The following is a 72089-nucleotide window of genomic DNA, read 5'->3' as shown; positions in this document are numbered from 1 at the left end:
AAGCGCTTTCCTTTGAAATGCTTTTACGCCGACCAGACACACGAAATATATGAAGATGGTATCTGTTCTTTAGGACATGTCCGAAAGAACAGATATCATTTTCATATAGTTAAGACTAACCGGCCATTGACCTTCTTCTTGTGTGCGGATCCACACGCATTGCCCGAACTCTTTCGGGACCCGGTATGATTGTCTGCCGCGAGTAATGAGTGTAGCGGGCAGGGGCACTACGAATGTGGTGTGTGGACATTAAGTTGCGAATGTGGGTCTCACGGGGAACGTGCCGGCGATAAGTCCCTGCAGTCGCACTATCGTCTGTGCCCTCGGTGGCTCAGATGGAGAGAGCGTCTGCCCTGTAAGCAGGAGATCCCGGGTTCGACTCCCAGACGGGGCACACATTTGCAAGTGTCCCTGTTGATGTATATTAACGCCTGTCGACAGCTTAGAGTATTGATTTAATTATCATTTCATTAAAGACATGAAAGTCGTAGGGCGACATGGTTCAAATGGCTCTGAGCACTATGGGACTTAACATCTCAGGTCATCAGTCCCCTAGAACTTAGAACTACTTAAACCTGACTAACCTAAGGACATCACACACATCCACGCCCGAGGCAGGATTCGAACCTGCGACCGTAGCAGTCGCGCTGCTCCGGACTGAGCGCCTAGAACCGCGAGACCACCGCGGCCGGCTAGGGCGACATGTCCGGGCTTTAGGGCTGCTCCTACTTGAACTTGTACATTACACTTTGTGTGACACCTAGCAAGGTGGTGCAGTGGCTAGCACACTGAACTCGCATTCGGGAGGACGACGGTTCAAGGCCGCGTCCAGTCATCCTGATTTAAGTCTTCGTGATTTCCCTAAGTCGCTTCATGAAAATGCCGAGGTAGTTCCTTTGAAAGTGCACAGCCGACTTCCTTCCCCCATCCTTCCATAACCCGATGGAACCGATGACCTCGGTGTTTGGTCGCCTCTCCCACATTAACCGATCAAATTTGTGTGACCTTGGAGCCATGTGGACGAGTATTATCGTGAAGCAGAATCACTCTCTCCGCGAGCAGCAGGTTTTCCCGTGATCACGGAATTCGATGACTATCGAACCTCGGACGTCGAAACAGATGGTGAGCATCACCTTGCGTGGTAAGGGCTCGGCTTTGAATTTTTTAGGGGGAGGTAAGGGCACTACATTTGCGTCCCTCGATGTCTCACTACATTACCCCAAAGCAGCATACGCAAACGTCAACGGGTTTTTGATGTTGCGACGTTTCGTACCTTTTCATCTGAACACTCTGTAATATCCACGCAAACATTTTACTACATACATTTACTACATCATCGTGTGTGGAATCTGAATGAACATTCTCGTGATATTAAAAAACAGGACTTCAGCGTTACTAAAATAATAAATAATTATTGTCAATGACATAATTAAATATTATGTAAAAACCTGTATGTCACATAATACCTATGGAAAAAGATAATGATAATCTACACCTTTCGTTATCTATGATTCTTCTAGAATAATCCTTCTTCTTGTTCGAACTGTTGTACTGATCGGATGTGACTGTTGTCTCGTATCACAGAGGTCTGTAAAAAAAGTGGTTCAAATGGCTCTGAGCCCTATGGGACTCAACATCTTAGGTCATAAGTCCCCTAGAACTTAGAACTACTTAAACCTAACTAACCTAAGGACATCACACACACCCATGCCCGAGGCAGGATTCGAACCTGCGACCGTAGCAGTCCCGCGGTTCCGGACTGCAGCGCCAGAACCGCACGGCCACCGCGGCCGGCGAGGTCTGTAAAAAACTGTATTATATTGTTAAGTAATATTTAAAAAATAGAGTTTCTGTGTCACTGAAATCAACCCTTTCGTTTGAACTTTTGTTTCAACATGACTCTCGTCCTAAATGAATGTTACGTGTTCTTATCAGCTACAATTGAGGGCAGCAATTAGCACTATTGATCTATGGTGCGGTTTATAGGTAAATGCTGAATAACAAGTGATTAACATTGAGAATTACTTTTAAATGTTAATTCACACAGTAAAGGTGCAGAAAAGATTTAATAATGTCACGTAGAAGGTGTAATTAGCTGAATGACGGACACTAACTTGACATCACGAGGGTTTATTCAGCACTTGCACATACAAGAGCGCCAGAACACATACAGTATATATACAGCTACAGAACATACCCGTACAATGATTCTTCACATTTATGGATACTTCTAGAATGTACTCGAACCAAATATAGAAATTAAAATCGTACAGTTAAGGTGAGTTTTGAACTCACGACCCTCCGTGCAATAGTTTAGTATCATAACCACAACACCACGGTGTTACTCAGCCTAAGTTGCGACAGTATGTACACGGTGAGTCATCTAACATTACCGCTGGATATATTTCGTAAACCACATCAAATACTGACGAATCGATTCCACAGACCGAACGTGAGGAGAGGGGCTAGTGTAATTGTTTAATACAAACCATACAAAAATGCACGGAAGTATGTTTTTTGACAAAAACCTACGTTTTTTTAAATGGAACCCCGTTAGTTTTGTTAGTACATCTTAACATATAAACAAATACGTAATCAGTGCTGTTTGTTGCATTGTAAAATGTTAATTACATCCGGAGATGTTGTAACCTAAAGTTGACGCTTGAAACCTCCGACGTTCAGTTGCGTGTTGTAACAACCACGGGCCACGGTCGGCGAGCAGCATCTGCAGGGACATGTTTACGATGACGAGCGTGTTTAGGAGTGTGGGTGTAGTGCATTGTTGTGGTTTGGTCTAGCTGTCGCAGTGTCCGCATGTAGCGCTTGCTGCTATTGTTATTCTGCATTCGTCTCCGCACGCAGACCAACTGTAGTACACCGTGTTACCAGACGTCTGTGATAGTGTAGTGTTGTAGGAACTGTGACCATGGTGTATTCGAACTCTGACAAGGCGGAGATGATACTCATCTATGGCGAGTGTCGACGAAATGCAGCTGAAGCCTGCAGGGTGTATGCAGAACGGTACCCGGACAGAGAGCATCCAACGTGCCACACATTGCAAAACATCTACCGCCAACTGTATGCAACAGGTATGTCGTAGCACGCAAACGGGTCCGTAACAGGCCCGTCACAGGAGAAGCGTGTGCAGTTGGTGTGTTAGCTGCTGTTGCCATGAACCCACACATGAGTACACGGGACATTGCGAGAGCCGGTGGACTGAGTCAAAGTAGTGTCATGCGCATACTGCATCGTCACCGCTTTCACCCGTTTCATTTGTCGCTACATCAGCAATTACATGGTGATGACTTTAATCATCGAGTGCAATTCTGTCAATGGGCATTAACAGAGAATGCGTTGCAGTTCTACCTGTTTACCGATGAAGCGGGTTTCACAAACCACGGGGCAGTGAATCTACGGAACATGCATTACTGGTCCGTGGACAATCCTCGCTGGCTCAGACAGGTAGAGCGACAGCGACCGTGGACTGTAAATGTACGGTGCGGAATCATTGGCGACCACCTCATTGGTCCTCACTTCATTGCAGGGGCCCAAACAGCTGCAACATACATCGCGTTTCTACAGAATGATCTGCCAACGTTGCTCGAAAATGTCCCACTGGAAACGCGTCGACGTATGTGGTATCAGAATGATGGTGTACCTACACATTCCGCATTTAACACTAGACTGACCCTTGACAGGATGTTCGACGGGCGTTTCATAGGACGTGGAGGATTCATAAATTGGCCAGCCCGTTCTCCTGATCTTACACGTCTGGACTTCTTTCTGTGGGGTACGTTAAAGGAGAATGTGTACCGTGATATGCCTAGAACCCCAGAGGATATAAAACAACGTATTGTGGCAGCCTGCGGCGACATTACACCAGATGTACTGCGGCGTGCACGACATTCATTACGCCAGAGACTGCAATTGTGTGCAGCAAATGATGGCCACCACATTGAACATCTATTGGCCTGACATGTCGGGACATACTCTATTCCACTCCGTAATTGAAAACGGAAACCACGTGTGTACGTGTACCTCACCGCTCATGGTAATGTACACGTGCGTCAGTGAAAAAGACCAATAAAAAGGTGTTACCATGTGGACGTAATGTGCTGTTCCAGTCTCTTCTGTAGCTAAGGTCCATCACCGTTCCCTTTGGATCCCTACGTAATTCCGTGCTCTCCGATACACACGATCAAACAGCGGAGGAGTGGTACTCAAGCGTCAACTTTAGGCTACAATATCTCCGGATGTAATTAACATTTTACAATCCAACAAACGGCACTGATTACGTATTTGTTTATATGTTCAGATGTGCTAACAAAACTAACGGGGTTCCATTAAAAAAACGTAGGTTTGTGTTAAAAAACATACTTCCGTGCATTTTTGTATGGTTTCTATTAAACAATTACACTAGCCCTTCTCCTCACGTTCGGTCTGTGGAATCGGTTCGTCAGTATTTGATGTGGTTTACGAAATATGGGTGACTCACCCTGTGTGTGTATATATATATATATATATATATATATATATATATATATATAATATGTTAGTAATAAAACTGCCTGAAGATAGATTCTGTAAGTGATTGTCTTATGTTAGCCACCATCTTAGTGGAATATTTCAGCGGCAGTTTTAAACTGAATTTTTAAACAGACATCATTGATCGACGTTATTGCGATAATAATTCTGTATTGGTGGTCCAGAATCCACTCAGAGGTAATAAATTCCACTTAGATTGTGAATAATGTGTAACTATAGTGCAAACAGCATCTTACGTGATAAAAATTGTTCTATGCTTATGTATGAAGCCAGGTTATTTCGTAACAACTTTCATGAAATGCTTTTATGAGGAAATAATACGTTAGTGTTGTGCGCATGTGGTATTGTGTGTCAAAACTGTTCATTCCGCTTAAAGAAAAGTGTTGCCACCTCGAATAAGAGTAGCGGTAAATTGGACAGACGAGCTGCAACTAGTAATGAGACTATTACGCAACGTGTGAGGTAGCGGGGGAGTCGTGGCGCCCTGGAAATATTCAGAGTTCAGAGTGGGCGGCCACCCCTCTGGCCGCTCGGCAGGGACGAGGTCGTTAGCATCCACGTGGTGGCTCACAACGGCCGGACCACGTGGTCCACCCAGCACGTGGCTGGGAGTTCCTCGGTGACGCTGTGCGCCGGGAGGGCCAAAGATGGCGGACTTTGTGATACCTTAATGGCAGACGTTTCACAGTTCGTATGGAAATTAATAGTAACCAGATGAATTATGATACATCAAAAAGAAACAGGTACATTACTATTATTTGCACGACGATTCTGATGGTGTAATCAGATTTTCCACTCATTTATTAGTTTTAAGTTTAGTATCTGGCGGTAAATTATACAAGTAACACAGAGCAACGAATTTACAATATATAAACGCTTCATCCGATTTTGTCAATCACTACGTCTGTAGGAAGCTATTAGTGTAAACCAGTGTATAGATTTAGGTGTCAGGAAGTCGTTTCTGAAAGTAGTAGTAGAAGTGAAACATGGACGATAAATAGTTTGGACAGGAAGAGAATAGAAGCTTTCGAAATGTGGTGCTACAGAAGAATGCTGAAGATTAGATGGGTAGATCACATAACTAATGAGGAGGTATTGAATAGAATTGGGGAGAAGAGGAGTTTGTGGCACAACTTGACAAGAAGAAGGGACCGGTTGGTAGGACATGTTCTGAGGCATCAAGGGATCACAAATTTAGTATTGGAGGGCAGCGTGGAGGGTAAAAAACTTAAAGGGAGACCAAGAGATGAATACACTAAGCAGATTCAGTAGGATATGGTTGCAGTAGGTACTGGGAGATGAAGAAGCTTGCACAGGATAGAGTAGCATGGAGAGCTGCATCAAACCAGTCTCAGGACTGAAGACCACAACAACAAGTCGGTATGACTTACAGGCAGGTAGCTTAAATAGTATTTCAGTTATTGAAGGTCAAAGTGGCCGATTACTGTCGATCGCGTCAGGCCATAAGTACTCCACAGTTACACGAAAAAAGCGGTAGCAGCATGCTTGTAAATATATTTATTCATCTATGTCTTTCTTTATACCCGATATATACTAGTCATGAAGAAATAGATTAAATATTTACTGTGTTTAGAAAGCACAGAGACATTATGCTACTGGCCTACCTTTTGTTCCATTCCTTTGATACATGTTTATTTAATTTGTTTATGTATATAATAACGTGTTTTAGAGCATGTTTTTGGTTCAGCCGTAGGAATATATTTAATTTAAAGTTATTTAAATATAACTTCAGTATTTCGAATATGTTTCATTATGTTTGTGAGTGTACGTTGGCTTGGACACATGGAGGGAGCGCTCTAGCCAATCACAGCGCTCGTTACTAAGAGAGACGCATGTAGGCTGGGAAGGAGCATCGTTTCCGGAGAGGACACGGGGGAGTTCCGAACAGTACGTGTGACGGTACATCACATAAATATTGACATTTTTAGCGGTTGTAAATCGTAGTTTACGTATTTTATGAATATAGTTAGGGTAAAAGATATAGTTAATGTTCTTGAAACATCTGCTATGCAGAGATAATTTAATGTCTATGAAAATGAAAAAGGATCGAGGGAGACGCGATTGTACGGCCGAGGAGGAAGGACGCATTTTATGAGACACACAGTGTTTCGTTTCGCTATACGGAAGGCAGCCATTGAGCGGCTACGGATATTTTATATAAGTTATTCGTATTTCTGCTTAAATAAACTTGTTATTATTATTAAAAAATGAATTTCTTTGTAATAGTTGTCACTTCTAATGTTCGCAGTGGCTAAATATTTTTAATAAGCATTTTTCAGTAATTTGTGCTGCAAGAAGCTCATCTTCCGATGCAGCCTCTGGGCGGCCATTACGCCCCGAACTATTAATTTATTTATCAAAGTGTTAACAGTGAATGTAAATGCGAGAGATTTCGTTGTACGAACCTTTTAAAATTGCAACAGATAATTAATTTACGTCAAAGTTCATGTTTTTAAACTATACAGATTCCATGAGTTCAGTAAGTTTTATCTTGGCCGCTCCACGGCAACAATAGAACTTCTCTCAAGTCTTGCTTTGCAATCAATAAATAGAAATTAACAAAATTACATTCAATTCAGTTAACGGCTACTATATTTTAGTCATCACGTTCAAAATCTACAGTTGGTACGCGAATAACTGAGGCCCTTCAAGAACCAGTTTCATATTTACTTATGCACGTAAGTAAAAGTGATAAGAAAAGACAATATCCCTGAGAGAAAGAATCATGCAGATAAGTTATATATATATATATATATATATATATATATATATATATATATATATATATATATATATGTGTGTGTGTGTGTGTGTGTGTGTGTGTGTAATTTCCCTTTGTATATAACGAATAACGAATCCACACCGACGTCACAAACGGACGTCACATACGGCAGAGGACACGAAAAGTGCTGGGCGCGATGGCGTGGCAGACGTACGGTCGCGAGAGAGACTTGGAGAGAGTGGAGCGGTTTGCGCGTGGTAGCGGCAGATAGAAATACTTTGGAGTGCCGGCTTGTGCACTTGTGAGATTTCCAGGGCTTCTACAGTGAAGAAGTAGTGTGCGTTTAGAAGTGAATATCTCACGAGCTGTGTTGTTGTTCATAATTAATTACTTGCTGTAGGTATCTATTGTTTCCCTGTTATTCAACTTATATTTTATTCAATTGCTGGACCATCGACACCTATAAGTGTTTTGCAGAAATGTACCGCATTCTCAAAAGTACTTCTACTATCGTACTCATCATTTAAAGTCGTTAAGATAGTACCTGCAGATTTTATTTAACTGCAATCTTTCATTTGTAAATTTATATGTTACATTCATAATTCGCAATTGCCGAGTGATAGAAACCTTCGACCATTCGATTCATGTGTGTGTTCTTACCTTGCGCTGTAGACTCAGCAGTATTTGGCCTGTAATGCGGCAGCTAGGTATCGCAGTCCTTGGACAACGAAACCAGCCAAAACTTTTAGTATTTCAACATTGAGTTGGAGGGTACGTAGTTAGGGGCCACACCATCATTCATTTTCTTATTGTTTGAAAGCACGCAAACAGCACCAAAGATTGCTAAAAATCCTTACTCTTGTATTGTTGAGATTATTTAATGTGCATGTAGCTTGTTTGCTGGTCCTATAAGATCACTTTTGGCGTGAACTTAGTGCCATTTACACTGCCTGACTGACAACATTCCTACACGATCCCAGGTCGAGATTTCTTTAACAAAATAAAGATTATTAGCCGGGAGAAGCAGCGATTAAATTGAACCTCATGTTACGCTAATGATAAGTAACTGGTTTTTTTGTAGTCTTGCCCAAAATTGTACAATACCAATCTACCACGACACACCACAACTCCTTACATCCATCAGAGTGCAAATGTTCGGTTCTGGAAGTCACGACCATATAAATTACAATACGGTGGTGGACTGTCCTACCGAAAGATGACGTTCGGCTGAAGGGGAAGAAACTGAGTGACAGCAAAGTGCTCGAGCTTGTCCAGATAAACGATTACTGTTCCTGTTTGCTTGATGGATAAAAATGGTCCAGCAGTGCTGTATTTCTTCAGCACACACCCCACACTCATCTCTTCACTGTCTCTGACATGTACCCGAAAACAGCCGCGGTTTTAGGAGCCGGAGATGCGAATAACGTGCCGATTAACCTTCGCACTTCGTCAGAGAAGACGAAGTTTTCTAGATAGCTACGGTTTTGGCCGATCCAGTCCAACAAATCAGTAGCAAATTCGTGGCGAAGCTGCAGTTTGTTTCGCTTCAATGTATGTACAATTTTAACTTTGTATGTTTGCATGTGAAATTGTGCATGCAGCACCGTGAGAACTGTTGTGCGAGGGATATTAGAACTCGTGATGCTCCTGAATTGACGTTGCTGGGCTTCTTTGGGAGGTCTCTCTGATCTCCTCTACCATTTCATTAGATGTGCGTTTTCTGTCGAACCTGATGGTTTACACTGTCATATCGAGGCCTAATCGTCTTAACGGGCTCCGGAAAGGCTCAAAATCATGAAAAGTTCAGTTTTTACTTTATTGCGTTTTCTGAATCTGCAGACTATTACCTTTTAATAGATATATAATTTATTCAATTCCGAAGACTACAACTATTTTTAAAATGTCTTCTACATGGGCGTGACCCACTGCGGCGCTGTTAAACTGCTGTCAAATGGTGTTATTATTAACGTCCGTGTTCATCAGGTACATTTTAGTGATGTGAGATATAGTATGTGTTGTGGCTAGCCTGTGATGGTTCAATATATATCGCTGGTGTGATTGTCGATTGTTTCATGTTTATTTACTCTGTCGTTATCTCGAAAATATTCGTAATTAATTCTGTTTCTTGAGTCTCTGTTTTGTTGAAGTATAATAATGAGTAAAAGTAAAGTTATTAGAAATCCTCTGAAGGCTTTTAAGAAAAGGAGAAATGTTGGAAAGCCAAAGGTATGTGTTATTACTGTAAACAATAAAGACGATAACCAAGTGAGTGAACCTAACCTCCCAAGTACACCTGCCCATAGCAGTCAAAGTGGGAAAGAAAATACTTCACAGAAGAAGCTTGGTTCAATAAGTGAAAACTATGAATGTTTTATGGGCGAATCTGATGTGAATGAAATATTTGATATGTCGGTTCTCAAAGGAATTTTTTCAAACTGTGTGAGATGCATTCATTGTAGTGAAGTTGGTCTGGAACTCTCCATAATAAAGCACGTAGGACTTGCTAGTGAAATACAACTGAAATGTGACAAGTGTTCATACATGACCACCTTTTGGAACGGTGTTGCAGTAACTGCAACTGAAGAAAATGGTAGCAAAATCTACGAACACAACAACGAGCGATGCTTGCTTTAGACAAGGAACACCTTCGGGCTGCAGACAGGACTGTAAAGAGTCTACAAATACAAGCAAGAGTAAACAGGAGGAGGAACAAGAGGAAGCTGGAGGAGGAGTTTGCAGAGGATGAAGATAATCCATCCTATGGACCAGGAATGCACTAAAAAGTTAATCCAATCTTTGTCGCTCGATTCCCAAAACTTTTATTTTCTCATACTAATTACATGTTTTCTAAGGATCTTCCAAACATATTTGTTTCAAACTTTCAGTAAATGTTACACAGTACCTTCTGCATAATTTAACACAGCCCTTTTCCAAAAAAACTGTGTATTTTTGAATATATAAATAAAAAATTGCAAAAAAATGTTGTGAATTTTCATTACAATTGAAAATAATCATCTTTAATAACTGAACTAAAATTTTGTAAAATCCCTGTGTTAAGTTGTAGCCCATATTCCAATAAATAATCTGTAAAAAGTTCAACTTCCTACCTCAAATATTTTGTGAGGAAAGATGTAATTTATAAGCGTTATTTTAACATTGCAAGTATAGGGCGTTCCGGAGCCCCTTAACGTCGTGTGGCTCCCTTTGAAATTTACGTAGGAAATTTCTTTGGGCAGCAGTGGGTGATTTCGTGTCCGCTTACTGCGCGACGCATTTGGCTTTCTACTGAGGTGTAGTCAGTTCTTGCTTATGACCGAGCACCTGAAACAAAACAAATCGTTACGGAAAATACCAGACAAGTGAGAGTAGAAGTTACGCTTTGAGGGTTCCACATAGGCTTAATTATATATGTAGATAATAAAATATAATAAAGTTTGTAACCCTGTGCAGATATATATTTACAGGCGCCGGTGCCTATAACTTTGACGCTCTCTGGGTGGTGGTGGTGGTGGTTAGTGTTTAACGTCCCGTCGACAACGAGGTCATTAGAGACGGAGGGAAGGATTGGGAAGGAAATCGGCCGTGCCCTTTCAAAGGAACCATCCCGACATTTGCCTGAAGCGATTTAGGGAAATCACGGAAAACCTAAATCAGGATGGCTGGAGACGGGATTGAACCGTCGTCCTCCCTAATGCGAGTCCAGTGTGCTAACCACTGCGCCATCTCGCTCGGTGCTCTCTAGCGTCGTTGGGTGACATTTCAGGGTATGGTTTACTACGTAAAGCTTCATCTACTAAGTCCCCTCTACAACCTCTACATGCATGTGTAACATGGATTGTGAAACACTATTCACATAAAAGATTGAGGGTATCTATTGATCAGTCGGCCGCTGTGGTCGAACGGTTCTAGGCGCTTCAGTCCGGAACCGCGTTGCTGCTACGGTCGCAGGTTCAAATCCTGCCTCGGGCATGGATGTGTGTGATGTTCTTAGGTTAGTTAGGTTTAAGTAGTTCTAAGTCTAGGGGACTAATGACCTCAGATGTTAAGTCCAATAGTGCTTAGAGCCATTTGAATCATTTTGTATCTATTGATCAACAGTGAAAGTTAGTGTAAAACTTAAGTAATCTGCTTTTCAGATTTATGCGCCATTAAAAGTTTGGCTTTAAGTACCTTATCTAAGCAATGCCAGTGTCGCGGTCCCTAAATGCAAACCATGATCAGCTCAATGCAGAGCTTCATCATTAGGCAGTGAATAAAACTGATGTTACAGACAGAAGAAATATTCGATAACGATTTTAAAAGTGCTGTTGAACACAACTACAGTTATAGGGCCACCTTACGACATACTGATTGATGCTCTACATAGTGTAATAAACACGTTTCATTACTGCGCAAAGTAATCACTATAAGCTAGTGAAAAGTAGTTCGTTGCCAGTATTTTCCAGGAAGTAGGTTAACTTATACCTGTTTGCTTTCTTAGTACATACTACCGTGTTCGTATCCTATTACAAACGTCTTCCATAATTATGAATAGGTAAGAACATCAGAGGTATAGAAGGCAATACAGGTGCTACGTCAGATACAGCAGTTCGTACGACGTCTAATCTGCTAATTGAATCATCGACGGCGTACGTTATTTGTGACTTTCTCTACAAGAAGCACATTGTACGCAACATGTGAAGTATTAGACAAGATTTACGTTGTGATTGCATTATAAACTGTAGTCTCATTTAGTAGAAGTGCCTTAGAGGCCCCCATATCATGACATCCATCCATTTCCGTATCATTTTCATTACCCTCACAATTACGTTTTCCTCACCGATCCGTTCCCTGTTCATTCGTTTGCTTCCTTGTATATCCCTATAATAACTGACATGCATCTCTCCATTTCTGGCTACACAAACCTTAGCTTTTCTACGATCTTAACATTAACTGTCCAAAGTGAAGACTGCTGACTTGCATTGATTCTAAACTTTCCTTATCTTACAGTTAATGTAATTGATTATTTGTCTTCTTTCATCCGAAATGTGATACTAATAATTCTAAAGTTTTCAGCGAGTCAAACTCTATCTACAACTTGTCCAGAAACAAAACTGCAGTTATAAACAGTTGGAAGACGTGAAAAGGGGGCACTGGTAGAGAATGGAGTGAAATAGGTGTGCAGCCTGTCCGCAATGTCATTCGATCTGAACGTTGGGCAAGCAGTCAATGAAACCAAAAACAAATTTAGAAAGGAATTAAAATTCACGGGGGAGAAATAAAATCTTCGAGATTTACCGATGATACTGTAATTCTTTACTTTTTATCACAAAACGATCATATGTGACAAAATTTTCTTTTTTCTGAAAACACGATATTCAAAGTCAAAAAAATAAAAATACCGTAGTCCAACGTTTACAAAGCAGGAATGTATATTATTAATACGTCTAACGTGAGAAGTTTCCCATCTTCCACGTTATCTTGTTTTTTAAAGCTAATGATTTACCTTTAATTATTTCTTGGCCACTCACTTCTCTTTCTCTTCCGGGCCTTTGCAGAGGAAATATGTAAGTTTCTTGTACTATCCCTTACGAAATAATTTGTGATCAGATGACATAACCTGTACCTTATATGAAATAATATTCCCTGCAGTAGATTTATTATTTATCTTCACAGAGACACTTTTCAAAAGGTTGGAGAGGAACTTTTCCTTCCACAAATGATTCGAGCTTTATGTGTTTTATTTTGTTAATTAATCTCTGGAATTCTGGCTACTTTAATTCCTACACTGTTTCGGTGTAGGAAGTTTGTTAAACTTTCATGGTCGAGTGTCACTAAACAATGACGGCAAACAGCCAAAAGATGTGGACGTGAAGCTTTATCATATGTTTCTTTCACCGATGGCCACTATTAATGGTACGTTTTATTATTTTCAGAGTACGACGAGTTGATTGGAGGTGGTGTTAATGCCTATTATAGGACACTAAGAAAATCCCGTCGCCATTGGAATGTGCCTTCTTGACGCGACTTTGAAACATTCGCATTTCGTAATGTAATTTCGCTGGGGCTTGGTCGACTGCAGAATTTTCTCTACCGAGAGGGCACCTTTCAATTCTCGGAGTTGGCAAAGGATTTGAAATATAAGTTCAATGGAATGGATAGCGTATTGCGTAGACGTTGTGAATATCACTAAAGTAAGACAAGGGAAATGAAACGCAGAAATCAAGTGATGCTGAGAGAAATAGAAATTAGATTAAGAAATAAGACACTATAAATAGGAGATGGGGTTTGCTCTTTGGACAGCAAAATAACTAATGATGGCTGAAGTAGAGGGGATATAAATTGCAAACTGCCAATATCAGTTAAAAACCTTTCTTAAAATTGTAAATACGTTACCCCGTAATGCAAATTTCAATGTCAGGGACTATTTTCTGAAAGTATTTACCTGGAGTGTAGGCCTGTAGGGAATTGAAACACGAATGATAAATAGGTCTTCAGACAAGAAGAGAATAGAAGCTTCTGAGATGTGGTGCTTCAGTAGAATGTAATTCAGTGAGAAGAAGCTATTTTATGTTTCCTTCAGTCGAGTACGATAATGAAAAGATACTTATCCATCCAGAGAGCTGCAGATTAGTCGGCTGCTTTTGCACTTCTTTCCCCATTCATAATTTCTGTTATCACCATTTTTTACTCATAGAGTATTCGCCTGGACAAAGATGGCGTTCAGAATTTCACAATGACAGGTCTACTGACGTTGATCATACACTATGGATCACCTGTCTATCTCTTAGTTTCGTGACGTTTTTAAGTCTTTTGACGCTGCAGACCTTGGCTGAAAGTTATTTTATGTTTTGTTTTCTAGTTTAGGAAGACAGACGCATCTGATGATGCTCTCACAAACCTAAGCCGGTCATAAAGTAAAGCAAAAATATTGCTTTAAAAGACTGTTTTGAATTTTAAAAATTTTAAGCCTTAGGTCACTGTGTACTCAATGTGATTTTTTCCGTGCTACGTAATTTGCGTCTAAAATGTTTGATTAGTAACATAAAAAAGAATAATCTACAGAAGAGAAAAATGAAGAATTCGGTTTGCTACAATACGCTTTTGGCAAAGTCTATAAAACTTTTCTTTAAATTTTGTTACTGAAATTACATGCCACAACGTAGGTTACTGCTCAAGCTGTGGCTGATTAGCGAGCAGAAACGCTAATTTATCATCTAGGTGTTTAGATTTTTATTAAAAAATGAGAGATAAGTTTCGCCACACCAGTATGACCGCTCTGGTAACCACACTGCATGTTTTACATGCAGCGCTGAAACGCTAGTATCAACCTACCATATACGTAAGTCATCACACATCAGTTATTTATTGACTGTTGCTCGTAATATATATTGCGCCGCAAAAAAAGCGTCCAACCCAAAACTTTCTGTTGCAGCGATATCAGCGGCATTATGACCTACAATTTCAGTGGGAATCGGGAAACACCCGGATGCTGATAAAGCTTAGGGAAACATCATCACGTATGTAATTGATATACTGACATTTTCCTCGTGTTGAAATTACTTATGTCGGAACATTATGACACGCCGAAGTGATGTCATCTGATAAGACTCTCTAAACGCAAGACTTTGACATTTTCCAGTAATATTTCATGGCTTATTGAGCGAGAAATGCTTATCGATCTTTATATCTACCCTTAACAAATCTACCCTAGTTAGGTAATACAGTACAGGATTATTACATTATCTGCAGTTGATTTTTTTTATCCAGTAGTTACGTTAATTTATTCATTTTCCAACTACTTTCATTCTTTCGAATATTAAGTTACCACAATGCGGGAACATGTGTAATTAATATAGAAGACAGTACACGAGGAAGAAGGCATAAAACTGAAAGCAACAGAAAGTCAAATTAAACTGCTTTTACGGTACAGGCATTACAGGAGCATGCTAACTGGTAACTGGATGAGTGAAGAATAAACAATTTCAAGGTTTAGTTAGTTACATCTTCCATACATCATTTGAACGAATATCTTATTGAAATGATGTAGAACGAGTCACTTTACGGGCAATATATACATGATTGGTGTTAACATTAACGAACACATTATTTTTTCAGTACTACTTATTCACTTACACATAAAACACCCTTTACTTTATTTATTTTTTAACTGGTTACCAGTTTTTTGGTATAAATTAGTCTGTTGAATAGAAGGGGTGGACCAGCAGAAATTATTTTAGATTTAAAACTTGCATTGCTTCCAGAAAGACATTTTATGATACTGGCCTCGTGATAAAAAATTTTTATTGCTGCATCTTGAACTCCGTTCTGAACCACTGACGGCTTTAAAAATGTATAATAACAGTAATTTAACCCCCTAGTGCTGTAGGTATCGAAGTCACTCTTCTTCTCAAATTGTGATGGATTATTTGTGACGAATAGGGAATATATTTCAGCGAATATATGTACTGTGATTGCGCAGTTAAAATGCCTTCCTTCTTGAAGAGGTACCTAAATAATTTAGGTAGAATAACACCGCATGTTATACTTACCGTTTGCTGTTATAAAATCAGTACTTTATCTCTAAGTGATGGGCTGGTGCAGAAAATTGTTTCATAAGGCGTCACTGAGTGGAAAAATGCAAAAAATGTGAGGAGCTTAATTCATTTCTTTCCAAGATTAGCAATCGTACGAAGCTCAGTAATATGCTTGTTCCAGTTCAAGGTTTCACCAATATATAGACCAAAAAACTTGGAGCATTCTACGCTATTTACTGACTCCTGTCCATGTTCTACAGTTTTTGATATAATGTTATTCGCTGTGCAGAACTTAATGCAATGTGTATTTCTTTCTCTTTTTTTTTTTTTTTTTTTTTTTTTTGAAACTTTCTGGAGAGTACATTTTCTGACCAACACTTGATAATTCCTTGCACTTTCTCTCAAATGACACTTATCGTCACACTAGTATCGTCAGCAAATAGTATCATTTCTGTTTGTTGAATGTTGAGTGGAAGATCATTCTCATATATAAGAAGTAGGACTGTATCCAAAATTGAACACTGTGAGATTCCCTTTGTGTTTTCCCCCAATCACTAAAATTTTCTAGGCTTCCAACATTGTTTGAATTATTCTGCACAACATTTTGCATTCTATTTGTGAAGTATGAATCAAACCACCTGTGTGTAAGGGCATCATTTCCATTGTAGTGGCAAGGCGAGATTGGAAGCAAAAGTTATGCTTGATATGCAGCAAACTGAAATTAGAGGTAAAGAAATTGATTGATTAAATGCTTCATGTGGAGTGCTTTTCCGTACGGCTGTTAAAGCTGGGCATTGAAAATGATAAGAAAAGGAGAAAATTGAAGCATTAGAGATGCAATTTTGGACTAGAATAGAGAAAATAAAATGCGTGGATAAACTGCAGAACACTAAAGTACTGGGAATGATAAAGGAGTCAAGAACTCTCTTAAATATAGTTATGAAAAGGAAAGCTGAATGGGTAGGACATACTGGGAGGAAACAGCTTGTCAAACGTACAGTGGCAGGACAGAAGAAAATAGGAAGAAGGTGGAAGAAGGATGAAGGATGAGGAAGGATGAAGCGAAAAGAGGAAGATGCCATGATACGAAGAAGTTGGCTTGGAACGGGCCACATGGAGATAGCAGCGGTGTTAGGAACCTTCCAATGGACAGAACATCTTATGGTGACGATGAAATTTAGGTAGGTCATCTTCGCTTCAAACATTTGTGATGTAATGTCCAGAAAAATCTAATTAACTAAAGTGCAATCATATTTGTTACAAATAAAGTTTGCACTGAGGGTATTTCGGTAGGTAGGGCGCAGCACATTATCTCGGACGGGGAGTCATCGGCAGAAGTAACTGCAGGCGTGTTCCAGGGAAGTGTGTTGCCACCTTTTCTGTTAACGCATATGACATACGGAAGTTGTGTCTGGCCCAAAGTAGTGCGCGGGTAGCCTAATGGTAAGGCGAATGCTCGGAATAAGTGGAAAATCCATGTTCGACTCACCAGTCCGGCACAAATTTTTACTGTCGTCATTCCATTATACAGATGGGAATACGTTTCATGTCCTCCTGTTAATGTTGTTGGCCGTAAAAGTGTAGGGGTGTTTGAAACTGTCGAAGCTTTTGAGAAACAAAAGAGGAGACAGCGAAGGGCAAATAAATAGCACAGCCAGTAGGAGGCAGAGCCGGGTCGAGGAAGTAATCCTATCTGCAAACCTTCAAAGCTTATCACTTACTGAGTAATGTCAGGGTCGTCCTTAGTGTGTCAGAGGAAAACGTTCCGAGTATATCAGCAGCGTTACGCTGTCAGTATCTGGAGCGGTGCTTCCCCACGAGGACAATATCAAACACTGGTGACCTCTGCCAAGGACAGAGAGGGCCTTTTCTTTGTATTTGTCCAAGAGAAATGGAAAGGATCAGTGACGACCAATACCAACGCCTCCAGATCGAGCAGTGCTTGACACATAGCCAACATTTGTTTAGGAAACATCGTTCCTGTGAAACACAACTATCGCCTCCAGATCGAGCAGTGCTTGACACATAGCCAACATGGGTTTAGGAAACATCGTTCCTGTGAAACACAACTATCTCTTTATTCACATGAAGCGTTGAGCGCTATTGACAAGGGATTTCAGATAGATTCAGTACTTCTGGATCTCCGGAAGGCTTTTGACACTGTACCACACAAGCGGTTCTTAGTTAAATTGCGTACTTAAGGAATATCGTCTCAGTTATGTGACTGGATTTGTGATTTCCTGTCAGAGAGGTCACAGTTCGTAGTAATTGACGGAAAGTCATCGAGCAAAACAGAAGTGATTTCTGGCGTTCCCCAAGGTAGTGTTATAGGCCCTTTGCTGTTCCTTATCTGTATAAACGATTTGGGAGACAATCTGAGCAGCCGTCTTCGGTTCTTTGCAGATGACGCTGTCGTTTATCGACGAAAAAATCATCAGAAGATAAGAACAAACTGCAAAACGATTTAGAAGAAATATCGAAATGGTGCGAAAAGTGGCAGTTGACCTTAAATAACGAAAAGTGTGAGGTCATCCACATGAGTACTAGAAGAAACTCGTTAAACTTCGGTTACACGATAAATCACTATAATCTAAAAGCTGTAAATTCAACTAAGTACCTAGGTATTACAATTACCAACAGCTTAAATTGGATGGATTGGATTAGGGAAGGACGGGGAAGGAAGTCGAGCGTGCCCTTTCAAATGAACCATCCCGGCATTTGCCTGGAGCGATTTAGGGAAATCACGGTAAGCCTAAATCAGGATGGCCGGAAGCGGGATAAAAACGTAAATTGGAAGGAACACATAGAAAATGTTGTGGGGAAGGCTAACCAAAGACTGCGTTTTATTGGCAGGACACTTAGAAAATGTAACAGACCTACTAAGGAGACTGCATACCCTACGCTTGTCCGTCCTCCTTACCAGATAGGACTGACGGAATACGTCGAAAAAGTTCAAAGAAAGGCAGCATGTTTTGTATTATCGCGAAATATGGGAGAAAGTGTCACAGAAATGATACAAGATTTGGGCTGGACATCATTAAAAGAAAGGCGTTTTTCGTTGCGACGGAATCTTCTCACGAAATTCCAATCACCAACTTTCACCTAAGAACGCGAAAATATTTTTTTGACACCGAGGGAAATCGGAGCTCGTACGGAAAGATATAGGTGCTCATTCTTTCCGCGCACTATACGAGACTGGAATAATAGAGAATTGTGAAGGTACCACGCACTTGAATGTGATTGCAGAGTATCCATGTAGATGTAGATGTAGACTCACAGGTATGAGCAAAAAGTTTTCTTAAGCACTAAAAATTGTGAGATTCATGTGTCCAGTAATTGGTTCTAAACGTTCTTTTCAGTCATATCAGCCCATGGTAAAAGTTGGTATTGGTGCATTACGTGAACCATTTCTCGCATGCTAGAAAATGTGGCAAGCGTAGTAGAATTACAGCTGAGCAATAAAGCTAAATAATTTGTGGCATTCACGTCGCAAGGTTTTGACTCCGTTAGTGTCGTCTAGGTATCGCATATTTATATATTTCTTCGATCAAAGATGTTAAAGTAAATAATCCACAAATTGAATCAAGAGCAACTGCGAAGATGAATACTAGTAATTTAAAAGTAGATCCCCTTCGATTATTTTATACAGGACTGTCTTTTGCTCTAGACTGTACAACAATTAGGTTCCGAAATAATACGACGAAATGTCTCCATTTTTAGCAGTCGTATAAAAACTTCCTCTCAACGAAAGACACATATGTTAAGATCGGAAAGTTATGTAGAAAACTTTAACAAACAAGCAATCCGCAAAATTATAAACCTATCTCATTAAAATCTATTTATTGTAGGATTTTGGAACGTATGGTCATAGATACCTTGAAGAAAAGTCTGTTGACACACATCTGACAAGAATTAAGAAAAGGCGTTCTTCAAATGGTTCAAATGGCTCTGAGCACTATGGAACTTAACTTCTGAGGTCATCAGTCCCCTAGAACTTAGAACTACTTAAACCTAACCAACCTAAGGACATCACACACATGACAGAGGCAGGATTCGAACCTGCGACCATAGTGGTCGCGCGGTTCCAGACTGTAGCGTCTAGTACCGCTCGGCCACTCCGGCCGGCCAAAAGCATTCAGGTGAAACGCAACTGTCTATTCACCCCAACTAGTGAATGTTTTTGACATAGTGCACCGGAATAATTCTTTCAGTAACTTACAGAATCGAGCAACATTTTTATAAAGACATGGCAGTTCACAAAGAGCGACCGTGTTAATATCCTGTGAAACTGCCTTAATATCACGAGCTGTTGCCACCACTTGTTTGTCGAAAACATAGTATTCAAGGACATTCTGTGATGATTTTTGTGACTTCCAGGAATGGTGGAGAAGAGGACATGTTTCAGTCTTTGAGGTAACAGACCCTGGTCCCAAAACGATTGGGTCAAGAGTTATAAGTGAAAATCGTTCTGGTACCTCTGACAGTGGAGTACATATACCTTTACTATTATAACAAAGATTTTAGGGTAAATATCTTGTTAAGGTACTTATCAGATCGTAAATAGTTTATAAAATCCATGACAAACCAATTCTGGTTTTATTTATATTTTACTCTGACAGGTTTCTGACATAAACTGTGTTCACAGCACCGTACGAACCAAAACAAAAATCGTGTCAATTACATGAAGAAATGGCCAAGAGGTCACAAGATTATTTCGAATGGTCATACTTTGCTATTGATCCTCATGTGATATTCTCTTATTGCCTTAGATGTAGGTATTTGACTTTTTGTTTAAGTGACAAATACGTTTATTGTAGGTACTTAAATTTTATTGCTCTATGTGTAGGTCTGCTAATTTCTAGCTTTGCATGTCAGCATGAAATAATTAATTACACTCTATGTTATCCTAAGCTAGTATTTTTATACTTTACACTTAGAAAATTGAATTTTGCTTCATTTTCGTACATTTTTTTGCGAAAAAGGCATTGTTAGTAGGGCACTCTTGACAGAAACATTATGACCATTCTTTGTATCCTTGAAAGTTGTCCCTTATGATTTTGTGAACGTATACTCTCTGTTGATTTGGTATGCTATTAGTATATCACTTCTGAAGGATTTGATCCTAATTATGCCATGGGATAGCCCACTAACGAGTCTCATCTGTTCTCATCGTTTTTCATGAATTTGACTATGCCAGTTTCTGATAACCTTTTACTGTAGATGTATCAGATATTGGGTTTAATGTGTTGCTAGATGGTACTTTTTTCCATAAAAATGTGTAAACTGAAGTAATACCTTTTAGATATATATGCCAGCACGAATTGGATATTTGCAGTATGTTATTTACCCAATTCTGATAAGTTTATATTATATTGTAAAGATGTAACTCTTTAGTCTTTACGATAAAGAATGTTGTTATCGTGTGTAAAAAAACACTTACGTAATATAATTTAAATTTTTATTACTTTGTTTTGTTGAAAATTTTTGTCTGGATACAGTTTTGTTGCGAGATGTATGATTAGTGTTATCTTCATCCTGGCTACAAATGTATTACCTTTGTAGTCCTTAATCTTCGTGTTGTTTACTATAAGTTTTGGCCCTGTACTGTCTCGTTTTGGTTCTCTTCAGTTTGTTGCTCTTCACACTGATATCATACTTGTAATGTTGGAAATGAACGATACTTTTAGTTTTTACGTGTAATGTCTGCTGCAGATTAATTTTTCGATGTAAGTAATTTTTCTGTTGTTACATTCGAAATAATCTTGTAACCTTGTAGGTCATTTCCTTTCTGCAATTGACTTGATTTTTGCTTCGTATTATATACAGGACCATTAACATGGTTTATGGCCGAAACCGGTCGGAATAATATATAAATAAAGTCCGCATTTGTGTATCATGACTTTTTTGGGGGAGTTTGTAGGGTAGACACTTTTCAGTGCTGGACCAAAACATGGAAATAAGTTTGTTAAACAGAGGCTCTGAAATATATACCTGAGGAGCTATGTCGTTCATCTTCAACTGAACAAGTGTTCATAGCTCTTAGGGTATGCATTTTAGAGTCCTTGTTTTTTCAGACGTTTGGATATGCTGTCAATTATTTTGCAGTTCGTTTTGATCTTGTGTAGACTTCAACAAATTTTGAAAGAAGGAGTTAAATGTAAGAAATCTGAGAGCGTTGCTCAGATATTTCTAAATTATTTATAAACATCAAAAATAGGAAAGGGTCAGTCATATGTCATTGGGGAATGTCAAATATTAAATTCCGCTTGATGAGATTCCATTTGTTAATACATAGTGTGACCCTTCTGACAAAAAATCACGTTTTCAGTCAGTGCTGCGAAAAAACGTATGGGGTGAATGAAGTTCTTTCCTGCACTACTTTAAAAAATATGTATAAATGGAATGATGAGTCATGTGGCTGTAGTAATGTTTGTTATTGCGTAGCTTAGTGGATGATTTGCTAATGAGCTTAGGCTCGAAACTAGTCACCAGGTAATGAATTAAGTGAATACTGCAACTTCGAAGGCCCTCTCCAATTTATTGCATAATTTGGTACTTTTGTGTTATCGCTACATAGGGAAGAGAGAGTCACGGATATAGTAAGTGTACTGGCATGGTAGTCATAAAAGTGAAGGCGTGTTTCTTTGCCTATAAATCTTTGTACCAAATTTCAGTCAACGATTTTCTTTTCCCAATGTCAAAATATTTTTCCGCCAAACACTTATGCAGCATAGAAGGACGATAACAGCGTAATAAGAGAAATCAGGGTTCGCACGGAATGATTTAGGTATTCACTCCTGCCACACCCTTTTCGACACTGGGGTGGTATAGATATAATTCCAACACCTGCAAGCAAGTGCGATTTGCAGAGCAGTCATGTAGCTATAATTATATCAGAGGAGAACTTGTGACGTAAAACTCATTAGACATTGTGCAAGATGAAATATGGCTGAATTGCATTCACAATTCTACAAGAAAAACTATGTTAACATTACGCATATTCCACTTCTTTTCGTTTCTAGGACAACAGTCTCTATAAACGATGAATTTTATTTTCAAATCCATAACTGATACACACCTCACACAGCAGTTCGCACTGCAACGCCTTGAGTAATGTATAACACGATATTCCATACTGCAGTTCACTTCATAACTCCTTTAGGGATGTATGGCATATTCCAGCAATACAATACATTACCTCACAGTTTAGTTTCCGCCACAGCACCTCGACGAATTAATGGCACATTATAGAAGTATATCGCAGTAATGTACACTGCAGTTGGCACCACACCGACTTGTTGAATATACAGCAGAATCCAGCAGTATAATGCAGTAACTCGCACTACAGTTCGTACCACACTGCCTTGTGGAATATAGGCAATATTCCAGCACTATAACGCAATAGCCCAAACTGCAGTTCGCACCACGCCGCCTCATGGAATGTGTGGCATAATCCAGCAGTATAATGCAGTTACCCACAATGCAGTTCGCACCATACCACCTTGTAGAATGTGTTGAAAATTCCAGCAGTATAACATAATAGCCCATACTGCAGTCCACACCACAACGCCTTTTGAATTGCATGGCATATTCCAGCAGTATAACACAATACCTCGCACTGAGTTCGCGATCCCACCACCTTGTGGAAAGTATGTGCTCTGAAATGCTTATCTTTTCATCTTACCATCTTATTTATTTATTTCACATGTTCCATTACATTGTAATATCACATCTGTGAATTTTAGATTAACAAAAATAAGACAACTCAGCTCATGCAAATACAAAATAAGATTACATCAAGACTTAACAGTTTACTGAAATGTCAAATTATATTTGCTTGTACAGATCTTCATCTTGACTTATGACTCGCAATCTGTTAGCCATCTAGCATACATTCGGGTGTTTAAAGATATGTATAAAATTACAATTGATACCAAAGAGGATCAATATAACTGAGAATCTTATTGAATTACAAAAGTTGTAAATGTATCTTATGAATTTACTAACTAAGTCTGATTTATTGATCGGCCGTCATTCACGCTTTTCAGTTATTTGCTTTCTGATAGTGTCCTGTCTGTCATAAAATTACTGCAGTCTAAAAGCATGTGGTCAATATTTTGGTTGTTTCCTCCATTACAGGTGCACAGTGCGTCATCAATTATGTAGCACCATTTACAATAGAGTTTTAGTTTTCCATTACCCATTAGATGACTCCAAAGTTCGCTGATAGTGGTAGCTTAATCGTTAAACGTCTGAGGATCCTAGGAAAACACGGTTTCGTATTTCCCTCCTTTTCCACTAAATCTCCTATTTGATGCTGAACCCTTCTGTCAGACTTCCTTTATTCCATGTGAGGTATTTTGTTGCATCTTATTGTTTTCCACGATTTGGCTGTTCTGTTAGCCAGGTTATCAGCTTGCAAATTGCTCCACATTCCTGTACAAGCTGTATTCCGTCATAAACCCACCTATCAGTTTCTGCATCAGAAATCTTCTCATTTGGCATCGTATATCTTCAACCAAGAAGTTATAATACTTTGGATTTCGTAATTGTCAGTGTGGATTACTGCAACACTTCAGAGTGGATTTTTGTATGTAAGTTGTATGTTAACCAGGGTTATTGTGCGGTTCGGCCCCAGGTGGACCCCCTCCCCCCCACTCACCACGGAAAGACTCACACCAGACGAGTGTAGCCCCAATGTTTCGGTGGTAGAGTAATGATGGTGTACGCTTACATGGAGAACTTGTTTGTGCAGCAATCGCCACGTAGTGTAGCTGAGGCGGAATAAGGGGAACCAGCCCGCATTCGCAGAGGAAGATGGAAAACCGCCTAAAAACCATCCACAGACTGGCCTGCTCACCGGACCTCGACACAAGTCCGCCGGGCGGATTCGTGCCGGGGACGAGGCGCTCCTTTCCAATCCGGAAAGCCCTGCGTTAGACCGCTCGGCACCAGAGTGGATTACTGCAAGTCTATCAATATTCATTAAATTGTTGGCTGACTCAAGCGGATTTAGAATGCAAATTGTTCTGCATTGTTATTTGAGCATTCATTATGCAATATGGGCCGTAATTTATGACGAAGTTTCTTATTGATAAACATTGCTACCCCTGAGTCCACTCCGTCGTTTGATTTGCTTCCAACTGCGTATATGCATGTCCTACCTAGTTTGATATTGGCTGCGTGCCGCATTCATGGTGCCGTAATTTTAGTTCTCAGCAATGCATCTCAGGAAACCTGGGAGAGAATGCTGTTGTTTCCAAATTCAACAACCAGGAAGCAGTCGAGCGGTACTATGCAGTGGTTGGCGAAGCCCATCAGCGTCATTTATTGGTGGCATGCCAGAAAGTGGTACCGTCACATCGACGCCACTGAAACCTGTTACACACGCGTCGCTGTCATGACACTGCAGTATTCCACGGACTGTGGCGTCATTCAGTTTGCACTCGTCAACATGCTTGGATCCACTCTACAGGCAGACACGTGACTCGCCCCGGCTGCTGACGTGTCAAGTGGCGGAGGCATTTGTCACTTGCAGGCGCCGGGCGTCGCTGCCAAAGTGGGCGTCCACAGCGCCGCATCACCGTCGAGACGCTTCTAATTAGCACTGAGCGCCAGCGAGTCACTGATCACGCAGTGCTCGTCTCACTCACCCACTAACTCATCATTCACTTTTTTTAAATGTCTTACACTACGTGATCAAAAGTATCTGGACACCTGATTGAAAATGACTTACAAGTTAGTGGCAATGCTGGAATTCAATATGGTGTTGGACAACCCTTAGCCTTGATAACAGCTTCCACTCTCGCAGGCATACGTTCAATCAGATGCTGGAAGGTTTTTGGGGAATGGCAGCCCATTCTCCACGGAGTGCTGGACTGAGGAGAGGTATAGATGTCGGTGAGGCCTGGCACGAAGTCGGCGAACCAAAACATCCCAAAGGTGTTCGGTAGATTCAGGTCAGGACTCTGTGCAGGCCAGTCAATTCTAGAGATGTTATTGTCGCGTAACCACTCAGCCACAGGCTGCGCATTATGAGCAGATGCTTGATTCAAAATTGTTAAGGCTTTCGTGGCCACTTGATGACAAACTGCCTATAGCCATCTGTCTCGGGTTCTTCGGCCGACGTTCATCTAATGATTTTACTGTCGTTTCGCCAGCACGAGTGCCTGTATGCAGTATGCCAGTATGCAGTTCACCACCGGCAATGGGGGGTGAAGCTTTGACAATGCCAGCCACTCGTGCTGGCGAAACGACAGTAAAATCATTAGATGAACGTCGGCCGAAGAACCCGAGACAGAAGCCAATCAGCAGTTTTTCAGGTGCTTGATTTGTTGAAAGATACAATCGCCATCCCCGAATTTCTCTTCAACAATGGGAAGCAAGATGGTGCTTAAAACATCAGTGTAGGCCTGTGCTGTGATGGTGCCACGCCAAACAACAAGGGGTGCAAGCCCCCTCCATGAAAAACACGACCACACCACAATACGACCGCCTCCGAATTTTACTGTTGGCACTACGCACGCTGGCATATGACGTTCACCAGGTATTCGCGATGTTCACACCCTGCCCTCGGATCGCCACATTGTGTACCGTTATTCGTCACTCCACACAACGTTTTTCCACTGATCTTCTTACACCAAGCGTAAGGTGCTATGTGTGGCTTATCAGCATCCGCTCGACCATGAATCTCAGGTTTTCTCATCTCCCGCCTAATTGTGGATCTGATGCAGTTTGGAATTCCTGTGTGAAGGTCTGGATAGATGTCTGCCTATTCTTCATTACGACCCTCTTCAACTGTCGGCGGCCTCTGTCAGTCAACATACGAGGTCGACCTCTACACTTTTGTGCTGTACATGCCCCTTCACGTTACCACTTCACTATCACATCAGAAACAGTGGACCTAGGGACGTTTAGGACTGTGGAGATCTCGCGTACAGACCTATGACACAAGTGACACCCAGTCACCTGACCACGTTCGAAGTCCGTGAGATCCGCGGAGCGCCCTATTCTGCTCTCTGACGATGTCTAATGACTACTGAGGTCGCAGATATCGAGTACGTGGCAGTAGGTGGCAGCAAAATGCACCTAATATGATAAACGTATGTTTTTGAAGGTGTTCGGACACTTTTGATCACATAATGTATGTGATGTAACAGACCAAGGAATACTCATTGAACTAAACTATACCACACCAGGCATACCACCAGAGCTACGTGCGTTTCACGTTTATAAATACTCCGAGTAATAACTTCGTTTATTCACATGTGCGCGTTGCTGATCAATATTTTATGCTCGAATAGAAAAAACATTATTATTTTACGTGATCCAATCACATTAATGTGACCACCTGTCAAAAGCCTGAATAACAACTTTGTGCAGCACGGACGTGCAGGAAGAGGGTTACGGCGGTTCCGGAACAACCGATATGGATGTGGAGGTGGTGGTAGTGGTGGTGGTAGTTAGTGTTTAACGTCCCGTCGACAACGAGGTCATTAGAGACGGAGCGCATGCTCGGGTTAGGGAAGGATTGGGAAGGAAATCGGCCGTGCCCATTCAAAGGAACCATCCCGGCATTTGCCTGAAACAATTTAGGGAAATCACGGAAAACCTAAATCAGGATGGCTGGAGACGGGATTGAACCGTCGTCCTCCCGAATGCGAGTCCAGTGTGCTAACCACTGCGCCACCTCGCTCGGTATGGATGTGGAACCATACCAGTTCCAGTGCTGTGGCCAGCTGTAATAGGCTACTGGGTTAAGGATCTATGGCAAAAACATCCCAATCGAGTTGGTCCCATTGATTCTCGATTTGGTGTAACTTCGGGCAGTTCGATGTCTAGGGCAGTAAACTTATCGTGTTGCTCTTAGAACCACACATGTACACTGGCAAGCCGTTTATCACATTGCATTGTCCAGCTGGTAGCTGCCATCGAGGTGAGAAAGAAACAAACTGCATATAGGCGTGGACATAAGGACACACGCATACTTATGTTGATCCAGTGTGTCTTACGGAATGACGAAATCACCCAGGGAATTCCAAGATAACATTCCACAGACCATAATGCTCCCTCCTTTGGTCTGGAACTATCCGACGATTGTAACAAGGACACTCTCTGCGCAACCCACCCACCATTTTGCACGACAATGCGCGGCGCATACAGCGCAAGCTGTGGCTGCTCTACATCGCTGGCAACGGGTTCTACACAACGCTGGTGACTACTTTGAAGGACACTAACAGGTGCAAACATGTAACTCTTTTGCATCCGTGTTGAAAAAATAGTTGCCACTATTTATGTTCCAGCCCTCGTATTTTGCTTTAACATGGTGATGCATGCAGTAACTTCTAACGATTTTGTTGTAATATGGTGATGTATGGAGCAATTTGTTACAATTTTTCTGGGACATGCTGACGTATGAGACGATTTGTCATGGTTTGGCCGTAGCATTTCGGTGTATGGAGCACTTTTTTAGAATTTTTCTGTGACATGGCGACGTACATGTAGTCTACACTGCATTATCAGCAGAAGATGAAACATTGTGTACTGCAAGGTAATGTCAGTACCCCAAGATATGGTCACCATAAAGTTTAGGGGACTATGGCATCAGTCATAGGCGTCCTAAGACGAGTTTTTGCCCAATAATTCATACAGTTCAGACCTGAGAATAACATTGTTTACTTCGGCACAAAGATAAACCTTTTCCTGTTGATAAGTGTAAGTTAGATTAACAACAGTGCTACATGTATTTTGCAGTGGTATAGAACAAATCATTACATATTTTGATGAATAATACAGACAACTTTGGTTTCTTTAATGTGTGGTATGAAAATCAAACTAGCTCATGGATATGTTCAGGTGCTACTTAAGCCCTTATTGAGATTAACAGTGCCACTATCCTTGCCATATGGATTTTTAGTGCTACAGAACAGTAACTTACAGCAGTAGTGAATGTGTGCCATGTGTGTTTTATATTCGAAATCTTTGTATATTTTGATAACTAATTTCTGATAAGTAATCTCATTTTGGTGTAAAGACAGAAGTGTAATTTGTAGCAAGAACTCTGTAATTATACCTATGTACTACAATACACAAACTGTATGTGTTTTGTACTTATCTTTATGTATTTTGATAAATAATTCTATTTTGGTGCAAAGATAACATTTTCAAGATATCCAACGTTCCTATCTGTGAGGAAGCTTGTTCCATTATTGTCTTTGGCCATGTTGTATTGTGTTTACAATCATGTTTCATGTATTATGAAGTTATCCTTGCATATTTTGAAACTATGTACTCGAAGTGCCACAATACATTAAACATTTCAACAAAACAGTTCTTTTAGTGTGGGTTATTGTTATAAACAGTTTGAAAATGTGGCATCGGTGTATAGATCACATGTGGTACCTAAGCACTATTGTGTTCAAGATCAGAACGTAATTAAAGAACCTATATTATCTGGTTGGTATGTTTTTCTAGAGTAAAACATGATATGTTTTCTTCTTCCCCCATAAAATAGTAGTTGGTGAGGTGAAACATTACTGAAAAACTTCTAAGAACATCAGGTGACGATAGTTCTATCAATGTACATGCAGTAAAATATAGTCTCAAGTAAGTCAATGATCGAAATGCCAGCACATTTTACATACTGGGTCAAATATTTTAGAGACTAACTCAAGCCTCTCTACAAAAAATGGGACACCACAGATGTCAGTAACTACTGGCCAGTCTCCATCCTTACAGCATTTTCCAAAATTGTTCAGAAAGTAATGTATTCAAGAGTGGTTAGCCATCCCAACAGAAATGGGATACTTAGTAAATCACAGTTCAGATTTCAAAAATGCTGTTCTACTGAGACAGAAACATACAATTTCACTGCCCACATAGTAGAGTCTTTAAATAATAAAATGTCACCAATAGCAATTTTCTGTGACTTATCCAAATATTTTGATTATGCAAACCATGAGATTATGTTACAGAAATTACAATTCTATGGTATAAATGGAACAGCAAATGAGTGTTTTAAGTCATATCCAAAGAGCAGGAACCAAAACGTTTCTTTATATGGCTTAAGTGATTTAAGGAAGTTTCCCACTTCATCTAACTGGAGTGAAATTATATTAGATGTGCCACACAGTTCGATCATGGGTCCCCATCTGTTCTTGATATACGTGAACGACATCCCTTCTTATCTGAAACAAGAAACTAAACTGTCATTGTTTGCTGATGATTCATGCATCATTATGAATCCAGTAAAAGAAACTGCAAAAGGAAATCATACAAATAATGTCTTTGGAAAAGTTATTAATTGGTTTTCTGTGAATGGGCTTGGTCTGAACATCGAAAAAGATAGCACATCCAATTTTCTCCTGCAAGGAGTACAGTTTCTTCAGTAAATATATCAACAGAAGTCAGTAGCCAGGGTAGAGCATACTAAGTTTTTTGGTGTACATATAGATGAGAGCCTTAAATGGAAAATTCATATTTTGGGTCTCCTAAAACGACTAGGTTCAGCAACTTTTGCAATCAGAATAATTGCTAATTAGTAAGCTAACATATTTTGCATACTTTCACTCTGTGATGTCATATGGAATAATATTTTGGAGAAACTCAACATGTAGGCAAAAAGTATTGACTGCTCAGTAGAAAATGCTTTGAATAATATATGGGGCTCATAGTTGCACATCTTCTAGGCATCTGTTTAAAAGATTAGAAATTCTTACAATAGTCTCACAATATATTTAATCAGTAATGAAATTCGTTCTGAACAACTTGGACCAGTTTCAAAACAACAGTGGCATTCATGATTACAATACCATAAGAAAGAAAGATTTACGCTGTCCTCTACTTAATCTACCTTTGACACAGAAAAACGTAAATATATGCTGCTGTAAAACTTTTCGATAAATTACCAAATGGGATAAAGTGTCTGACAGACAGCAGTAACAGTTTCAAAAATAAACTGAAATCTTGTCTCTTTGACCACTCCTCCTATACCATAGATGAATTCTTGAACAGGAATAAATAAATCTATAGGTATAATATGCGCACTTTGTTCCATTTACGGGAATGAGCTAGGTAATAAATATTTTAAGCTTAAAGGAAAGAAACTTCTTTCTTGTGTGCATTTCTTATGCACTTGACACATTATGCATCGTAACAGTGACTGTGAAATTGATCACTGGAACACTTAACATACTAACATGACAAACAGATTGCAAACTTGGCGTAAATACTGTGTGCGTTATTGATGTAGGTTTTAATACGTATTTTAGGCATGCAAATACTGTTAGTTACACTCTTAACATTTTTGATGGACGTTTTAAATGTGAAAATATCATTTTGACTCTTGACATAGGCACAGTGTGTGTTTTTATCTTCTTTACTGCTAAAATTATTCTTGGTCATGTTTATTTCTGTGCATAGTGCCATTTAGGCATAAGACGAAACGTCAGCAGCTTGCTTAGCATCTTATTTAAGTAGAACACATGTGTTTTGTAGAGTTATATATACATGTACAGGTGGAAATTATGTAAGCTGGAGACTGCATGTTTTCAGAGATATTTTAGACATAAAAGTTACACATTGTGTCTATGACATAAATGTTGTGTTGCTGATGGATTCTTCACATATGTGTTAGATGTGGAATTACTGTAAGTTACGCCCTTTATGTATTTTAGATGTGGAAAAAACATTGTGAGACCTGACTGATGCATTCACTGTGTGTGTGTGTGTGTTGCTGTCATATATTTTGACATACATTTTAGATGTGGAATGAAAATTGTAACACATGACATAAAAACTGTGTGCATGTGTGTGTGTAAGTGTGTGTGTGTGTGTGTGTGTGTGTGTGGGTGGGTGTGTGTGTGTGCTTACATATTTTTGATAAATAATAGGTACAAATTGATATGAATATATTTAATTTGAGGACTCCATAACGCCTTACATCAAGTGTGGTACAACAGACTGAACTAAGTTTGATGACAGATGGTGAGTAACCTTAAAGTTAGATCACTAGCGCCAAGATGAAGATGTATTGTCATTATCTTTACATTCTTTCTGATAATTAATCGAATGCTTTTGATCATGAGACAAAATTCAACTTGTTTGGATACTTCTGAGCATTGCACATTTTAGATACATAATTTGGATGTCGAAATACTTACTATTAAGTAACACCCTTTACACGTTTTCAGTAAATAAGTCTTATCGTTTGGGCACTTTTGAACAGGGTGCAAAATTCAGATCGTTTGTATCCATTTGAACATGGAATCATAATGACTGGCAGAGAAGTTGTTGTTTTCACCGCCTTAGATTTTCTTGTAATTTCCCACAAGCGCAATTGAGCTAGTTCTGCATACTGCAATTTTTTGAAATTCCCGTCTCGCCATTTTGTGTTTTTTAATTACCTGCCATGCCATATTGCAGTTTTATTGAATTTTCCATAACCCCACTAAATATTTTTGAATTTCCTACTACTGCTATCTCATATTTTTTGGCGATTTCAGTACCGGCTATTGGTGGTTGCTTGAGCTGTTGAACAACTTTGCCACAGCCATTCAACTGTCAGTGCTTGGTTAAATGGTTAAATGATATGAAGATTGGCTATGAACTGTAATGGGTGATTCATGTTAATGAATATCATGGAACCAATGTTTTCTCACATAGATCCCGTGAAGTTCTTATGTTTACTCATCATAATTCAATTCTCCAGGCTGTAGTGGCTAATTACTTGTAAACTGTTTACAAGTGAGCTCTCTGATACTATGTTTCCCTCCAGGTGACTGCTGTTACAGAGTTATTTTCTTCTTATGGTTGTAATAGATGAAGTGGGGGACTTGTCAAAGGAAAGGTTGACCAACATTTAAATTTATTCTAATTAGTAAGGCATTCTTCTTATTTCTTTGGTGTTTTTCCCATATGTGACGTTTTAATAACGCAGTAACGCTGTTGACTCGAAATAACTTTCATGTCATGTACCTTATATTAGAGATGACCACTGACGACGGTGCTGTGCACAAATATGCATAGCATGCGATTTTTGATGCAGCAATGATGACGTATCTGTGCTTGTAACTTAGCTAACTACTGTGTTTTCTTAACACTGCATCTGATGTCGTTGTAGTACGTTCATGTAGCTCTCTTACCTTAGTATGGTGTGTTGTTGTATTTTTAGATGCACTTGACAATGGGCAGTCCCGAAACTAGTGGTGGAAATAACATCCTTCTTCAAATAGTATGGGGTTGTTTGATGTGAGGGAGCATCATGTTACCTGAGGACTTGTTTGTATGGAAGACAATGAAATGGAGTCATTGACGATGGTTATGAGGATATTGCGATTTTCCAGCTGCTAGAAGAAGAGCACTGAGCCATTAGATGAGTGATTGTGATTTGATGATGGGTGAGAGTAGGCCCATATTTGGTTAATTGTGATCAGTAAAAGGAAAGAGACTGATAGCCTAATAATGATAAACAAAATACATTACCTAATACTGATCATGATGAGATGTAACCCAGTATGAGTGGATACATTATTTTACTTACAAAATGTTAGGAGCTGCACTATGAATTGATTGTTTTGAAGTTGTAAAGCACATGAATTAGTTGAGATGAAGCGAGGCTAGCGAGAATATTAGTGATCAGTATTGTGTATGAAGACAGGGAAAAGGCAGAAGCTGGAGCACTGAGAAAATGTATAAATTGTAAAGGTTCCTTCCTCTGTCACTTAGATAAATGATCACCCACTGTGAGCCACCACTTAAAAATACCAACATGTAGATAGAAGACAAGTGAAGGTTTTCAATGTTTTAATGACTGCAGTATTGTGGTAAATTGCTCGGACCAAGTTTGCTTCTTCGTTGAATATGAGATAGATTACTGAAATTTCGAGTGTTTAATTAATGATTTGAAATGAAAGGTGATGATAGATATTTTCCAGACCTTGATTATTTTCCTGGTACTCATTTTCACAGTGATCTGAATTTTTATAAAAGCTGTACCAACCAGCAGTCGCACATGTCAAATTGCGTTCCTCCATTTACCAGCTGTATAAGAATTGGGTGTATTGAAATGATAATGCTATAATTTTGCGTGTTTATGTGTAAGTAATAATTTTTTTCTTTTTAGCTGTGTAGTTTGATTTCTATGGCTATCAAAATATAGATGATACATGCGTCACCTATGTGTGGTGTTGTGATATAAATTATTTTGTTACTAAGAACACATTTTGTTGACATATCCAGCGAGTACTATGGTACTCTTCTATCGTTTGACACTCTCTTACAGGTGGTGACTTTTTTATGTATGCTCTGAGCTCAATGATTGTTTCCTTCCCGACAGATCGAGGAGTGACATCCGATTACAGATTGACCATTTAGCTATTTTTAGACATAATCACCATTTCTGTCGATGCATTTTTGTAGATGTTGTGGCAGTTTTTGTATGCCCATGTCATACCAGCTCGCCGCCATCCTATTCAGAAAGTTATGAACCCGTTCTTTCACCTTGTCGTCGGAGTTGAATGGCTTTCTGGCCAAATATTCGTTTAACCTAGGGAACAGGTGATAGTCACTGGGCGCCAAGTCAGGACTATATGGTGGGTGGGTGATTATATTTCACTGAAACTGTTGCAGGAGAGCACCGGTTTGCCGAGTGATGTGTGGGAGGGCGTAGTCATGGAGAATGTGTACACCCTTGCTGAACATTCCTCTTCTCCGGTTCTGAATTGCCCGTTTGAGTTTTTTTCAGAGTCTCACAGTACCTTCCAGCATTAAATGTAGTCCCACTGATTCAGCTCCGACGACGAGGTGAAAGAAGAGGTCCATAACTTTCTGAACAGCGTCTACAAAAAAAGCATCCACAGAAATGGTGACTATGTCGAAAAATAGCTAAATGTTCAAGCCGTAAGCAGATGTAAACCATTGTAGAAATAGACAGGTCTATGTAAGAAATAGGAGACCTTACTTTTGGGATTACTCTCGTAACCTTTAGTCGTTGGCTGACGGACTGTCATACGATTCGTTTTAGCATGGTCTTTGCATGCTACTGACTTATCATCTGCTGCACATCATTCAGTGGCCCACCCAACGCCATTCTCCACATTCATAATTGGCGGCATCTTCTGTCATAATAACCCCAACAGTCCCTGTGATGTGTCAGTGTGTACGATCAAGTGTGTGTTGAGTGTGCAAGGTAAGTATCCCTCTCTTTCTTAGAAAAACGTTTTGATGCTAGGATGCTATATATTCGATATACGACTTTAAACTGAATTATAGCAAACAGTTTTTCCATCAAGTTATCGTATCTCAAACACTGACTTAAAATTATCAACGTAGTTTCCGTTTTATTTAAAATTCCTGTTTGTTATTCTTATCTTAAGGTTGTTCCTAGGCTATTTCAAGCACTGCCTTGAAATTAGCAGCAGATTTTTCTTTCTTTAATATTTCCGACGTATCTTGATTCTTCAAAAGATAAGAATGGCGCTTGCCAAGTTGCTGGAATGTCGTACACAACATAAAAACGTAAAAGGTTTCACACAATTTATTTTTAAATGAGAGAGGAAGGGACGAAGTGCGTCTGCTTTTCGAATCGAACCACTAACCAGCTCAAGCAGGTCAGGCTTTTACATCTTCCTCAACGCACTACTGACTAATTGTCTCCACTTCCCTGTACCTCTCATTCTGCAATGATATAAATTTCTCCGGACTCAGCAGTTAAAATGAAAAACATCCACAGGTACAACTTCTTCAGACATGTGTAAAATGCACCTCTTTCAGATTAAAAAAAAAAAACACTCCGTCTTCAGGCCACGGGTGGCCTACTGGGACCATCCGACCGCCGTGTCATCCGCCAAGGAGGATGCGGATAGGAGGGGCGTGGGGTCAGCACACCGCTCTCCCGATCGTTATGTTGGTATTCTTGACCGAAGCCGCTACTATTCGGTCGAGTAGCTCCTCAATTCGCATCACGAGGCTGAGTGCACCCCGAAAAATGGCAACAGCGCATGGTGGCCAGATGGTCACCCATCCAAGTGCCACCCACGCCCAACAACGCTTAACTTCGGTGATCTCACGGGAACCGGTGTATCCACTGCGGCAAGGCCATTGCTCCTTTCAGATAACATCAGTAAATTAAGATAAAAAAATACTTACGTACACTAAGGTGACAAACGTCATGCGGTAGAAATATGCACATATACATTTGGCTGTAGTATAGCGTTCACGAGGTATAAAAGGACAGTGTACTGGGGAGCTATCATTTGTACTCATTCGAATCGTATGGTTTCCGACGTGATTAGGGCGCGCGACGGTTATTAACAGACTCTGAAAGCCGAATGTCTTCACTTAACGACCTAGAGCAGCGGTGATTGCGTAGAGTTGTCACTGTTATCACACAACGAGGACTGCGTGACGTAACCTCAGAAATCAATGTGAGATTTACGACGAATGGACCCATTATGACAGCGTGGCGAAAATTGTTAATGGGCTATGGCAGCAGATGGCCGACCCACGTGCCTTTGGTAAAAGCACGCTTCTCCTGGGCTTTTGGGTATATCGGTTGGATCAGACTATAAAACTGTGGCCTGGTCAGATTAATCCCTATGCGACTAGAAAACTGTGGCCTGGCCAGATGAGTCCCAATTTCAGTTGGTAAGAGCTAATGGTGGGATTACAATGTGGCGCAATTCGCACGAACCCATGAACACACGTTGTCAACAAGGCATTAGACAAGCTGGCGGTGCCCCCAAAATGGTGTGGGCTATGTTTGCATGGAATGAACTGGGTCCTCTAGTCCAACTGAACCCATCATTAACTGGAAATGGTCATGTTCGGCTACTTGGAGACCACTTACAACCGTACTTGGACCTCATGTCCCCAAACAATGATGCACAATGTCACTGGGCCACAACAGCTCGCGATTGGTTTGAAGAACATTCTGGACAATTCGAGCCTATGATGTGGCCACCTAGATCGCCCGACACGAATCCCATTGAACATTTGTTGGACATAATTGAAAGGTCAGTGCGTGCACAAAATCCTGCAGCGGTAATAATCTCGCAAATATGGACTGTTATAGAGACAGTTGTTATTGTTTTGGTCTTCAGTCCAGAAACTGGTTTGATTCAGCTCTCTGAGCTACTTTATTCTGTGCAACCATCATCCTTATGAATCTGCTTAGTGTATTCATCTCTTGGTCTCCCTACACGCTGCCGCCCAATACTAACTGGTGATCCCTTGATGCCTCAGAGCATGTCCTACCTACCGATCCTTTCATCTAGTCAAGTTGTGCCACAAATTCCTCTCCCCAATTCCGTTCAGCACTTCCTCATTAGTTACGTGATCCACCCCTTTAATCTTCAACATTCTTCTATAGCACCACATTTGGAAAGCTTCTATTCTCTTCTTGTCTAAACTATTTATCATCCATGTTTCATTTTCATGGCTGCACTCTATACAAATACTACCAGAAAAGACTTCCTCACACTTAAAACTGTACTCGATGTTAAGAAACTTCTTTTCTTCAGAAACGCATTCCTTGTCATTGCCAGTCTACATTTTATATTCTCTCAACGTCGACCATCATCAGCGGTTATTTTGCTTCCCAAATAGCAAAACTCATGTACTCACATTTCCTAATGTAATTCCCTCATCATCACCTGATTTAATTCAACTACATTCCATTATCCTCGATTTGCTTTTGTTGATGTTCATCTTATATCCTCCTTTCAAGACACTGTTCAGTTCAACTGCTCTTCCAGGTTCTTTGCTCTCTCCAACAGAATTACAATGTCATCGGCAGACCTATGGCAGTATGGCTCAGTATTCCTGCGGGGACTTCAAACGACTTGTTGAGTCCATGCCAGGTCGTGTGGCTGCATTATATCGAGAAAAAGGAGGCCCGATACGGTGTTAGAAGGTATCCCATGATTTTTTTCATATCAGTGCAACCAGGCACGCAAAGAATAATTTCGTTTCAAGTTGGATTTTCATGTCACACAACATTTATAAGAAACTGCCAGAAAAGGGTAATTTCTAGACAGTCGAAGACAGAATATCAGGTTTCTCCATATACAGTGAGAGAAATCAGATGAGCCATGACTGGGCAATCAGTTATTTACAAAGCCTCAATGTAATTTTAAACGTAAGATAAAAATAGGCGTGCGTTAAAAGCTTCGCAAGAATCTGCAGAAAGGACGAAGTTCTTGTAAGTGTATACTAAGAGTAGATTCTGTTGTCTTCACTTTATAGAACGGCACTTAAAGTAATTCACGGTTAAGATTAAGTTCTTGTACTATCTTCGTCTTTGACATAGTTTAATATCACAAAATTTTTCTTGTTTAATTTGTGGAGTGCACGTTAATAAGGTATATATGTCTAAATCTTTCACCTGTTGGGTAGAAGAAATAGAGACTTACATCTTATTTACATATAGGTTTAATTTTATTTATTAGTTATTTAATGTCATTGCAGAAATGAAGATCATATTAGAAAATAGAGAAGCAGTTTTACATGAATCACAGTAATTTTGTCAAACCAGCTAGCTTCTACGTTGATAACTTATGACAGGGTTTAGCACAACGAAGACAATCCTTGGAAAAAAAAACACTCTTGGAGATTACAATGTGGATTCCGCAGCCGCAGCCTGTACATTGACTCTCTTTGCCAGATTTTTCTCGGCAGATGAACACAATTCTTGCCCTGGACCGATGACATCGGGGTTCCACCGTGCTAGTAGTCTCTCCCTGAGCAGAGGGAGAGTTGCACTGTTGCAAACGAATAAAACGAAAAGCAGTGGACCCTGTACCATCGTAGCTATATGGACATAGTACACGTACTGCGCTATGCCTTGTGCCTGGTGGAAGCCAGTTCTAATAATCGTGCCTATGCCACTTAAAGTGACAGTCTTAGCTGACATGTAAAGAATTAGTGTCTTTGAGCCAAACGTCTCTTTACTATAAATTTTGAGCTGCCGCATGGAATTACGAGTACGTCGGTACATGTATCCCACCAGTCCAAGACAAACAATATTGTAAGCTACTGACAGAGAAATTGCGACGATGAATATTATACGACTGTGAAACAGGTAATATTCGCTCGTTCTTTCCAAAGCAATGGTTGCCACCAGTACTACGCTCCAGGGTATTAGCGAACACAACAGCTGACGGCGGAATATCTTCCTTACTTCAGCACGTTCTAGGTCGCTAGGAAGCCTAAGGTGACGAACGCATGCGTACATTTGGTAGCAGAATGAGTTGAGCCAGATCCAGTTCAGAAGAGTTAGTGCGCTATCAATCTGCACCGTCGTAGATAAGTCAGGGACACCTGCCATACGATACAAGACCTCAGAAAACAAGATCTGGACCATACCTGTTATCTGAAAGGACAAGAATATCTTTCCGGGCAAGTTACGTAAATTGGGAAGGTACACGTACACTGCGGCAGTCAAAATTCGGAAGAGAATATTCACTGCTACAAATGTTATTTCTAAAGGTTCTAAGCCCTCGATTTTAAAATCCTTGTACTTCAAGGTGCCACTGTTTAGACTGTCTTTGTAGCTCAGTATTCTGTTTGTCGGCTTGTCTTTGCCCTGTATATAATATCCACAGTATGGTGAGTACCAACCACGGTGGTCCATGGGGGCGCGACATGCCTTGAGGTAACTTGTGGAAGCAAAATCGCGACATTTCAGCAGGAGAATAGCCCTGCAAACAGAGCAGACGGTGTCGGTTTCGTTGAGTTCCGGACAGGGTTGGTCGTCAGGACCACCGAAAACGCAGCGGGCATCGCGCACAGACTGAATCATGCTAAAGGGGACATCCTGGCAAATGATGATCGAGTTGACAGTCATCCAGGCGAAGAGGCAGAAGTTGACGTTGGCCCTCTGCGTGTAGGCCAGGTAGCTGGTGACGGGTATGTGGGGCGACCCCTGTGACAGGTCGTGCCACAGCTGCACACGGCACTGCTCGCGCCGCTTATTGTTAGTGGTTTCTGGAGGCCGGTCTTCCAGTGGGCACGTGGGGTGGTCCAGGGCGTTGGCCAACAGCTGCATGCAGCCAGTGTCCACGGACAGCGTAGCGTAGCTTTTGTCCTCCAGCTGCCACTCCTCGCCTGCAAGATCAATGACAGCAGTTGGGTGGTGGTTCTCGTCGTACGCTGAATGTGCCACAAATGCGGACAACTTTCCACCATAAACGGTTATCGTATTATGCATGTCGCTACCAAACAATCCCATATATGAGTATCTCAACTAAGCACGTCATTCTTACACTGCCAGCTGGTGTGAATTGAATAAGTGTTCTTCAGTATTCTCAGACACTTACGATGATTATATGAAGCTGGTATCTGTTCCCAAAAGAACAGTTACCACTGATGACCGCGCAGCTTCTCTAGAATAAAATGATAATTAAACCGAAACCCTTAGCTATCGATAGGTGTTGTTGATATACATCAATGGGGACACCTGAAGATATGTGCACCGACCAGAAGTCAGACCCGGGATGTCCTACTTACATTGAAGATGCTCTATCCGTTTGAGCCACCGAGGGCACAGAGGATAGTGCGAATGCAGGGACGTATCCCTTGCACGCTTCCCGTGAGGCCCATATTCCCAACTGTCCACAACCTACATTTGTAGTGTTCCTAATATGAGGGACACTCCAAAAGGAATGCATACTACTTTTTTTTTAATCCATCTTTTATTCTACATGTCTGAAAGTTTCACAGTGTGTAGATACATTCTTTAGGAACAATATTTTCATTTCTCTACATAATTTACATCCCTCTCAACTGCCTTACGTCATCTTGGAACCAGCGCCTATATACCCGCACGGTAAAATTCTGGACCAACCTGTTGGAGCCACTGTTTGACAGCGTGCACATGGGAGTCTTCATCTTCAAACCTTGTTCTACGAAGAGAGTCTTTCAGTTTCCCAAAGAGATGATAGTCACATGGTGCCAGGTCAGGACTGTAGGGCGGGTGTTTCAGTGTTGTCCATCTGAGGTTTGTGATCGCTTCCACGGTTTTTTGACTGATATGTGGCCGTGCATTGTCGTGTAACAGCAAAACATACTGCTTTTGCAGATGTGGTCGAACACGACTCAGTCGAGCTTGAAGTTTCTGCTGTGTCGTCACATGCATCAGAATTTATGGTGGTTCCTCTTTGCATGATGTCCACAAGCAAGAGTCCTTCGGAATCGAAAAACACCGTAACTAAAATTTTCTAGAAGAAGGTGTGGTTTTAAATTTATTTTTCTTGGGCGAATTTACATCATGCCACTCCAATGATTGCCTCTTGGTCTCTGGTGAAAAATGAGGGAGCCATTTTTCATCACCTGTCACAATTCTTCCAAGAAATTCATCTCCACCACTCTCGTACTGTTCCAAAAGTTCGCTGCATAGCGTTTTTCTTGTTTCTTTGTGAGCCACTGTCAACATCCTGGGAACCCACGTGGCACAAATCTTTTTTAACAGCAACACTTTCAGTATTGTGCAAACACTTCCTTCCCTTATCCCAACGTAGCGTGACAATTCGTTCACTGTGATGCGTCTGTCAGCAGTCACCAATTCGTTAACTCTCTGCACATTGTCTGGAGTGTGTGCAGTACGAGGCCTGCCGCTGTGAGGACAATCCTCAATGTTACCATGCCGGCTTTCATCACCTAACCTGCTTGCCCACCGACTAACTGTACTGCGATCGACAGCAGCATCTCCATACACCTTTTTCAACCTCTTGTGGATGTTTCACACTGTCTCGTTTTCGCAGCACAGGAGTTCTATTGCAGTACGTCGCTTCTGACGAACGTCAAGTGTAGCAGCCATCTTGAAGACATGCTGTGACGGCGCCACTCACGGGAACAGGTTGAACTAAGTTTGAAAACAAGAGGGAAGGATGTATCTACACACTGTAAAACTTTCACACGTGCAGAATGATAACTGTTTTTTTACAACAATTGTGTGCATTTCTTTTGGAGTGACCCTCGTAGATATTTGCCCATTCAGTGGTATCTGTTCTTTCAGGAACAGATACCATCTTCATACAGTTAAAGGCTACCCGGCCACTGACCTCCTTCTGTGCGAATGCGCACACTTTGCCCAAAAAATTTAAAAGATTTGTTCACGCCCCTCAGGGGGCTCACAGTTTTTTCATGAGTTTTTGTGTGGTGCATACTGGACCCTGCGTTATTGCAGCCCATTTTTCCTTCACTGGCTGCATTTCCTGCACCCTGTACCTCTCTCCCTATCCTTGCTCCTTCCCCGCTGTCCCGTTCTTCCCCCTCTTCTGTGTTCTGATTTATGTCAATCTGGCTATCCACTTGGTTCGCTGTATTGCTTGCAATTTTGTTCCTCCTGCCAGTTCTTTCATCCTTCTTGGTGTGTAGGTCCCCAATTGATGTTTGACCTCCATGTCTAAATTTTCTGTTTCTAGTCTGAGCCTTTTGATCGAGAACTTTCTCTCTAGTGTCTATGGCATGAATTTCTCTCCCCCTTCCCAGGTCTTCATGCTTGCAATGATCTTGGCATGTCCCAGTATCTATTACCCCTCTCCAGTCTCTGAATATAGTCCAGGGAATGGTTTTTCATAGGGACCTCATATTGAAAATTGATCAGGAACTTTAGACTAATCTGGAGTGATGCGGCGATCATTATTTTTTTAGGTGTGCAGAATGGTCTTAAAGATGAGCGAACCAATACTGGTGCCTCCAGTCTGGCTTTTGAGGGGGATTCCTTCCCAGAGAAGGTCAAGGTTATGTGCTACAAGTGTGATGCAATGCCATAACTCCCACCACCCAAGAGGTGCTTTCAGTTCTTGCTTTTAAGGCATAAGTCTTCCCGCTGTACGGAGGACCCTCTGTGTCGTGATTGTGGACATCCACTCCATGACAGAAGCACCCGTGGTCTTCCACCTGTGTGTGTCAGTTGTCATGACCTGTACTCTCCTCACTTGCCAGATTGCCCAACTTACAAGGGAGAAGAGAAGATCCGAGAGTACAAGTCACTGGATCACCTGTCTTCTGCTGAGGCTTGACAAAAACATGAGAGACTCCATCTGGTGTCACTTTCATCAACTTCTGCCTCCATTACATCCTTTGCCACTGACAATGCAATTTTGGCAGAAACAGCAAAGGGCTTGGAAGAGCAGTTGAACGGAATGGACAGTACCTTGAAAAAAGGATATAAGACGAAGATCAACGAAAGCAAAACAAGGATAATGAAATGCAGTCGATTTAAATCAGGTGATGTTGAGGGAATTATATTAGGAAATGAGACACTAAAAGAAGTAAATGAGTTTTGCTATTTGGGCAGTAAAACAACTCATGGTCAAAGTACGCAGGCTATAAAATGAATACTGGCAATGACCAGAAATGCATTTCTCAAGAAGAGAAATTTGTTAATGTTGAGTTAGGATTTAAGTGTCAGGAAGCCCTTTCTGAAAGTACTTGTATGGAATGTAGCCATGTATGGAAGTGAAACATGGATGATAAGCACTTTAGACAAGAAGAGAATAGAAGCATTTGAAATGTGGTGCTACAGAAGAATGTTGAAGATTAGATGGCTAGAGCACATAACTAATGAGGAGGTATGGAATAGAATTGGGGAGAAGGGAAATTTGTGGTACAACCTGTCCAAAAGAAGATATCGGTTGGTAGGGGACATTCTCTGAGTCAAGGGGTCACCAATTTAGTACTGCAAGAAAGTGTGTGAGCTAAAATTGTAGAGGGAGATGAAGAGATAATATCAGTAAGCAGACTGAGGGATGTAGGTTGCACTAGTTACTCAGAGATGAAGGAAGCTTTCACATGATAGCGTAGCATGGAGAGCTGCATCAAAACAATTTTTGCACTGAAGTCAATGACGACAACAACAACAACATCCGTTCCCACTCGTACCTCTTCCTTACAACAGCCCTATCCTCCTCTCCCCTCCCTGTCTGCTGCACTTCCCATGCCCTCCCCTTGAGGAGCCATTTCCCCTCCCCTGCTGAAGAAATGGCCCCATTCTTTGGCACCTGCAGGTGATTGCACTCACCCCCCTCCCCCCCTGCTGTGGATTGGCAAGACAGCCAACCCACTATGACAGGAAGCCGAAAGGCACGCGTTTAAGCTCATGCAGGCTGGCGTGAGGTCTGGAACTGGACAAGGAAGTTAGACTTTAGCAAAAAAGGTCGTAGCTGTTGGAATACTTAACTTTAATCCATAATAGGTGAACATCCCGTTGACGGTACATGTTTTACAGCATCAATAGTAACTGGTAATGGCGCCCTGCTAGGTCGTAGCAAATAATGTAGCTGAAGGCTATGCTAATTATCGTCTCGGCAAATGAGAGCGTAATTTGTCAGTGAACCATCGCTAGCAAAGTCGGCTGTACAACTGGGGCGAGTGGTAAGAAGTGTCTCTAGACCTGCCATGTGGCGGCGCTCGGTCTGCAATCACTGACAGTGGCGACACGCGGGTCAGTCGTATACTAGCGGACCGCGGCCGTTTTAAAGGCTACCACCTAGCAAGTGTGGTGTCTGGCGGTGACACCACCCCCCCTCCCCCCGTTCCCTGGAGCCCCTCTCCACAGTGTCTCTTGGACTGGAAAGCAACTACCGTACCTCAGCCACGAGACACACCATCTATCTGTGCATACTGGGATTTCTTGCTCTCTTTCGGTTCTGGATCTTTCACAAGCCTACCCTCCCTCCGTGCCCTACCCTCCTCCACCTCCGAAAGAGAAGAAAAAGAGATGTAAGTCCCAGGACAAGCACCCCTCCTGGTACCCCCGGAATATCAATCTCCCTCTTTGAAAACTGAGTCTGATGACTTGTGACAAATTTGTTATTAAAAACCGCTGTAATACAAAATACACACCAGCCATTCAATTAAAAGGTAGCAGGGAAACAAAGGTGGAAACTTTAAAAAACAGAGACAATCCTTTAATCTGCCTCTTCTTGGAGCATTGCTACAGAACAGACAGCTTTAGTATCAGTGCTGTAAACTTTGATGTGAAGAGAGCAGATTGTGTGAAGGATCAGTTTGCATGGCTAGTTGTCTTGCATTACTGTGTTGTGAGTAATTTTATATTTTTGACTTTATTCATTCAGAAATATAACATCTCTAAAAATGAATACCTGTTTGTCTTCTATTTGTTTTCATACCATTCAACTGATTACAATTAAGCAGTAATGAGTTGTGCTCAGCCTGTGAGGATAACAACAACTAGCCACCCATAGAGATAGGAGTGAAGAGCGAGTGACACAGAAGCTTAGCTCAGGAAAATTTCGTGCAATTTCACTCAGTTTTGTATATTTATGACTCATGATGTGTATAAAAATACTGTCAAGGTAACATACCTGAATCATCCTTAGGAAAGGCATTGGGGGTGTGGAGATGTGGCATAAAAAAATTGATAAAGATCAGTTACATATTAACTAGCAGAAGGAGCCACTATGAGCTGCTACTGTAAATTATACTCATAACAAACCATGGTAGCTGAGAAATATTATCTCTGGAAAAAGCCTCTGTGCTTCTTCTTAGATTGGCAGTCTGCTGTTATTATCTACTGATTCAAGCTAAGCATCTCTGTAACATCATGCACAGCCAGCACTTACTTCAAGAGGTCAAATGTTTAGCATTGTGAACAGAAACACACAAAAGTAGAAGTGATGACACTGTTCTTGCTTTAGGAACAAGTAGTTCCTTACCTGGGGAAGAGAGGAGGATAGACTGAAGAAAGTTAGAAAGGAAAAGGAAAGGCAGACCCATTGTGAGAGACACCCATGTGTGGTTATAGTTAGGATAGGCACATGTGAAGGGGTAGCCACCTGAGAGTGTATGAGGACAACAATAATTGATGGTGAGTGAAAAGGGGGTATAGTGAAGAAAACAGCAGGAGTGGAATTTGCTTACGTATATTATATTGGGGAGGTTGTTGAGATGTTAGCATGGCAGGTGGTGAGATCCTGTCTCTAGAGTTCATGAAAACAGGTCTGTCTCAGCCACCCGCCAACCAGCCATATATCAACATCCAGTGGGTAGCCATGTTGTCTGTCACAAATACCTTCTAGCTAAACCTGGCATGCACTCACCTCGTATCTTAAGTACACATACCAGACAATGACCACAGAGGCCGATTTGTTGTCTGCAGAATCTGAGGCAGCCACCACGAGAGGCATCTGGCTCACTGCCAGTAGAGTTTGCTTGGTCTAATTTAAATAAAAATTCTAATATCATAAAAATGTTAGTATTTCACACTCAAGTATACTCTCAAATGCTTGAAACTATATCTAAGTACTGTTAAATCCACTTAATTAAATTACAGTAACCTAATTTGAAATGAAGTATTCTGTAAGCTGCTACTAGTTAGCGTGACTACGGCGAGATCATGTCACTGCGCATGTGTGCTTGAATTCGCCACCAACTGTACCAGCTCAGGCCAGCCACTGGAGGCCCCCTACGGGAGGTTTGGGCACCATGCAGTCTCCAGTAAGCCGTCTGCCGGGGACTTGTGCATATAAATGCGCAGAGCAACACTGAGTGATCTTCTCTGTTCTTCTAGTTGTACCACTCACATCATTTGTTCTGTGTCTTGTTACATGTGGATTGAGAGGCTTATTTCTGTTATTGTTAGGAGGTTACGAATAAAACCATATTTGTGTTACTTGAATTGTTTTTGTGTATTACTTGGTTACTACACATTTCTTTATAGAACAACAAGAATATTGCAAAATATTTTAGATCATCCTAAAACATTCAGGAACATTTCAAAATGTTCATATGTATAATGGTAAAAATGTGAAATAGAGTGAGCAGTGTAATTTCCATTTGCTCATTGCCAATGGAATATACTTGCAAAAATGTATAATATTTGTTTGGCAGTGGTATGATCTCACTCCATGACACTTCCCCATTAATTGAAAACAGAACGATGAACTGATGTTCTTCACTGATCATGTAAGTAGCACAAAATGATGCTATTTCAAAGGAGATATTGCTTGCTCTCATATTTTGTAGAAAATGTTCTGACTTGGGATTTTCCCCAGATATCATATAATTATTGTAGAGATACCTTCAGTGGTATTAACTGAAAATTTCTGCTCAAGGAACACATTCCTGGTGGTTCACTAAAGTGCCACCGACCTGAAGCACTTGATCCATTTTGCAAGTGATGATGTGTTTGTGTTTGTAGTCTTAAGTGGTATCATAATGGAATGATCCATCTGCCAAACTATAATCTCCACGTCTCCTTTTGATTTCTCATACTCTAAATTTCTGCTCCTGTGCTTGTGATCGATGCGTTTCATGAACTTAACTAATTGTAACCATATGTATTCTGTTTCATAATGTTGTTTGTTCAGCAGTTTCTCCATGTCAGATTGCTGAGTGTCTCACTTGATCCTCTTTCCTAATTTCATTTTTTTTGTTTTCTCTCAGTTTGTTCATTCTCTTAGGTTTTGAAGCTAAACACACTTCTCACTCCTGATTTGTTTCATTTCTTCACTGCTCTGTTCCTTTCTTGTCATTTCACCACAGGCAGTATCTTCTCTACTGTTACATAACAGCATCCAGATAAATGTTAATCTTGCATAACACACTAAATGCCACTTTCTACACAGTTCACTATCTTAAACAATCCACTTCCACTTAACATTATTTCATTTTCACTTTCCCTTGATTGACCATAATAGATTTCCAAAAATACAGTAACACAGTGAGAGGATACAAGATTTTCTGTGGTGTTATCAGTAATAATCCTGAGTAAAATTACTGGACCGATCAGAAAGTCCCTCCCCATCATAGATCATAGAATATAAATGAACCATGACAAACTTCATGTTTGTGAGAAGAGGGGTATCATCATCGTCTTGTGAAATAAAGTTACTTCTACATGAAATGATGGTTTCTTTGGATTATAACCTGTCATTCTGATTGTCTGTGGTATTCCTTTTGAGCTTTGTGCAGCACTGATTATAGTTGAGCTGCATCTGGCATCACCACAAGTGCACCACATTGTACACTGCTCAAAGGAATATCGACGACACGAACATCGAATGGAAAGTAATGTCATCTGCATTGATGGTTATTTGTATGATATTTATTTTGATCACTAATATGTGAAAGTACAAGTCTGTCACTGCGTGATGCAGAAGAGAAGGTGAAAATGTGCTTTTATCCTCAAATTGACAGAATACTCCCTTGGCAGAAGTAAAGCTGTGAGTACCGGACGTGAGTCGTGCTTCGGTAGCTCAGTTGGTAGAGCACTTGCCCGCGAAAGGCAAAGGTCCCGAGTTCGAGTCTCGGTCGGGCACACAGTTTTAATCTGCCAGGAAGTTTCATATCAGCGCACACTCCGCTGCAGAGTGAAAATCTCATTCTGGAAACATCCCCCAGGCTGTGGCTAAGCCATGTCTCCGCAATATCCTTTCTTTCAGGAGTGCTAGTTCTGCAAGGTTCACAGGAGAGCTTCTGTAAAGTTTGGAAGGTAGGAGACGAGGTACTGGCAGAAGTAAAGCTGTGAGTACCGGACGTGAGTCGTGCTTCGGTAGCTCAGTTGGTAGAGCACTTGCCCGCGAAAGGCAAAGGTCCCGAGTTCGAGTCTCGGTCGGGCACACAGTTTTAATCTGCCAGGAAGTTTCATATCAGCGCACACTCCGCTGCAGAGTGAAAATCTCATTCTGGAAACATCCCCCAGGCTGTGGCTAAGCCATGTCTCCGCAATATCCTTTCTTTCAGGAGTGCTAGTTCTGCAAGGTTCGCAGGAGAGCTTCTGTAAAGTTTGGAAGGTAGGAGACGAGGTACTGGCAGAAGTAAAGCTGTGAGTACCGGACGTGAGTCGTGCTTCGGTAGCTCAGTTGGTAGAGCACTTGCCCGCGAAAGGCAAAGGTCCCGAGTTCGAGTCTCGGTCGGGCACACAGTTTTAATCTGCCAGGAAGTTTCACTCCCTTGGTAAGGCTGCTAACTACTGTAATGAATACATAATTAGTGTCTGGTCAGAGTCCATAACTTTTACTGAATCCAAAAGCATTTGACAGATGGGAACTCATGCAGCAGTTGTCTCATCATTGCCTACATATACACTTCTGACACACCTAAACCTCCAGATGTCAAACACTCTGGTACTAAACATCATGTGTTGATAGAGTACCAACCAAAACACTGATTTAGTTTGTGATGTATGCTGTCATCCAATAGAAGATGCATGAAGAGTAATTAATAGTAAAATCAGAAGTACAGAGTATAGGGAAAACATAACTGTGTAAGGGATAGGGAAAGGACATTTCCGAGTTTGTAGCAATGACCTTTTGACAATCTGCTTTCGCTTCATTAGTTCAAACTACCAAACCTATAGTGTATATTTGTATAGATAACCACACCTATTTATACAGATGTACACTGTAGGTTTTCTACTTTCAACTAACGAAGGAAAAGCAGGCAACCCAAAGAACACTGCTACATACTCTGAAAAATCCTTTTACATAGCAGAAAAATGTTCTCCCATATAACAATTTTACATGTCATCTGTTAAAATAAATTGCCAGCAGAGGGTTTTGAACTCACGACCTTTACTAGAATGATCTGACACTTTAACAACTCACCTACCAGAGATGTTCACATTTAGAGCTTATAGATACTGTTTGCCTAGACAGTTCACCCATCTTCTGCTGGACGGCAGCACACAGCACAAACTAAGTCAGTTGTTTGGTTGATATTCTATTGACACACAATGTTTGGTACTGATCTGAGAGTCTGACATCTTGAGCTTTGGGTGTGATCTGGTGATCACCAACAACACAAAGCAGGGTAATGAAATGTTCGATAGTGCTCTACAATGTACTGAAACATTCTGGAAGATTTTCAAACCTTCTGGAAGTCTTTACCACATTCCAGAACATTGTAAGCCATTGTGCAACACTCTGGCCAGTCACAGAAACTTCAGCACTCGATTCGCAGCTGCTTCGCACAATTCTGTAATAAGCGCATTGATATGAAGCTCTCATTTGGTATCTATATCTTTGAAACCTATTCATGCAGTTCCAAAACAAAACCACTTTCATGGATGTGGGATGAAGGGCTACCATACCATCTAACCCCTACGGTGCTACACGAATATGGTGCGCAGCTATAGTGAAATATGAGGACATGCCATTTTTACTTTTATTACATGTGTTGATAGATTATCAGCTTTCATGGATTTTTAAATTTTTATTCAGAATTTTGAAAGGTTTTGTTGTATTTACAGATAATCTCTGTGTGTTTGCTTATTTGAATCACAGTCATTTGTTATTGTTGTGGTAGTGGATCCTAGAAAGCTATCCGATGGTTCTGATAAAGTACTGTATCTCTGTTGCACATAATTCTATTTGATCAGTTCATAAAAGGGAGATAGAAAAAAATATGGTACAACAATAGGAGGCCAAATGTTCTGGATGTCACAAGGGGTGTAGTGCAAAGCTTCTTCATTGTCAAGTGGTTTTTTGTATGTGTCCACTCTATATCCATATGCCCCGATATATGTTATAGCTGGAAAAGACTTAGCCACACTCAAGTATCAAACTGAAAATCACCTTTGAGGAGTCAGTATACAGTTAGTTATGAAGACACTGGTAGTATTCTCTTCTCTTGTGTAGTAAAGATGACAATAATGGTGCTCGCATGCAGTGTATCGATCAATGCCCAAGTGCCTTTTTCTGCTGTCCTCTTTCATCTAAATTGTGTAATATTGTAATAAATAATTCACGACAAACAAGAAAACAATTCTTAGTTGGCAAAAGAAGGCAATCAGATACAATTCTAGACTGAAAATTGAAGAATTGTACACCATACTAAAAAAAAAAAAAAAAAAAAAAAAAAAAAAAACACAAAAAAAAAAAGAGTACAAATAGTAATGTCCCTCTTTATTCTAAATTGTTCAAGACACACATGGGGAGGGAACAGCATCATGAACAATGACAGTTCATCAACATCAGAGGAACCCAAAGTAGCAGACAGACATCCCAGCTGCCACTAATGGTTACATACACTTAGGTTTATAGTCACTAATACTTAACAGGCTGCCAGCACATGTGTGAGGTCTGACACTGTACTCAAAACACCACAAATAACTGGCTTAGACAGCACACATATTATTCAATGCAAGAACTTAATATTGGTCCACAAAATACTAATGAGTAATACTTGAGTACTAATGTTGTGTTAGTTATGTTGTATGTTTATATATGTATGAGTTCACCAATCATACTGTAATCATTGGCAGATACTTTAATCACCCAACAATTAATTGAGAAAATTACAGTTTAAATAGTGGAGTGCATGATAAGATGTCCTGTGAAATTTTACTAAATGCCTTCTCTGAAACCTACTGAGAAAAGATGGTTTGGAACCCCACTCATCATGCCAATATATTGGATCTAATGGCAACAAGTAGATCTGACCCCTTTGAAGATATTCACATCAAAAATTGTATCAGTGACCATGATGCACTTGTGGCAACAATGATTACCAAAGATTTATGTATGTCCTGTAAACTACATAAAAAATCAGTAGGAAACAGAGATTAATGCATATGGCTATAGATAGTGAGATACGGAATGAAAAGTATTTGGCTGTGTCGAGGGCAATGTGTGAAGCCTACAGTGCCATAGCAGAATACTGACCTGTGATCTTTCACAAACCCAAAGAAATTCTGGTCATATGTAAAGGCTGTTAGTGGCACCAAAGTTAGTGTCGAGTCACTAGTGAATGAGACAGGAACTGAAACCGAGGGAAGAAACACTTAACTCAGTTTGCAAATGTTCCTTTACAAAGGAAATCCCAGCTGAATTACCCCAATATAATCCTAGTACCAATGAAAAGAGGAGTGAAATAAGTATTATGTCAGTGATGTTGAGAAAAAGCTGATATCATTAAGAATGAACAAGGATCCTGGGCTCGATGGAATCCCTGTTGGATTCTATACAGAATTTTCAGATGATTTCCCCCCTCCACCACCACCACCATGACCACCACCACCACTACACCTTTCTTCAAACTATAATCTATTGTAAATCACTTGAACAAGAAACAGTGCCCAGTTTCTTGAAAAATGCATTGGGCACACCCATGTACAAGAAGGGAGGTAAAAGTGATCTACAAAACTACCATCCAGTATCCTTGACATCAATTTGTTGTAGAATCTTTGAATATATTTGAAGCTCAAATGTAATGAGATATCTTGAACAGGATAATCCCCTCAATGTAACCAGCAAGTGTTCCTGGAATATTAATCATGTGAGACCCTACTCACACTTTCTCCAATGACATACTGAAAGCTTTCTATCAAGGCAATCAGGTAGATGCAGTATTTGTTGACATCTGAAAAGCATTTCACTCGGTACCATATCTATACTTATTGCCAAAATTATGATCATATGGGGTATCAAGTGAAATTTGCGACTGGATTGAGGACTTTTTGGTAGGGAGGACGCAGCATGCTGGTTTGGGTGGAGAGTCATTTTCAGATGTAGAAGTAACTTTGGGTGTGACTCAGGGACATGTGATGGGAACCTTGCTGTTCATTTTCTATATTAGTGAACTTGCAGACAATATTAATAGTAAAATCCGGTTTTTGCAGAAGATGCAATTGTTTGTAATGAAGGTCTATGTGATAGAAGATCCTGATATGATTTCAAAGTGGTGCAGAGATTGGAAACTTGCTTTAAATGTCCAGAAATGTAAAATTTTGCACTTCATAAAATGAAAAAAATGTAGTATCCTATGACCATAATATCAATGATTCACTGCTGGTGTCGGCCTACTCATACAAATTCCTGGGTGTAGCACTTTGTAGGGATATGAAATGCAATGATCACATTGGTTTGGTCATTGATAAAGCAGTGGAGACTTCAGTTTATGGTAGAATACTGTGCAAGTTCAATCAATCTACAAAGAAAATTTCTTACAAATCACTCGTGTGATTTGTTCTAGAATATTGCTTGAGTGTGTGGGACCCATACCAGATAGGACATATACACAGAAGGGCAGCATGAATGATCACAGGTTTATTTAATCTGTGGGAGAGTCTTGCAGAGGCACTGAAGGAACTGAACTGGAAGACTCTTGAAGACAGATGTAAATTATCATGAGAAAGTCTGCTAAAAAATTTCAAAAGCTGGCTTTAAATTATTACTCTAGGGACATATTACAAACTCCTAAACATTGCTCACATAGGGATTGTGAAGATGAGATTAGAATAATTACTGCAAACACAGAGGCATTCAAATAGTCATTCATCCCACACTCCACATGTTAATGGAACAGGTAGATATGGTAATAACTGGTACATTGGGCATATCCTCCACTGTGGACATCATTGTGGTTTGCAGAGAGTAGATGTAGATGTAGGTGTAATGTACTGTTACAATATGAAATTGTACTGTGATGATAATGGCTTTGAATATTCATTTCCCTGGTGCGCAAGATATACAAGACAGACTTCAAGACTAGCGAGGTGGCGCAGTGGTTAGCACACTGGACTCGCATTCGGTAGGACAACGGTTCAATCCCATGTTCAACCATCCTGATTTAGGTTTTCCGTGATTTCCTTAAATTGATCCAGGCAAATACCGGGTCGGTTCCTCTGAAAGGGCAAGGCTGACTTCCTTTCCCGTCTTCCCCTAATCCGATGAGACCGATGACCTCGGTGTCTGGTCTCCTCCTCCAAAAACAACAAAAAACCCAAGAGACTTCAAGAAGACTATAATAATTTCAATTCTAAAGAATTCGGATGCTGACAAGTGTTAATATTACTGAACTAAGAATTTAATAAGTAATTGTTGCAAAATATTGATGTGGGTTATTTACAGAAGAATAGAAAAACTGATGGAAGCCAACCTTCACCAAGATCAGTGTGGGTTTTGGAGAAGTGTAGGAACCATGTGAGACCATACCAGCTCTACAAATTGTCTAAAAAGACAGGATAGAGAAAGGCAAATATACATTTATAGCATTTGTGGAGTTTGAGAAAGCTTTTGACAATGTTGACTTCAGTACACACTTCGATATTTTGAATGTAACAGAGATAAGATACAGAAACTGAAAAGTTATTTATATCTTGTACAGAGACCTGACTGTAGCTATGAGTCATAGGACATGAAAGAGCAGCAGTGGTTGAGAGGGGGGTGAGACAGCATTGTATCCTACCCTGTATGTTGTTCAGTTTGTACTTTGAGCAAGGGGTATAGGGAAGCAAGAAGAAATTTGGAGATGGAATTGCAGTATTGAACTTTCCATACAGATCTTATGAACTATGAGGGTTGATCCTGAAGTAACATTCCCAAAGATCTCCAGCTGCACTGGAAGGTGCTAGGAAAAACTGTCAACACTGCTGTGTGCAGCTGTATTGGCTCAGGAGCCATCAGCAAAGGAAGTGCAATATTCATTCATAATTCGCTTTTGCACATGTAAGGGACTCCATGCATGGATATTCATTGTCAGTTGACGCAAGTGTATGGTGACAAGTGTATGTCCGTTCAGTGCATTTGAAAATAGTGCACGGAGTTTAGTGCGAGTCAGAAGAAGGTCCACAATGAAGAACAAAGTGGAAGAGCTTCATCCTCTGAGGCAGTTACCGAAATGGTCCAATGCAAAATGCTTCAAAATAGGAGGTTCACTATCCATGAACATTTTGCTAGGATTCCTGGGAGTTCTTACGGTACAGTTGAAAGAGCTTTGATGGAAAAATTGGGGTATCACAATTGTTGCCCTTGATGGGTTCCATGTATACTGACAGCAGAACTCAAGGATATATGACTTTGCTGTGCTGGCCCATTTGTTCAACAGTAGGGAAACTCAGGCAAGCTATGCAGAACCACCAGAGAGGACAACTGGCAGAGGGTGTAATGCTGCTTCACGATAATGCCCGACCTCATGTCTCCCACCAAACCCAGGAACTTTAGACAAACTTTGGTTGGACTGTAATGCCCCACCCATCTTAGAGTGCAGACCACGTGCTTTGTGATTAACACTTATTCCCTGAGTTAAAGGAACATGTGGATGGCCACCACTTCTAGAGTGACAATGAAGTGAAAGAAGAGGTGAAGTGCCTCAGCGGGTTGGTGGCAGAGTTCTATGGCATGGGGAATCAGAAATTGGAGCACCATCTACAAAAATAGATGGAAAAAGTATGTGGAAAAATAGAGATAAAAAGTTTCTTCTTTCGAACAGTGTAAATTCCTATGAAAATAATCAAACCTCGTACTTCAAGGGAGTGGTTGTTAAGAACATTGCCTCTCTGGCTATCTTGTATTAATGGACTACTTTCTTTGTTATTAAAGTCACCACACTGCTTAACTGATTACTCCTTCAGCTATTGCTCATATAGTTTTAATTTTATTATCTCAGGTGTTGATTTCAGTCAGTATACAGAGATTTTTGATCACTTTCTTGAGTACAGCACAGTGTTTCTCGGAATACAAAGTCAGTCCTACTTTATCATTTCAAACAGTTTCCTTTCCCTTGCTCATATTTTGATTCCTTTTATAATCCAGAGCTTATTTGAACCATACTCTGTCATTTCATTGGGAAAGCAGCTGCTAGAGCTTGATGGAAACCAGTAAATAAATACATTCACCTAGCTGGAATTTAAGTTTTTCACATTATATACACCCTCCTAATCAATCTTTTGTAAGGCTGCATTGAAAGTTTCTGTTGTTTGTTCATTTATTCGTATGTTTTGTATGATACAATTTAGTATGGCTAGTTGTGCATCATGGCCAGAGAGACCATTCACTATTGGATAACATTTATGTCACTGATAAAAGTTTACTTCTGAAAATGTTGTATATTGTTATATTGCTTTCCTGTGTAATTCTGGTGGAAAGTTATCATTGTAACTCATGTTCATGAGTGGTAAGCAATATTCTCAAATCATTCATTTTATCTGAATGAACCAGAAAAGTAATATTACTGTATTATACAAAGAGTGTCATTACAACACTGTATGAGCCTGAGTTATTTTAATTTTGAGGCCAGTCTCACTATGGTGTATTTATGTTGGTATAACACATGTCTGTTTTCATTTTGGAACATGTAGTAGGGCTAATGGAATTTTAAGAGTAAGGCTTCTTTTGCTTAGATGTCTTTCTTGTTAAGTCTCCCTCTGCAGTTTCTTGAGCATTCCTGTGACACTCAAATGCTGCCCAAGGAAACATGAGACAAGCACAGCAACTCTTCTCTGAATTTTTCTGTCTCTACAGTTAATTAACTTTGGAAAAGTTCCCACAACAAGAAACAATATGCAAGTGATGGTTGAATGATGGATTTATACATGACATCTTATTCTCCCCTCTCCCATTTTCACATACATTATCATTGAAATAACAATACCTGTAACATGGTCTCTGTTGTAAAATTTAGAGAGAATAACCTGTAGAAGGCTATAGAACTCAGCAAGATGTGGCTGGCTGACAGTTATGAAGAATCCGAATTTTACAGGATAAATGTATCTCAACTACTCCAGTTACCTCAGGAATACATGTAAATCAACTCAAGTTCCTGCTACTTTAGTTCAAGATTGTATATAAATTTGTTCAGATGTGGCAACACGAATGCCCATTTCAATTTAGCTTTTTCTGGGTGAAAAACCTGTTGTGATATAGGCTTAGCTGCTTCGATCCATGGCTTTCGAGATGCAATGTGAGTAAAGCACAAGTCAGATTTTGCACAACTGATGGTTTCCAAAATGGTGTTAGTTGGCACAGAGAAGGTCATTGTACCTCTTTATGTTTGTATTCAGAATATATTCCAAGACTGATATTCAACTTTACTGTTTCGTTCTTGTAGTAGTTTTGATGTAGTATATGTAGGATATGGAAACTGTAGCGCTTACATATTTATTTCAGAGTTAATTATATGTATGTGACTAACATTATTTAAAGGTAAGACTAGTTGACAGATCTATTGTACGTTCTGTAAATCAAAATTTTTTTAAGTTGTTTTGTGGGACTTCTGTGAACCCTTTTTGTAGACGCACTACAAATGGGAATATCTCTACCAGGTATCTGCTGGATGTTTGTATTGCTCTTCGATATGGGGAGATAGGTGGAGACTTGCCTTAAGTTACCTACTGTATGTTGCAATAAAATGGATGGTCAAGTTTGTAAGCTTAGAAACACTCTGTATGGTTTAAAGCACTCCCTCAATTTATGGATGTTAAATTTGACAAAGCAATAGCTGAGTTAGGATCTGTGAGCAGTTGTTATGAGGATTGCTTGTATTTAAGTCTGAAAAGAGCAATAAAACGTACTTGTTTACATTGATGATCTGCTGGTAGCTTCAACTTACCAAAGTGGAATGGATGACTTACAGATGTTACTAAGTGATAACTTCAGAATTAAGGATTAAGGTCTGATTAGGAACTTACTGGAAATGAATTTTTTTCAAAATTTAGTGAAGGGTACTGTTACTAATTGTGGAGGTTCCTCTCTTGAAAAAGTATTAAAAGTTTTTGATGTATATTAAAGTAATTCTGTTTCAATTCCCATTTAGTAAAGAGTGATGAAAAGTGAATAATATGAAAATTAAAACATTGAGAACTGATGTAAAATGTTAATGGGATCATTGATGTATGTCACACTAGGTTCCATACCAGATATTCATGTAGCAATAAGTATTGTGACCAGGTACCAAACATAAGATAGTCTGTGTTTCTGGAATATTTTAAAATTTGTGCTGCATTGAATTACGTGAACCATAAGATGAGCTTGTTGTGTGCTAAGGATAAAAACTGTACTGATACCATAATTGGTTATGTTCACTCTGACTGGGCTGGTCACAGAGGACATAGAAGTCCACAAGTGGTTGTCTTTTCAAAGTTTTGGGTTGCATTGTTTCTTGGGCATCTAAGAAACAGCCTACAGTGTCCCTGTAGTCAACAGAATCAGATTTTTTAGCCTTAAGTATGGCGAATAGTGAAGGCTGTCACCACAGTACTATGTAACACAGTGTTTCTGGCAGTCAAAGAGCTGTTGTACTGCATGAAGATAATATGACCGTAACAAGCTTTTGCAAGACTACACAGCTCCATCAAGTTTGTGGTGTCACCGCCAGACACCACACTTGCTAGGTGGTAGCTTAAATCGGCCGCGGTCCATTTAGTACATGTCGGACCCGCGTGTCGCCACTGTGTGATCGCAGACCTAGCGCCACCACAAGGCAGGTCTCGAGATACGATAGAGCACTCGCCCCAGTTGTACGGACAATATTGCTAGCGACAATACGGACGAAGCCTTCCTCTCATTTGCCGAGAGACAGTTAGAATAGCCTTCTGCTAAGTCCATGGCTACGACCTAGCAAGGCGCCAATTGTAACAGTGCATGTATCTTACGAGTCTCATTTGTATAGTCCAGAGAGATGTATCACAAGGAGTAAATAAAGTTAAGTATATTCCAAAGCTACGTATTTTCTTGATAGCAGTCATAACGTATCTTGTTCCAGAATTGACGCCAGTCGGCGTGTGTGTACGCGTGCCTTTCTTTAGGCTACTTCAGTGTGGCGTAACAGTCTTGTTACGTCACAACAAAGTTTATGCATATATATGTCGAAATTTTGCTTGTGAGGGGTAAAGCTTTTGTGAAGAAGTTGTGTTAATGTATGTTAGCACAAATGAGCGACAAGCTGATGTTCTGACACAGCCAGTATGTGATAAGATTTTTGGAATTTTACAGCCTTGCAAGGACTTACTCAAATCTTATAATTTTTGTAACGCCAATAACTAACATTGAGGGAGGGCATTAGCGTTAGAATGTGAATATTCTTTTAAAAAACTATATACAGAGACACTCATTAGTGAGCTTGATTTACGGCATCTGATTACAAAAGACCTAGATATGCTTTGTGACAGTACACTAAAAGTACTGGATATCCCTGAAACAGTTCAGTCAGTTTGTCCTATGCATATCATCTTCGAAGGGCTAAGCACATTTCTCCGTTTTCGTCCCAACGAATCAAACTACATTTCTTGTGTTTTCAGATTCATTCCATGTTCACAATCCATTACCGTTTTACCTCTTCTCTGGTACTGCATGTAAAAAAACACCACTCTGTGTACGATTATTTAGAAGTGCGGTAAGAAATGTTAAACTAAAAGCCAATATGGCAGCAAGTGTACGCGTAACTTTAAACCGCTCTGCAGTTTTTGAGGACTTAATTTCAATCAAGTGTATTGTTTGTGACGAAACAGTGCTAAATGGAATTAGAATATGCGTGTTTAAACATAAATGGTGCCATTCACACTGTTTTGCTCAAGAAGATTTACAAATACAGTGTAAATGTGACATAGAGTGTAACGGCCGCGAGATCGCGAGTGGAAAGCACTACGCGGGAATAGAAGACAGCGTGCATGACGAACTTCAAAAAGAACTTGACATTATAAAAAAATATATAAAAACAATGGAAAATTTGGTACTAACCATACGGGAACTGTCTGAATCGTCAAGGCAACAAGATCTCATTAATGCTAGCCATAAAATTCATAGGTCTGCACAACCAAATGTACAAAGTGTAAACAGTACGACTATAACTAGATATATGAACGGACTGATCACTCAAAAAGACACAAGTGAATTAAACGCAAGAAAAGAAAGTGTTAATAGTGCATCTATGGATAAAAACGTGAACAAACTATCCACACAAAAATATGCAAGTGGATTAAACGGGAAAAACACAAGGTAAATATTCGTAAAGAAAAAAAAGTTAACTACCACGTTATGCATAAGCAAGGACACAAGCAACAGACATATATTTTTGCAGATAGTCATGGGAGAGGAATTACGGAAATTATGAGAAGAAATCACCCAGACCTTAATGTAACAGGCATAATCAAACCAGGCGCACCATTACGCGAGATTCTGAAAAACAGTGACAACATATTAACGACCGGTAACAGCTGCATCATAATAGGAGGCGCAAATGATGTTTATTGTAATGAAACTTGGCGTGCAATGAGAATCCTAAAGGAAACTGTCAAAAGGATGCCTCGAGTGCATTTCTACATTGTTAGTATCCCCAGGAGACACGATCTGATGGAAAACTCGTGCGTAAACATCGAGATTGTTACAGCAAACAGGCTATTTGAGAAAATATGTAGAGGTTTGCAGAATACGACTTTCGTAGAGATAAACAGTGTTCACAGAGAGCACTTCACAAGATATGGTCTCCACATGAACGTAAAAGGGAAAAAGATTATTAGTGCCGAAATACTTAAATTTATTAATGAGTCATCTGTAATGGATGGGTCTCCAATCCCAATTCCGCCAAAACAAAAGTCGTCTGTAACAGTGGAACCATCATTTTCTGCAGGAGAGCTACAACAAACACCAGTAGCAGCAGCAAAGGCTCTGATATTCTCAGCAGCAGTGTCAGATAAACCAATAGCAGCAGAATCACCATAATCATCAGCAGAGCTGCCGTCATCAGCAACAGCATCCAGAACAGCAGACCCTATAATACTACATGAAAATGCATGTTAGGGACACATACAAGGGTCATTAGCCGCAGCAGCTAACAAAGAAGGGCAGTCACCAAGTCGGGGAGCACAGGAGCCACCTGCAACAGCAACCACACAGAAGAGGTACCTGAGGCCTGGGAGATCAACAGCAGAAGCAGCTTCCAATCAAGACAGATGCCTGAGAACTAGGAGACCTGCTACACTAAGTGAGGATTTTTTATGGTACCGAGTAAGCAGAAAGAGAACATGGAAAAAGATGTAAGTAAAACTGTCCATCTTAAATACCAGTGTGACAATAGTGAGAGGAACATAAACACCGGACAAAGATACGATCCAGGTTTAATGACACAAACTGAAAAAAATCACTGCATAGTACCAGAAGCAAAGGCAGCAAGTGAAGTGCTTAGTATATTACAGGAAGGGAACTATTACATTTAAAGCCAACTGTTAGAATACTTCACAAAATGTTCAATACATAAACAATAAAACAGAGGAACTAGAGGTAATATTACAGGAGTATAGGTCAAACATTCTAGTAGTTACAGAACATGGGCTAAAAGAAAATCACATAGAAATGTACAACTTGAAGAATTATGTGAGAGTAGCCAGTTTTTGCAGAACCTCCTATAAAGGTGGTGGAGTTGCCATTTTTTCTAACTATAAATCAACTAAAGCCATAAATATAACAAAATATGCTATAGAATTGAACTTTGAAGCTACAGCACTGGAAACTAAAATTGCTGGTAATTTATGTTGTGTATTAGGTTTGTATCGATCACCAAATGGTATAATCAAAACCTTGTTTGAACAGCTGGAAGATATAATCCAACACCTCTCAAAAACATATGCTTATTTGATAATTATAGGAGATCTGAACATAGACACAAGTAAAAATACAGACAATACTAAGACCCTATTGGAATTATTGTGCATATACAACCTAAAAATGAAAATAGATAAACCAACCAGAGTAACAAAGCATAGTGAAACTATAATTGATCATGTAATAACAAATATTCCTACATGCTATTGTGACACACAGGTAGTAAACACGTTAGCAGACCATTTTGCAATCATGATAGACATAAATATAAAGACTAGTGATTCAGTGCAGAAGATATGGGACATGAGAAGGCAGAACTACCCACATAACATAAATCTGCTAAAAAAGATGTTAGAGGCAGAAAACTGGGAAACAATATATGCAGCTAAAGATGCAAACACCAAATGGAACCAGTTTTTTCTTTATTCAAGTATTATTATGATGTTACATGTCCTGTTAGTAAAAGGCTTGTCAAACAGCAACAAAAAAAGAAAAGCTGGGTGACTGGAGAAGTAATCCATGCCAGAAATAATCTGAGAGTGTATTACGACCTCTCCAAACAGAAAAATACTGAGGCCTACAACACACTGTATAAAATAAAAAAGAAAGAGTACTGTAGTTTTATCAGAAAAAACCAAAGCATCATTCATCAGGATGTCTATAGATAAGGGAAAGAACCACTCAATAGGTTTATGGTCATTCATTAATGAAGAGAGAGGAAAAGTAATAAATTGGGCAGAGGACATCTGCCCACTGATGAGTGGGAAAAGCAACACAAACCCTCTAGAAGTAGCCAATACTTTTAACAGATATTATATTACTGTAGCAGACGAATTAGTAAGTCAAAATAAAACAAATGCAGTAAGTAAATTGTTAAATCCCCCACATACAAATCATACTATGGTTTTCATACCTACAACGAATGCGGAAGTGTCAAACCTAATAAAACAACTTAAAATTAAACATTCATCTGGCTTGGATGGTGTCACATCACATCTCGTAAAGGAATGCAGAGAATGTATTTTAAAACCATTGACACACATGCTGAATGCTGCGACAGAAGAAGGTATATTTCCAGATTCACTGAAAGTAAGTGAAGTGAAGCTAATATTTAAGAAAGAGAACAGGGATGAACTAGGAAATTACAGGCCAGTATCATTGATCTCAACATTTGCTAAAATCTATGAAATGATAATAAATAATAGAATTGTAAGTTTTATAACAAAGGACAGTATACTGCATTCATGACAACATGGTTTCAGAGAAGGGAAGTCAACAAAAACAGCATCTACAGACATAATTGATCACATTCTTAATTTACTTGACAGGCAACAAAAGACTTGTGGGATTTTTGTGGACCTATCTGAGGCATTTGATTGTGTGAACCACTCAAAATTAATTATGAAATTATATCGGTATGGAATTAGAGGAAAATGCTATGACATACTTAAATCATACATTACAAATAGGAAACAATGCACAGAAATCAGACATACTAGTGGGGGAAATATAACAAACTACAGATCAGAATTACAAACAGTTAAACACGGTGTGCCTCAAGGGTCTGTGCTTGGGCCAATACTATTAATACTCTACATAAATGACTTCCCTAGCTATATAAATCAGAAACTTATAATGTATGCTGATGACACATCAATCATTTGCACAGCTGACACAAAGGAGGAGCTTGAGAAGAAAGCTCTCCTGACTATCGAAAATGCAAATAAATATTTAACACAAAACAGCCTGTTTATGAATCAGTCTAAAACAATGAATGTAGTATTTCAGACCAAGCATAGTGAAAATTATAATATAAATGTTAATTTAAATGGAAAGACTATTAAAGAAGTAACTATAATAGAAGAAACTATAATAGACAAACATTTGGGATGGGAGGAGCACATAGATGCACTGTGTAAAAAGATAAACAAACAGATCTTCATCATGCATAAAACAGCCAAGACTGTGGATGATAAAATACTCAGATCAATGTATTATGGACTTGTCTTCCCACATTTGTCTTATTCAGTTCATGTATGAGGAAGTGGACAAGCTGGCTACCTAAAAAGAATATTCACAATTCAGAAAAGGGCAGTGAGATGCATTGCAAAAATACCACCAAGACAGACCTGTAGGCAAGCTTTTGTACACTATAATATTATGACAGTATATTCACTGCACATATACCAAAGCATAATGGCGGTAAGGTCAAGTGATAAACACCTCCTAAATAAAGATATACACAAACACGGTACAAGAGGAAATGAAAATTACTACATGATAAACAGAAATCTAAAACTGTCTATGACTGCCCCAGAAGAAGCCGGCAAAAGGTTTTTTAATAAGCTCCCCAAAATCATTAAAAAAGAAACAGACCTAAAATGTTTTAAAAATCATTTGAAACAATATCTCACAGAGAAATGTATATACAGTTTGAGTGAATACTAAGATGGTGTTTATTATGTTATATCATTACTGAAATGTACGTTTAAAATTGTCATGTATGTTGTTTGGATTTGTGTGTGCATATAATGTGAAACATGTAATACCTTTGTATGATTGTGGACTATTTCTGTTTAATCATTTGTTTCATTTATATATAATGAAATCAAGTATGATGTTAATAGCCTATTGTATGATACACCCAATACTCTAGCTGAATTTTCAGCTGGAGTCCATGGGCAAAGAATAAATAAATAAATAAATAAATGTTATTTATTGAGTGGGAAACACGTGCTGATAAAATTTATAAATTATATAAATCTGAAATAAAAAACCAACATTACAATATCATACTGTATCACATTTTATTTAGTACTTTTTGAGGAGCTGGCATACGCCTTGTCTTGTGGCGATCGAGGGAAACTATGTCCGTACACATATCGTAAGATACCGGCATGTTACATATTTCATTATTCGCTTTTTAATTTACGTCCATATCATGGAAAGCTTTCAAATGTCTGTACAAATCCTTCGTGATTGTAAAATTGAAACCATATATTCCGCACAGTGCCTTCCAAAAACACGCATTTCGACTATATCTGAAATAGAACACACAATACAAAAATTTTTAAGAGGTCTTATATACGGGTCAGTTAATTTTTATTAGAAAAACAACACAGTTAAGTGTTAATTATATCGTACTTCGGGCCAGAGAACTTATACGTTGCGATTATCATAGCAATCTTACTTCTTAGCAACATTTTCGCGAACTCGGTTGTCTAGACAAAGATCTCTCCCCACAGCTTCCTTCTCAGGCTATCGTATGACACCAACGCCACCTAGGTGGCATTGATGACACTCACGCCAGATTGTATTTAAGATATTTGTCAGTGGCCTCTATATTGCTTCTCTGTCGACTACACCCGTGTTGGGCGTTCTTGATCTTTCGAGAAAAGAAAATGCACAATTTCGTTTTGTCATATCTATCACCACTCTCGCTTTAGTTTACAAATAGCTCATTCGGAAAACCATCGTCATCTCAGTAAATTGATTATCTCCGTCAACGAAACATCTTATAAGAAATCGTTTGCGGGAATACGAAAAATTAACACAAATGCCACATATTTCCGTGCATTCAAGGGTCGCTGACAACATAATCCTAATCACACTACGCTGTGGCTGCGGTGCATAAAATTTAATCGGGTTATAATATTATCTTTCGTACACTGCTCGTTATTTAAATGGTTTTACTATTGGTATTTTTTTCCGTTACTTTTTTTTTTTTTTTTAGTAAATGTTGATAGTTGTACCTTATTACGGAAACAGGTTGAACCATCGACAAAATACTTCACTATTATTCCGTTACCGCTGCGGATATTTGTGGGATTTATGTCTTTAAAGCAGAATTTCATGTTCTGTGGATTTCCTGTCATCCGTTATTTTTTGCTCTGTTGTCGAATTTGTTTATGATGCTCATTAGTGCAAAATAATCCAGCATGTAATCGATTATACCACAAAACATGGCGTAAGAAAGTCGTATATGTTGGCATAGCTGAAGCAAAGATGATTCACTTTACCTCAGGCGAGTAAAGGAGCGCAGTTCTATTCTTGCTATATCAGGTGTAGTTGGTGTTTGATAACGGAATAACGCATTCGTAATGGCTGATGGTAAGCGTTGCAAATAGTATTTTGTCAATAGTTTAGACGGCAGAGTCTGTTCAGTGATGCAGAACGTATTGCTAGTCGATTTGAGTAGTATGTATGTGGTATTTTATGTAGAGGGGAGAGTGTCTGTTGTTCATGAAGTTTGATATATGCACATACATTTATTTGACATGTTTGCTACATTTGTCATCATTATGCTGTTCTTCTACCATCAGTGAAAACATTCTTTACCTTTTTTGTTTTTGAGGATGTTGGTGTGACACAGTGTACTGAAAACAGAGTTCTGGATTAGGTTGGATGAGTTATCAGTTGACCTATTTTGCTCTTTTCTTCTTTTAGTGGAGACAATGTCACCTAGTCTGAGGTCTTGACTATGTCGGGCGGTTGCTTGAGTTGATATTCCAGATCCAAACAATGGAATTAATGGTATTACCTGTAATGATATTTATTTGTAGTGTCATTTGTGTATGCGACAGGCTTGTATGTGGAATGAGTCACAGCTTCCTGTAAGTACTGGTGCATGAATAACTGTAATATTAATGTGATAATGAGTATGAGTAATGTGTAGAAACAATGGGATAAAGCGGAATTGGGCAGTACTTCCTTAAATCAGCCTTTAGCAAGGATGTTTATTTCTTATGTCTTTCCTATGATCTGGCATGTGAGATGTTAGCATCTTGCACCAGAATATTGTGCTGTAACAAATTCGATGAAACAGGCTGACGTCAAGATGCTGCAGCTACTAAAATGGGGGGATCACTGTGTTAAAACAATTTGTGCCTGGAGAACATTAAGTTACTGGATGTTAATAGTGGAATATTATTTTAGTGTAAGGTACATAGGAACCATTACCTCTTAAGTTAGTTTAGGAGGTAATAGAATTTTTTCATTTCAGATTTTTACACTCTGTGTCAAAATCTAAATTACTCTGCCACCAAGCCAACCCAAATCTATGTCTGTCAGCTCAAATGGAGCCACTTGTGGTATGTACGGAGAATGAAGGTACAGTGTCCTATTTTTGCTTTGGGAGTGTGTGTTGTGCTGTGAAATGATGAATTTATATTTGTCTGCTTCCATTCTCCATCTGTTAGTTACTGTTTTCCATGTTTTGTGTGTTGTCTTTCTGTACTATATTAATGCAGTATTGGTTGTGCTGTTGAACCTCAGTGTAGTGAATCTGAGTGTGACTATTGTTAAAAGCAGAATATTAGTGTTTTTGATGATACTGAGCTTTGCTTATTGTCAGTGTTCCATATTTCATATAGAGATCAATGTACATTGTAGACCTGGTGCACTAATTCACAATCTGCATTGACTTTGTGGATAAAATGCAAAACCATAGCATTGATATTGTGGATAGTGCGTTCATAGATTCTGCCCATGATGGAAAACTGCATCCCTGCTTCTCAGTTGATCCCAGTATTTTACCATGAGTTGCTTATGTTGTGTATGAAGTAGGAGCTTTGAAAGTTTTCTCCAATCCATGTGATGCACAAAAATAATTAATTTTCCTATATCCCAGAACTCAATTATGCCGAGCATGTCAGGTTTAAGCATTTACCTTAAGCTTGAAAATAAATTTTGGGGGAAGGATTGTTCCTTGAGAGAAGACAATATTTTTCTCTTTCATCCCAACATGGTCTAGTGAAATTTAACCTGTTCATCTATACGCCTGAACTGCAGTTGGTCTGTAGTTTTTTTGCGTCCACATTTCCACGACTCCATGAACTACTAACACACTTTCTGTATGTGAAGTGTTCAGATTGTCTGCTGTCTCGTTTAATGTTCATGTATGAATAAAACATGGTGGAGCTGTTGAATATTTCATAAACAGTGACACTATGTATGTTCGGCTATAATTTTATATGCATGACAGGGTGGTATCGGCATAAATGGCATAAGCTGCACTTTCAACAAGGCAGTTAAATGGATGACAGTAATTGCAGTTGCAGGGACTAGATGCTGATTACGCCTGCAGTGCCATGCCTCGAATCTGCAGGGTCCACCCAAACTTTAGAAAATTTTCCTTGTATCTTCACACTTCATTAGAGCTACCTTCCCATAGCTAATGTAGTGCTGTAGAAAATTGAATAAAGCTTTAATATGTAATGAAGTATTCCTGACTTGCCAGCAGAACTTTCATGTATATTTGTGACACTTCATTTTAATGCATGTACAATTTTTTTAAATTGCTCACTCAATGTTAAAAACTGCAGGTGCATGGTACCACTTCTTAAACTGGGATATCCTCAAACTGAGTTGTTGGTTTTTACTACAAACTTTCTCTTACCATTGCTGCACTGAAAAAACCTGCTTTGACAGTTAACATTGTTTTTGCAGTGTGCAGACCAGACAATCTATTCTGCAGAGCAGGCTGGAAGTCGTACGTCCAGGATGTACTGCTGAGGGCTTGGTGGAAGTCAGGTATGGTTTGTGTAATAGAATGGTTTATTAAGCTTATTTCTGATGCTTTGTTTCATGTTTGCCTGATTGGCAGTGCTAATTATATTATGTGGCAATATCAATTTATTTTCGTTATGAGATAACTATTAATGAAACACTGAAATTCACAAATAAGAAAAGCTTTGTTATTATGGGTAAGTTTATTGCTATGGCTACAGTGAGTGCTATGTATACTTAGATACGAAAACCTGTTTCTACTAATGGAGGTAATTCCTTAGTGTTTGTGTATTGTTCAGTCACTCATAAAACTGAGCTCTTAGCTGTGGAGTATATAGTCAGAACTCTTCAGTTCCAAAACAAGTGCTTCATTGTCCCACTGTTAAATTGCCAGTTACGACCTCCTGGTATTCGGGTACTTCACGAAAGTGCTATACTGTGAGGAAGGCATTCTTCTCTGTATTCTACTTGCTCTGGATTCTGGGAAGTTCGCATCTTCTAGTGGTCTACTTTATCTATGTAACAACTGATGTGGACTGCTAAGGCAACCAGTCCACAGTGACGGGTAGCCGAAAGAAAGGCACGCGTACACACACGCCGACTGGCGTGAAGTCTGGAACAGGATAACTATTAAATGTTAATAAGAAAAGTATGCAGCTCCTCGAATACTTAACTTTATTCTTTGTTGGTTTACAACGTTCTTCTTGAGACATTTATACGATAACTCTCTAACTAGGTAAAGCTAATGGCGCCTTGCTAGGTCGTAGCCATGGACTGAGCTGAAGGCTATTCTAACTGTCTCTCGGCAAATGAGAGGAAGGCTTCGTCAGTGTAGTTGCTAGCAAAGTTTTCGTACAACTGGGGCGAGTGCTATTCCGTATCTCGAGACCTGCCTTGTGGTGGCGCTCGGTCTGCGATCACACAGTGGCGACACGCGGGCCCGACATGTACTAAATGGACCGCGGCCGATTTAAGCTACCACCTAGCAAGTGTGGTGTCTGGCGGTGACACCACAACAACAATATTACATTAGCAGAACTGTTATCAAATGCTGGTTAGGGTGTTTTGATAAAAAGGTAGTAAACATTCAACACTAGCTTCTCTTGTCAAAGACACAGATTTTAGCTCTAGCTCCTGATAATTTACTCTCATCACTGATATGCAAAATTGAAGATTGGTACCACGAATGTAACAGAATTATCTTTGTGATTAGTCTGTTGGGGTATATTGAGAAAATTGTAGCTTTGTGTAGTACCAGCGAGATGTGCATAAAGGTTTACATTTTTATAATCTTGTGGTAGGTTTGATGTTGCATATTCCAGTAGATGGGATTGTCTTCCAGAAGAGGATTTGTAATTGGTGCATTGGCCATGTGTGAAGGGCACTGAAAACTATAGAAGTTGGCTCTACAAAGCTAGTTACGTTAATTTTACATGCTCAGTTAATGTGGGTATACATTTGTTGTTTAGGTGTTATGATCCTTTCTGATGTTTCTCAATTTGTTAGTTTTCAAAACTGAGCATACAATTGAGCATCCAGATGACCTGATATTTATGATGTATGGTACACCCTTGTTTAAATGAATTTAAAATGGTTTTTATACACTTTTCATTGGCATTTGTTGATGTACTAGGTATCAGCTAGGGTGGCCCCTGGGTGGTGTGGTCTAGGTCAGTTCTCTCACCCCCTCATCTTCCCTTAGGATCTAAAAAGCAGAGGGAAGACTTTGGGGTAGCCTGATCTGGCTGTGATTCTAAGCTCACACCGTTGGCATAGTATTATTTCTGCTAAAAGTGCTGTTTGGGTAACATTGGATGAAGTAATGACATTCCGACCCACACCTGTCCTTCAGAGTATTCATGTGGCAATACTGTGCCTAATTTGTGCTGTTTGTGGAATAATTTTGCAATTTTAGTGCTACACAGTAACCAGCGTTTGCTTGTGTCATCATTGCGTGGAAGTGTCTGCAAAGAGAGCAGTGATGTGCATTGGTTAGTATTGCTATTTTGTTTGAGAGGTAGTCATATGAGGGATTTGAATTTTTTCACAAGCTTAAAGATAATGACAGAAGGGGTGAAATAGCATTGGAACAACAGACTGAGTCACCCAAAGCATGTGGTGTTCCACTACAAATTTTACTGAGAAGCTTAGCAGAAGTACAGGCAATGGAATACTGTGGTCAATAAGTTGTTTCTGTCTTTGGAAAGATACTAATGAAGAACTGTCACTTATTTGGACGATTTCCAGCAATACATCGTTCATTGTGCTGGTTGGAATTTTATGACTACTGCTTGTTTTCTGAAGCAAAAGGTGGCACATGTTTCAGTACAGTAACACTGGTACAGAAAGTGCAAGGCTAGAAATGCTGGTTTTGATTCGGAGTTTCTGACGTTATAGTAGCCAGGGCTAGTTTTCAGAAAAGACAAAATGTCAAGGAAGATCTTCACTTTGGCTCAATCAAAAAGATGATGCCAGAAAACACATTCGACAGGATTCGGAAGGTAATGGCAGGATGAAAGCACTGTCGGGCAAAGAAAACTTCAGTGGGGTAATCTGAATATCACTGCAGGCTAATACTTGCATCCTGGAAATCCAGTTATCAAGAAGAGAATAGTGATGTATAGGAAATTCATGTGGTTCATAACAGAATAGTGTTGTTATGGATAAAACCAGTCATCATCCACAAAAACAGAAGAAACTTCTCAAAGGACAATTAAACAACAATTCTATTAACCCAATAGCATTCAGTTTCTTATTAATTTACATGTATTCTTAATTTCTGGAAAACAGTATTCTGGTGGCCCAATTTATGGAAATATGAGGAAATTTAATTTACTTAGGGCATAAAAGAAAAAAAAAATTGGGTCATTCTCATTTTACGATGCTAAGTGCTTGGCAGTTTTCACCTTACACTGCTTTGTAGGAAAGCGGGTAGTATAAGGAAATTGATAATAAACTGATAACATTTCACTATTATTGTTTATTTTACAATAACTTGCATTTATAAAAGATTTAACCTATCATCTTTCCAAAACAAAAATTTAATTAAGGCCAAATGCTATGTTTGGAAAGCATTTGGTAGGGAGCGTAACATTCCACTCACCACAATATGTTCTAGCCTTTCCTTTACAATTCTCAGACAGGCATAATCTTCGCTTTTCTCATTTCTCTGACACACAGTTTGTGGTCGTATCGTGCTGGGGCATGACAAGGGATTCATAAGTGTTCCATTAGTTGACATTTGATATGTTCTGGCAATTTGTTTTCTGAACCCTTTCCCTGGGAGAAGTTCCTTCATTGCCCCTCTTGGAAGCCAGTTGTGCATTTGTAACCATCATATCTACAGTTTTTGTAAAAACAAAAAGGAACCGGTATCACTGTTAACCATGTACTGCAATTGTGTATTTCTCTTTTTAGACATTCATGAAGATTGGCACCTCCATGATATTATTGTGTGTTCAGTGCATGTTGTTGTGGAATACTGAGCTTTTGTTTCTGGGATGAATTTCTACGTTAGACTTTGACCGTGGGGGGTACAGGGTCAAAATCAGTTCCTAGTACAACATACTTCTTACCATTCCATTTTCTGACAAAGAGTTCCTTCTCTATCAAATCAAGCTGAGAACCTCCCCTCCCCACCTTTCTTTTTCATTACCTTATCTGGTGATAAGAATGACATCTTTGTTCTGCTTTCTCTTAGGGTGGCACATGTACAGAAGCCTAGTCCCTACTGGTGGATGTGGTCATGACTAATAATTAGTGACAAAGGACAACATATCCAAAAGTACTTTGGGACTCACTGTAGATCCTCATTGTCATCATTCTGGTCCTTCCCAGTATATAGAAGAAGATTTAAGGCCCATGGTTCACATCCAAAGTGTGTGTGGACTTGAGTCTGATAAATTGCTTTATAAGATGTATCCCATATTGAAATATAATTCAGGTTTCAGTTCAAGATACCTATTATGATTCAAAGAATCTTTCACCGTTTGAACACCAAGGTCATCATCCTCAGACCAATAATTTCTTTCACTGCATAATTTGATAGCCAGTAAAGATCGACAACACAACAAATACACGAATTTCATTACGTACAACCGAAGAATGTGTTTTATTTTTACATTTCCCAGCATATCTTGAGTTTCCTCTCCAGTGATGCTTACTGTTGTTCAGAAGTCTGGGAAGAACAAAATACAGAACATTTACCAAGGAAGTGTTGGCAAATGAGGACAGCAGGCTTTGATGCACTGGAACACAAAATACAATAAAGTATTGACCTACACATACTACTACAGTATTATTTATGCATCAACCAGAAAGTGACAGTGTCTTACCATAGGTGCTGCCACACTAATAAAAATAGAAATAAGCAGCAGGTTCTGAGAAGGTCTACTCTTTTTAACAGTCTTGAACTGAATAACTGTAAGAGAAATATAACATAAGCACTCATTGTCAAAGGAAACCTCACCTTACCACAATGACGGCATTCTTTGTGGGAAG

General features: G+C 39.8%; 3 non-coding genes and 1 pseudogene across 3 annotated transcripts; 3 read left to right on the top strand and 1 right to left on the bottom strand.

The window, feature by feature from the left end:
* Positions 1-35789: 35789 nt before the first annotated feature.
* LOC124717423 lies at positions 35790-35906 on the bottom strand (annotated as a pseudogene).
* A 12105-nt stretch (positions 35907-48011) lies between these two features.
* On the top strand, positions 48012-48086 carry Trnas-cga. The gene has a single exon. It is a non-coding gene; the product is annotated as a tRNA-Ser (tRNA).
* Positions 48087-48312: 226 nt separating this feature from the next.
* Trnas-cga lies at positions 48313-48387 on the top strand. Its single transcript has one exon. It is a non-coding gene; the product is annotated as a tRNA-Ser (tRNA).
* A 226-nt stretch (positions 48388-48613) lies between these two features.
* Trnas-cga lies at positions 48614-48688 on the top strand. The gene has a single exon. It is a non-coding gene; the product is annotated as a tRNA-Ser (tRNA).
* The last annotated feature ends 23401 nt before the right edge of the window (positions 48689-72089 follow it).

Source organism: Schistocerca piceifrons, chromosome 9 (assembly GCF_021461385.2).
Source record: "Schistocerca piceifrons isolate TAMUIC-IGC-003096 chromosome 9, iqSchPice1.1, whole genome shotgun sequence".
NCBI classification, from domain to species: Eukaryota; Metazoa; Arthropoda; class Insecta; order Orthoptera; family Acrididae; genus Schistocerca; species Schistocerca piceifrons.
Note: the sequence above shows the minus strand (reverse complement) of the source record. Positions and strands in the feature narration are given on the sequence as shown.